Source organism: Girardinichthys multiradiatus, chromosome 12 (genome assembly GCF_021462225.1).
Source record: "Girardinichthys multiradiatus isolate DD_20200921_A chromosome 12, DD_fGirMul_XY1, whole genome shotgun sequence".
Classification (NCBI taxonomy): Eukaryota; Metazoa; Chordata; class Actinopteri; order Cyprinodontiformes; family Goodeidae; genus Girardinichthys; species Girardinichthys multiradiatus.
Genome location: NC_061805.1, coordinates 24,912,648 through 24,974,196, shown reverse-complemented (window position 1 = coordinate 24,974,196; position 61,549 = coordinate 24,912,648). Strand labels below are relative to the sequence as shown.

Below are 61,549 nucleotides of genomic sequence, written 5' to 3'. Positions count from 1 at the left end.
CATGAAGAAGCAAACAGAACCACGTCATCTGTGGAAAGAAAAGACGAGATCCTGATGTTCCCAAACCAGAGACCCTTCTCTCCATAACTACTTTTCTCAAATCCTTTCCATGAACACAACGAACAAGATTGATGACAAGGGACAGCCCTGGTGGAGTCCAATGCGCACTGTGAACAGGCTTGACTTCGTGCTGAGAATATAGGCAAAGTTCTTGCTTTGGGCAAATAAGGATTGGAGAACCCATAAAAGCCATGCAGAAATCCTATACTCCCACAGCATCCCCAACAAATTCTACTCCCATCACCCTCTCAGCAATTCTGTGAGGGTAAAGGTCTGGTCCATTGGTTCACGGCCAGGACAAAAGCTATATTGTTTCTCCTGGATCCAAGGTTCGACAAACGGATGGAGCCTATTCTCTAACACCCCAGAATAAGCTTTCCTAGGGGTGCTGAGAGGTGTGATCCCTCAACAATTGGAAAACACTCTCTAGTTCCCTTTCTTAAAACCTGGGACCACCACCTCAGTCTTGTCCCGGTCCTCCATGCGACATTGAAGATGTGTCAACTGTGACTACCCCTACAATATCTGGGGCTATCAGATTCTCAGGGTGAATCTCATCCACACCTGGTGCCCTGCCCATGGGTATATTTTTAACTACCTCCTTGACCACTGCCACAGTGTTGGAATCACATTCTCCCAAGTCTTCAGACCCTGCCTCCTCCATGAAGGACATGGTGACTGAACTGAGGAGATCCAAAAGTGCTTCTTTCCACCCCTCAACGATGTCCCCAGTCCAGGTCTGCAGTTCCCTTGCCAAAGTTTACAGAATTTGAGATGGTCCCTGTTTCCACCTTTCTGAGTCACCGAACAGTTTTTCAGAACCTCTTTAAGGCCAGCTGAATGTCTCTCTCCATTGCCTTTGTGAATTCCACCCATGCCTTAGTTGCCATGAAAAAGTTTTTGCCCTCTTATAGATTTTTTTCTGCTTTTACTTTTTGTCACACTTAAATGTATCAGTCCCTTACACAAATTAAAATACTAGACAAATATAACTTGAGTAAATGCAAAAGGCAGTTTTGAAATGGTGATTTAGTCTATTAAGGGAAAACAAATCTATTCAAACCTGTTAAAGGTACTTTATATGTCCCATTTGTGGTGGCAGTAACTGTCATCAAGCATCTGGGATAATCAGTCTTTTACATTGCTGTGGAGGGATTTTGGTCCACTCTTCTTGGTAGAATTGTTTTAATTCCACCACACTGGACGTTGTTTTGAGCGTAGATGGCCAAAGTCCAGACTTTGACTACATAACCCAACTGCACCTGAGTTTAAGGTAATTAACTGATAGTCAGATATTCTCCCTCAGGATTTTCTGGTAAAGAACCAATGCCATTTTTCCATCTATTACAACAAGTTATTCATGTCCCGAAGAAGCAAAGCAGCCCCACACTAACATACTACCACTACCATGTTTGGCTGTACATATTATGTTCTTTTTCTGAAATGCTGTGTGTGATTTAGATCAATGGTTTTCAATCCTGGACCTCAAGACCCACTGCCCTGCATGTTTTAGGTTTACCCTGCCTTCACAGACCTGACTTAAATAAATAGTTGATTAACAGGCCTTTGCAGCACTTGATTGTTGCTGAGGAGGTAATTCAATCATTTGATTCAGGAGTTCTGGAGCCAGGACACATCTAAAACATGAAGGACTGTGGGTCCTCAGAATATTTTCCGTTAAGTCTTGGTGATCATCCGGATGCCTTTTGGTAAATGTACTAGCAGAGATTTTCACCTTGAAACTCTGCTGCGGATGGCATTTTTACCCAGTCTTTTTCTTGTTGTTAATGACAATAAAAGGGGACTGGGTGGGGGGGATCTGAAATCAGATTTCTGTTTTTAATTAAGCTGTCTTTGTGTGATACTAAAGTTTATTTGGTGACCTGAAACATTCAGTTGAGACAAAAATGCAAAAAACAAAGAAATCTATTAAGGGGTAAATCATTTTTCATGATGCTGTACATTATGTTACCATGCATATTCCTTTTGATAAGAATAGTAAAAACAACAAAGTAGCGAGCATCCTGCAGAATGTATGGCTCATTTGGACAGCTGGGAGTGAAACATAATTCCAGCACTCCAGGGAATTCAGTGGTACTGGTCTGTGGGTCAGGTGCATTGTTCTCTTGTCACATTCAATACAACATAAGTCCGCATGATTCAGTAAAGGGGGAAATAGTTCACTGCACACCCCCACTCTCCTCAAACCAGAGCTGTCTGTCACATAACTCCCTAATAAACGGTTTCTAGGCCATTTAATGTTTGCAGATTAATAGCAAGAGTTTCTCTGTTTCAAAACGAATGTCAACCACCTTTTGAAAATAAAATGAGCATGTTAAGCAGAGGAAAGTTAATGTAAACATTTAATTATGGGATGAAACAAATTAAAGTAAAACAACCCAAAAATACTTTTAGGCTCTTTTTGAGACTGCAATAGGTGGAGACTTGCAGTATTTATGTTGTTTTGTGTTTCATAAAGTGGGTTTTAAAAGCACTGCAGCTGGAGAGCATGGAAAAGTCAGGCTATAACTTGTGGACCTTGTAAATGAGAAGGGGACAGGGGTATAAAAATAAAAAAGATGGCTCTCCTCGGTGCAGACAGGGCAATTGCATTTCCTCACCATCACATCACAAATTATGTCAACACAAAATCAGTACATTAGAAAGAGGGGTGGAGGGGATTATGTGACCAAAACACACCATGAGCCCTCCTCTCTGCTGCTCTAACTGTATTTGTTCCTTTGTCTTGCATTATTTTTTTTACACTTTATTTTTCAAATTTATTTTTTTAGTTAGTAGCTTGCAACCTCAGGCACCTATCTGCACTCTATATCAGGAGAAGTCAGTTTGTATGCTACATGTCCCATAAAATAATAACATAAACGTAATTTGCTTTATATTGATTAAGTCCATTGATTTTGTTCAAAGTGATGGATTTTTGCCCTCAAACGACTGACTGGAAATGAACTTAGTAACAAAAAAAATCACAATCAATCGCAAGGTCCATGCAAGCAAATAGATACAATTTTTGATAAATAATAAAAGAACTGTGTGTCAACAGCAAACAACAGCTGGAAACACTTTCTCTTTCTTTTTTATGCTCACGTGTTGAGGCGGAACCTTCATACTGACCAATAGCTTTTGGGTCAGGGGGTGCACAGCTCCTGAAAGCTGAAATTGTGGGCAAGCCTCTAGTGGCATCGCAACTCAATTTGAACGTCCACATGAGCCCACAGAGAATGTAGTTTGCCCTGCATCCTCTCAGTCTAAATGGCAACTAATTCTTTTCACATGCCACCTTGCTTTGCAAGAGGCACTTTTATTTTGCTCTAAAAGAAAAATGTTGCATCTATAACTACAGGTCTAAAATGCATTAGTCTGCAAAAAGGAATTTTGGAAAGTATTAAAATAAAAATGATTCAAATTTTAATCAAGTTTATTAGTTTGCAATGTTGTACTGTTTAATAGTGGTTAAATGTCTACAACTATAACCACTTCTGGTAACAAATTCTGCCTAAATATGCTTGATAAAAATTGAACTGAACATGGTTCAATCCAAGGGTATTTTTACTCGTGTGCGCTGGCCTGCTTGGAACAGTAAGACTAATGTGTTGTCTTACAAATGAATATAGAACCATTATCTTGGTAAAGGTTAAGAACTATTAAAACTAATAGTTGAGAAAATGCATTTGGCAGTATGTGAATTTCAGTTTGTATCCATGTTTAAGTAGTTTAGTGATGGCATTAATAGCTAAAGTCAAATGCGCTGGCATAGTGAGCTTCCTCTGAAGCAGTTATTGCCTATAAACAGCACATCTTAATGATGGTTGACAAGGAAAAGGTTTACATTTCACTTGTTAGAATAGATTTAGAAAGTTTGTTCCCTGCTTTAACAAGTGTAGTAACAGCGCTAAAGTCAAAATTGCTAGCAAGCTATGCTTCTTAACTCTGAGGCAGTTGTTGCAAATAAAGGACACATCTTAGTTGCAGGTTTCAGTAAAAATGTTTATTTGTTACAATATCAGGTGAATATCAGTAGGAACCAGTAGAGAAGTTGAAAACCAGAGAGCTTAAATACTGAGGGAAATGGAGTGTTGACCAATGAACTAGGAAAGAAACTAATCAGGAGGAAGAGACAGCTGGTGACAAGGGAGCCTAAAGACTTCTGAGGGAGACTGACGAATCAACACAAATGAGCTGGAAGTACAAGGAGGTAACAGAAATACATTTAAGTAAAAAATGACTAAACTACAGAACACAAACGGGAAAAAGGGGAACCAGATAAGACGACTATAAATTAACACATCTAACAAAGGAATCCAGGGAAGTAACAACAACTAAACAGAAATAATCTAATAAACTTGACTGAACAGAAATAAGCAAGAGAAGAACCTGGCTGAGCTTAGAAAGCAAAAAGAACAAACTCAAAACCCCACACAGGAAGTTTATGACACTTTTAAGGAGGTGTTAAACATAATTTTCATTATGCCCCCATTTCTGTATTAAAAATTAGTTTTTTTTTTATTGGTCTGATGTATTATTCTAATAGTAAATGTGTTTTTATGTGCTGTGAACGGAAAAATCATTAAAATTAACAGAAACAGAGGCTATAAAACATCAGTTTGTGTTTAATTAATCTATACAATGTGTTTATCTTAGTGCCTGGAGTTATTGAAAAAATGAAACATTTCAATAATATCCCAATTTATTGAATGGGACTGTACATTTTAAAATTTGCCTGAAATTTAACTGATTTATTCACGTGTATTTGAGCTGTTACAAATCACTGCTTTTAAAATGCACTCGAATATACCGTAGCAACCATATTGGTTAAATCCAAACTGTTAGTTTTTATCGGTGTAGTGTATATTTGTTATTTCTAACTGATTTATTTGGTGCCAAGGAAAAAAAACTTTTAAAACACTAAATGGAATTCCCCCCATTGGGCAAGGTAAAAAAATAAAATAAATTAAAATAAAGATTTTCTTCATTTAATGTGTTAAATAAAAATACATTGTGTATAAACAAGAGTGAAAGAAGAATCTACATTTTACAATCTGTCCAATCTGTCTACTTTAACATTCGGTTATTGTAATAATAGTTACATACAGTCTCGTAATAACTATAATAATAATCATAACAATAAAACCGTATTATCCGAACTTTCGATCTTGCCACAGAGCCTGGAGCTATGGGAGCATTTTATTTTGGAGGTTCGACCCAGCAGTCCGTTTCAGTAATAGTTGTCCCCTCTGTGGTCCTCCTTTTACAGCAGACCTTAATAGTCGGCGGATGAGGGCGCCTCACCGCCTTCAGACACCCACATACTTTCTCTCTGTAGTGCGTATGCGCGTCCCTTTCAACGGAACTAGATGATGAGCGCCAAATAAGACAAAAACCTTCAACGGTAAAAGTTCGCCCTCCGATTTAGTAATTCGGTGATGTGAAAACCTCGAGTGGAGAGATCTTTACACGTTACAGGCCGAAGGGGAAGCTGCAGGAGTCGTTCCTGTTGGAGCTGGCGCTGATCATCAAATGACCAACTTATGAAAAGTCGATCTGGGCTGTTCTTGCAGTTTCTCAGTTCGAAACTTCGTAACAAGTAAGTTTTTGTCATGTTTAGAAAGAGCGCATGGCGTGTTGTGCTTATGTGTTTAAACGCTGATTGCACGTCTTGAAAACATGCATTGCCACACTTGCTTTTTTCACACGTGTAAAGCTGCCCGTTTCAAAAATCCTTTCAAACACTCATATAAACATGAATTGGGACAGCCTTCTGCAGCTTGCAGAGAACAGCCACTATTAGTGAATGCATATGTTGATGTATATTGTAGGAAACGGAAATAGAAGATTACTTAAAAAGTTTAGTGTTGCAAGAAGACCAGCTATGTGTTGGTTTGAGATGCAGACTATTATCCTTCGAAGTATGTTTACAGTGCCTTGCATAATTATTCATAGCCTTTAATATATTTTCATATTTTGTCACATGCCCTGAAATTTCTATGTATTTTATTGGTGTTTTATGTGATAGACCAAGACAAAACGAAGCAGAATTTGGGAATGGAAAAATAATGACACAAAGTTGTCTTTACAAATAAAAAACTATAAAGAGTGAGATGCATCCATATTCAAATCCGTGGAGTCAGCACAGTGTGGAAACACCTTTCACTGAAGTTAGTCTTTTGGGCTATGTTTTCTAACAGTTTGCACATCTAGTCACTCAAATGTTTGCTCCTACTGTTTTTTTGCAAAATAGTTCAAGCCCAGTCAGATTGGATGGAAAGCTTACATTTTCAAGTCTTTTCACATATTCTCAATTGCATCTTTTTGTCTAGACTTTGATTGGACCAGCCTAACTGGGCAAATCCCTTCCTATTTGAGTACGTTCTTGATACCTTTAAACTAGGGCTGCATGATATCAAGAAATAATACAATTTCAATACTGTTGCTGAAATTTGTAATGATGATTAAGATTGTGATTAACCAAAATCAGATTTCTGTCTCTTTTCTTTCTTTACAAAGCCCACACCACCCTGTGAGCTTTAGCATCTCAGCAACTACAAATACAGATCTGTTGTTGGCATTAAGGCCAGTTAGGGCTGCTCCAACTGACCAAGTATATTATTAATTTGCAAAACATGTGACACTTGAAATATATTATCTTAAAATATATTGTGTCCAAGCAATCCTTTGCGATATTGCACTCACTGATTGAGATGACGAGTGCAATTCAATATATTGCCAGAGTAGCATGACTAACAGTTGTTATCTCAACAGATTTTATGGACTCTCCTAAGTAGTTAATGCACTTCTGAAGAAAATAGATTGCACTGGATTTTATTTGGGGTTATCAGATTAAAAGGGTCTGAATACATATCAAGCCACACCTTTTAGTTTTTGTATTTGTAAAAAAAAAAAAAGATGAAAACCACGTCATTTTTCTTACATTACATATTATGGGGTACTGTGTGTTAAATTGTTCCAGAAAATCCCCCCAAAAAATACACTGAGGTTGGTGGTTATGTAGAAAAAGTGTCATACAACGTTTTCCTAATTTCTGTTGTTTCTTCAAGGGAGAATTATGACTACATATAAAACAATATGATGACAAACAGCCAACATTTAAGTGGTGGGAGACTGGAGAACTCACAGTCTGACTTCTTAATTCATCTCCAGCTTCATCTGATGCTCTTGTTTGTTTGACCACAATCCATCTGTAACGGCATGCGTGGCTGTAGAACCGAAGTGTTGAATGAATGAACTACAAAATGTTTTATTATTACTTAATATTATTCATAATGCACAAATACTCAAACACAACCAGAATTCCTCATTTTGTTGCACTTCCAAATGCATTTTAACTGAACTTAGGGAGCTCATGTGAAACACAGAGCAGAAAATGCAACTGGAACCATCTACTTACCATATCTTTACTTCTGTCTGATTCACTACCTTTTAAATTAGCTTCACACAAATCAGTTACACACAAATTCAAGCTATCTGATGCTGGAAAGGTTACTGCTATCCAGTGGTGAATAAAATTAAGTTGTATAAATTTCTATCAAGTTCGTAATTTGTGCATCTTCTTTACAGTGTATTTTCTGCAGGATGAGGTATTTCTCCATAAATTTGAGATGATCACGATTTGGCAGTTTGGTTCTTATGTGTATGTTATTTTTGCATAAAATGTTTGTTTGTTTGTTGCTATCCCCTGGGAAATTGTGTTTTTATCATGTTGAATCTGCTTTATTAGGTTATTTAAATGGTAAATTGGCTGAATTTATATAGCGCTTTTCCAGTCATACCGACCACTCAAAGAGCTTTAGAGTAGAGCCACATTCACCCAGTCGCACTCGCAAACGCACACATTCATACACCAATACACAGATCGGTAGGCAACTTGAGCTTGCGCACAGGCATTCAGGTCACATCAACATGTAGCAGGAGGAAGCTGTAAATCGAATACACAATTTTTGGCAGACGACTACTTTTCCCATCAAACCACAGTCACCTCATAGTTGGTTATCATCACCTCATAGTTGGTTATCCTCTGTGTAGAATACTATATTTATTTAAATAGCATAGGTATTATAAATATTTAAAAATCACAATTTGTATTATATGTATGTCTGATATTATAAATTCCATCCAGACCGTTTGGATCTTATCATACAGATAGAGCTGGATCCGATCACTTATTGTTGGAACCATTTGTGCAGAAAAAACAAGCCCAGTAGTCGAACAGCAGCACTCACCGGGCCGCCGACGAGTTGTTTTAATAGATGAGATGAGGCATTTTATAAGACATTTGTTCCATCAGTTTCTGTCTCTGCAAGAGTACATCTGTAATGTTCTACACACACCATCTGACAGCTCAGCAGCTCTCTGAAAACCATCAGATTTTACATACGTCCATTTGCATCTCTTCGTCAGATTGGTTGCCAGGAAACTCATTGAAACATTGCTTTAAATAACTTTGCATGAGGTTTCAGTTATATCAAGCACCCTTGGCAAATTATATTTTATTTTTTTTACTTTTCAGCTATTTGTTGTGTCCAAAGAACACAGGCTGGAATTCTGCAATTCCCCACAAATGTTATGGTTTGTGCAGCACACATTTCCCTAACTGTACTGGATTCAGGCTTTAACATGTTCCATGTACACATCTTCCATTTTCCTGCATATGCCTCCCGACCACTCTTTTCTCTCCTTTCTTGCTTTTCATGCACACACACATGCGTGGGGTTTTGCAGATGTGTGACCTGATCCACTTCCAGCCGAGGCTCCTCTCATGCCAGTGTGCTGACTCTGAGTTTTCCACACTCTCTTATGAAATAGGAGTAGGAGTCATTTGAACCATCCAGTAGCCAGGCTTCAGTGGCTTGGAGCACACACATATACACATGTTCAAGTTACAAATGCATGCATATGGTCTCACAATGACCACCTATATATCCAAATATTGGATGCTCACAGATGGTGGTAAACATACGTCAAACAGCCTATAGGCTGAAAGGGGCAGCTGCAGCTTGTAGGTCCTTTGTTTGAGTCAAACACAAAGTCTAATGTTGAAGTGTTATCTCTGTTCAAATGTTTATTTTAAAAAAAAGTAGCTGGTGGGAAAGGAAAAAGGTACAAGGTTTCCTTTTTTTTTATTACAAAAATAATGAGCTGGAGAATTTGTTTTCAACCTACTTAGTCTGATATTGCTAAACAAAAATAAGTGCAACCTTTCGAAGTCACCAAACTAGTAAATAGAGCCCACTTATGTGTGATTTCATCTCAGTATAAATACAGTAAATTAGAAAATGCATTCTGATGAGGCTCGTTTGTCAGATTAAAAGTAAATTTTGAAAATAACAACCTTTAAGCAGGTACTAAACATAATATTCATTGAGCCCACACATGTGTAATAAAATGTTGTTTTATTGGTCTGATGTCGTATTATAATCTTAAATGTTATGTTTTCATTTGCTGTAAATGGAAAATCATAATAGAAATAAAGGCTCAAAAACATCAGTCTGTGTGTAACAAAGATGTTTCACATTGTGAATTGAGTTACTGAAATAAATATTCTAATTTATTGAGATGCGTCTGTACAAGTAACACTCACCATCCCCACGGTGCGCCGACATCCGTGAGGATGGTGGTCACAGTTAAAGGAAAGGTTGACAAATCTTGGAAGAAAAGATACAAAATCAAGCAAGTACAACAGAGCACCACCAGTGCCTCTGTCTGCCTTATAAGTAAATAGCAATGCATCTAACAAGCGATTCACTGTCAATGTCAGAAGTTCAACTAAAAAGCACTCTATGGTTTTACATGCAATCCACGGGTTAACTTGCTTGCTGCTTTTGTAGTATGGGCTGTGTTAATGAGTATTTCCAAGATTTGGGCACAGGAGTTAGCGGTCCTTTGTCCATCTGGGTCAGTGGCTTTATTTGGCTTTAGGCTTGTAAGACTTTTGACAACTGCATCTTCTGTTAAATATCTGTAGTCCTACGGAGAGGCTTTTTGCAGATTTCATTACTCAAAGTCTTATGATCTGCAGTATCAAACCTGCATAGGAATACATTTTTTCCATCAACTAAACTTCGATGGTAGTTTACAGAAATCTCACCTTTTTTTACAACTATTAAAACTTCCCCAGGCCTATTTTAAATTACTAGTGAAATTTTTACTCTTGGTTTTATGTTTACCATTTTTGCCTTACAGGTTCCTTCTCTCAGTGCTTCATTATATATACTTTAACTGATCATTTTATGGATTCATAGCTTAGTCATTTAGGTACTGGTAACATGAACAAGAGTGAGAGTGAGAGAAAAAAAGGTTTTGCAGCCTTTCCAGATCTTGGGCTCATAAAATTTGAATTGTTGGGAAGAGGGCTGTTGAGCTGGGAGCAGTCTGAAGAGAGACAAGACCGATCAGTGATCACTAATAGGCTGAAAGTATATACAAGTATAGATACTGGCAAAATGTTTGGCTTTAGCTGATGCCTATTTTTGAATAATATAATCTAAGCCACAAGCATGAACTCATTATATTGCAGAATACATAGTAGGCACAGGTAATTAATGTTTTTGTGAAATCTTATCCTGCTTATAAATAAGAAAAATGTTGAAAAGGTGCAAAATAAAGCTTCTATAAAGGTATTACTTTTCATTTTAATGTGTGCCTCGCTGGGAATAAACAGGCCTGATGGGAAGTTCAAGAGGTTATAGTCATCGTTTTAGTAACAAATTTGACCCACATGCAGAGAACACTCAGGAGACAGAGAAAAAGTTAATGAATTTATTTACAGAAGGTGAATGTGGACTGGGATCTGGAACTGGATACACCGACTGTATGGAGAGAAGGTTGTGTGAGTTGATGGAGAAGAAAAACAGACTTTCTTAAGAAGGTTTCATAAGGTCCAATGAATTTAGGAGAGAGTTTTCTAGTCATTGACTTAAAGGGTATGTCGCGAGAAGACAACCAGACCTTTTGACCCAGTTGATACTTGGGAGCCGGTGTGCGTCTTCTGTCAGCAAACCGCTTGTTTTGACTGGCGGTTCTCTGTAAGGCTCTGATTGTGGCGTTCCAAACCTGTTTAACACGACGAATGTGGTGGCTCACAGAAGTAACAGCTATATTTTTTTCGTCAGCAGGGAATAATGGAGGCTGGTAGCCCAGAGAGATTTCAAAGGGGGAGAAACCAGTTGCAGTGGAAACATGAGAATACTCCACCCAGGGTAGATAAACACTCCAATCAGAGGGATTGGATGATGTCAAACATCTGAGAGTGGCTTCTAGTTCCTGGTTCATTCTTTCAGTCTGTCCATTAGTTTGTGGATGGTAACCCGAGGTGAGAGATACTTTGGCTTCAAGAGCTGTATAAAACTGTTTCAATACCTTGGAGATGAACTGGGGACCGCGGTCAGAGAGGATGTCCTTGGTAAGCGTTGCGTAGATCAAATTTTATGAAGATGGCGGAGTCCTGGACAGGTTTGAAAGCAGATGATAACAGAGGGAGAGGATATTTATTTTTGATGGTAATTTTATTCAAACCTCTGTAATCGATGTAGGGTCGTAATGTTCCATCTTTTTTCCCCACAAAGAAAAAACCAGCACCTAAAGGGGATGGGCGGATGATTCCAGCTGCCAAGCATTCAGAAATATATATATATATATATATATATATATAAATGTATATATATATATAATATATATTATATATAATATATATATAGTCTGTCGTTCTGACTGGGAAATGTTATACAGTCTGCTAGAGGGCAATGGAGCTCCAGGAAGAAGATCAATTGCGCAGTCATACGGACGATGAGGTGGAAGAGACAGAGCTCGGGATTTGCTAAACACACTTTTTAGATCATGGTATTCTTCTGGAATCCGAGTTAGATCAGGGGGTTCAGCTTCTTTTGAACCCTCAGGAGGTGGCTTAGGAGAGACTACAAACTGTAAACATGAAGAGAGGCATTTAGTGGACCAGGAATTGATGCGTAATTCAGACCAGTTTAGATGTGGATTGTGAATTTGGAGCCAGGGGAAACTTAAAACTAAAGGATTGTTCGGGACAGGAAAAAAAAACCCGAAATGTGTTCTCTGTGGTTACCTGAGAGTACTAGCTCCAAATTCTTGGTATGATGGGTTATGCGGTGAAGCGTCCTTCCATCCAGAACAAGGACTTGAAGTGGGGTTTGAAGAATTTCCACCTCAATCTGTGCTTGCTCAACCAGGAGCTGATCAATTAAATTTTGTTCACACCCCGAGTCAATTAGAGCAGACAATTTCATAGTCTTTTGGTTCCAGAACAAGGTAGCAGGTAATGTGAATCTAGGGGCAAAAGCTTTAGGTGATTGGTCCGCCAGCTTCCCCTCTACCGCCGACGGACCCTCTCTTTTGGCCGAAGGGGACAGAGAGTGATGAAATGATTAGATGAACCACAGTAAACACACAGATTGGACTCTGCTTCGCTGTCGCTCTACGGGGATGAGTCTGGTGTGTCCCAGTTGCATGGGTTCTGATTCAGAACGACTAGTAGGTAGTGATTGGGAGTGAGGAGGTGGAGGCTCAGAACCTACTTGTGGTCTCACGACTACTCCCGCTGATCGGGTCCTTCTTCTATCCCTCATCCGGTTGTCTATTCGGGTTGCCAATGTAATAAATTCATTCAGTTCCTTGGGTTCATCTAATAAAGCTAATTCATCCTTTAAAGCTTCGTTTAGAGACTGGAAAAATGCTGCTTGAAGAGCGTTGGAATCCCAGCCAGAAGCTGCTGCCATGGTTCGAAACTCTATGAAGAATTCAGTTAAAGGTTTATTTTGCTGTTTCAGCGCCCACATGCGGCGAGAAATATTGGTCAGGTCAAATTGAGATATTTCTCAAAAGAGCAGCTGAACTGATTGTAATCTGGAAATCTGGCCTCTGCCCAGCGGAGTGCTTTTCCTGTTAACAACCCTAAAATGTATGATATTTTTGCATTGTCATGAGGAAATGATTGTGGTGACCGGTTGAAAACTATGGAACATTGAAGCAAAAAGCCTCGACAACTACCCACCTCTCCAGAAACTTTCTCGAGGTTAGGGGGAGTTATGTCTCGTGCCGGAGGAAGTTGTTGAGACATGGGAGGTCCTACAGCGCCCTCTGGGGTGGTGGAGGCCTTGGGAAGTAGAGTGTGCCGTAACAGAGACGTCACCTGCTCAACTGTTGGTTTGTTTGTCTTTGCTGCTCGAACAATGCCCGGAGAGTGGAATCATGGGACTGGATCTGGAGGCTGTGTTCAGAAAGTGTCCTCCTGAGAGTCTCTGCTGGATCAGTTTAGCCTGTGTGTTCTGTCATTGTTTTATTAACAAATTTGACCCACATGCAGAGAACACTCAGGAGACAAAACAAAATGTGGACTGGGAACTGGAGAGAAGGTTGGGTGAGTTGATGGAGAAGAAAAACAGACTTTCTTAAGAAGGTATCTTCAGGCTTACTGAGTGATGTTGATGATCTTGAATGGAGGGGGTCGGAGCTGGGAAGGAAGATGACCACAGAGGTGCCTGAATTTATTTTCCTCTTGATCCTTCACTCATTGTGCAGCGGTCAGGTTTCTCTGAAGGCAGCTCACTTACTGAGGTGGTGAGCTCCAGATGCCGGGCTTGGAGGTGAGTAAACGTTGGAGGGTGGACAGGGTTCGCTTGAGCTTTAAGCCAGGAGGTAGGAGAGCTAGTAGCAGCCAGCTGGAATGGAATCCAAAACTTTCCTTGAAATCTTGAAGCCTGGGAAGCAGTTCAAACAAGGAGTCAGTTGAACCAGAACAGATGTGCAGCGGAGCCTAGAGAGGAACACAGAAACGACGAGGGTTACTATAGTTTTCTGAAGCATTGAAAAACCTATAGCTGGATGGCCGGTATTTGTTACCACAATAGGCAAACACTCAGGTGTAGAAGTGCTGGCCGACTGCTCTGTTATACTCCTCCAGTTTGATGAAGATTGCGAACACCTGTCTCCCTCTCACCTCCGGAGCTCAGGCGGCATCTAATGGTAAGGTAATGTAAATAGCAGGCAAAAACAAACAGAAAATCCCAGACCCCGACGGTTATAGGAATTTCAGCAATTCTTGTGTTAAAAAGTTGTAAAATAAAAATAGATTGTCAGTCCTGTCACAACCACTGTAATAAAGTTTATAATTATCCTTACATAATTAATGCCAGTCATGAGTTTGGGTTGTTTGGATAATTTTGTTTTGATCTAATTGGAGACGCTCAAGTATAATTTATATATTTCTTTAAAAAAACAGTTAAGCCATGAGACATAAGAAAACAATCAAGCTGTTATCATCTGTGTTTTACAACAAAGTGTTAAATATTTTCTTTTGCATTCAAACTGTTTACTCAACTTTTTCCAATTTTGTGGAATTGGCAAGTATTACTTTTTTTCCCGGCCTGACAACCAAATATCTTATTCCTCATCCCTTTCAGCCCATTTCACTCATTTAAGATGCCTTGTGGCATCCCGTTTAATTGACCTTCATTGCATGATTTCATTTAAATGTGTTTTTTGAACATTTTTATCAGGCTTTCCTCAAACCACAAGTTGTTTGGGGTTTTGATGTTTTGGCTTCACTAGACTGGTTACAGGGTAATTAACAAGGTCAAGCAAAATGATTCCCATATTTCTTTTAGTTTGCTTTAACAAAGCAAGATTCGAACTCTAACTTTTAGTCTTAAATGTCAGGGTGTACAAAATGTTAGCCTACAAAAAGTAAAAGAAATAATGAAGAAGAAATAGGGGAAGGTATGGCAACTGCATTAACCATTATGCTTTTCAGGACTTTTATAAATTCCTTAAAGGTTACAAAATGATGCATCACAAATTCATTTAGTGGGCTGCACGGTGGCGCAGTTGGTAGCACTGTTGCCTTGCAGCAAGAAGGTCCTGGGTTCAATTCCCAGCCAGGGGTCTTTCTGCATGGAGTTTGCATGTTCTCCCTGTGCATGCGTGGGTTCTCACTGGGTACTCTGGCTTCCTCCCACAGTCCAAAGACATGCCTGTTAGGTTAATTGGTCTCTCTAAATTGCCCTTAGGTGTGTGAATGAGTGTGTGCATGGTTGTTTGTGTGTTGCCCTGTGATGGACTGGCGACCTGTCCAGGGTGTATCCTGCCTCTTGCCCATAGACTGCTGGAGATAGGCACCAGCTCCCCTGTGGCCCACTATGGAATAAGCAGTAGAAAATGAATGACTGACTGACAAATTCATTTAATCATATTCAATGTTATTTCTTTCCTTAACCATTAATATGAAGTGCTATTTCCGAAAGAAGACCAAGAAAGGTGTGACAAAGCAGATCGGATCAAGCATTAAAAAGCTTTATTGAAGTTTCTTCATGTTCAACAATATGTGATGTCAGTCTTTGCCAACATTTTATATAAATGCTATTATCCATTCTGGTGGTATATTTATTTTCGTTTTTTTAGGCAAATATTTAAGGCTAATTTGCTCATTTCACACATTGAAACTCAAGTTGACTTCGGACTTTATTCAGGTTTGCTCAAAAAACATGATCATAAGTGCATCATGTTATATGATGCACTAAAGATATCCAGCATATTAATAGACTGGCATGCTTATTTGAATGTGCCTGGTGGAGTCTTACTACAAATAAAAATAGCTCAAATGCATTTCTTAAAAACATACTTGTTCTAACCAATAATTTAATTTAATTTCAAATATTTTAGGGGGAATTCATATCATTGACCCTAAAATATTTTTCAAAGTTTACATTTTGTTAAATTCTTTTTCTTACTTAAGCAGCGTGAAATCAAAACCAGTATTTTTTGACTGTCTGGTCTCTGTTTGCAAGCATTCCTCTATTGTACTAGTAGAAAAAAACACTGGATGCTATTCAAGGTCACTAAGCAACATTTTAATCTGTTTAAGATCAACAAAAGCAATTTATTTCACTTAGCTCAGTCAGAACATAAATGCAGTGTAGAGGATTTCTAAAATGCTGAACTACTAAAGTATTTATTCTCTGTCCAGTATCTGCATCCAGAAATGTTACTATTAATCCTAATAAAAGGCATGACATTCAAAAAGCTGCAACAAGAGCACCTCTGACAAACACAAAGAGAACTTCGACTATAACCAGATTTAAGTGGTTTCGTGTTTTATTTTTGCTTGACATTTTTTTTCAAAAAACACGATCCCCCCTTTGCAGAGAAACATGGGAAATTGGCTTCAGTTAAATGCTGTAAACTACCCATTAAGTATTTATATGTATTAAAATGCACTTCCATGCAGCCTGGTTTGTGTTTGTTGAACTAGTTGCTATCATCAGAATTGTCACTAGATGACACTAAATGGTACACACAGTTCCTTTAATGGGTAAATTTAATACTTTTTCAACTTTTCTTTTTTTAACTTTGTTTATTATAGTTATATTAACATCCTTGTCCAAAATAAAGAACTATGTAAATTAGTGTGAAAGAACAACTGTGAGCTCAAGACAGCTGAAAAAGCATCTGTAAGTTGTTGAGCAGTGATGCTGTCTAAAATTCTAAACTTGGGCCTCTATGTTGCTGAACAGTGGCACAGTTGGTATCATTGTTGCCTTGCAGCTAGAAGGCCTTTCTATATGGAGTTTGAATGCTCTACTTGTGCATGCATGGTTTCTCTCTGGGTACTCCAGCTTCCTCCCACAGTCCAAAAACCTGCACGGTCCAAAAACCTGCACCTCAGTGTCATTTTTTATGATGGTATTTACAGCCCCCAGTGGGCCCAGCACCTGCAGGGGGAACCGTGAGGGACCGGTGCAAAGAGGATTGGGTGGCGGACGAAGGTGGAGACCTCAGTGGCCTAATCCCCGGATGCTTAGGCTGGCTCTAGGGACGTGGAATGTCACCTCGCTGGGGGGGAAGGAGCCTGAGCTTGTGCGGGAGGTTGCACAGCGGGGGCTCTGGAACCCATCTCCTTGAGAGGGGTTGGACTCTCTTCTACTCTAGAGTGGCCCACGGGAAGAGGAGGCGGGCTGGTGTGGGTTTGCTTGATGCCCCCCAGCTCAGCCATCTCGTGTTGGGGTTTACCCCAGTGGATGAGAGGGTCGCATCCCTGCGCCTTCGGGTTGGGGATAGGTCTCTGACTGTCGTTTCGGCCTACGGGTCGAGCAGTAGAGTGGAGTACCCAGCCTTCTTGGTGTCCCTGTCGGGGGGGCTGGATAGTACCCCTCCCGGGGACTCCATTATTCTGCTGGGGGACTTCAACACCCACGTGGGAAACGACAGTGACAACTGGAGAGGCGTGATGGGGAGGAATGGCCTCCCCGATCTGAATCCGAGTGGTGTTTTGTTATTGGACTTCTGTGCTAGTCACGGATTTGTTCAAACAAAAGGGTGTCCATCAGGGCACTTGGCACCAGGACAACTTAGGCAGGGGGTCAATGATCGACTTTGTTGTCGTATCATCAGACCTTTGGCCGCATGTTTTGGGCACTCTGGTGAAGAGAGGGGCTGAGCTGTCCACTGATCACCACCTGGTGGTGAGTTGGATCCGCTAGAGGAGGAGAAAGCCGGACAGACTTGGCAGGTCCAAGCGCATAGTGAGGGTCTGCTGGGAACGTCTGGCGGAGCCCTTGGCCAGAGATGTATTCAACTCTCACCTCCGGGAGAGCTTTGACCAGATTCCGAGCAATGTTGGAGACATAGAGTCCGAGTGGACCATGTTCTCCGCATCTATTGTCGATGCTGCCGCCCGTAGCTGCGGCCGTAAGGTCTGCGGTGCCTGTCGCGGCAGCAATCCCCGAACCCGGTGGTGGACACCGGCAGTAAGGGACACTGCCAAGCTGAAGAAGGAGTCCTATCGGCTGTGGTTGGCTTATGGGACTCCTGAGGCGGCTGACGGGTACCATGAGGCCAAGCTTGCCGCGGCCTGGGCAGTGGCAGAGGCAAAAACTCGGGCCTGGGAGGAGTTCGGTGAGGCCATGGAGAAGGACTACCATTTGGCCTCGAAGTGATTCTGTCAAACCGTCCACGCCTCAGAAGGGGGAAGCAGTGCTTCACCAACACTGTTTATAATGGGGGCGGGAGGATGCTGACCTCGACTGAGGTCAGCATCCTCCCGCCTGAGCGGTGGAAGGAGTACTCGAACCTCGGCTTCAGGAGGAGCAGTGTGGTTTTCGTCCTGGCCGTGGAACACTGGACCAGCTCTATACCCTCTACAGGGTACTCGCAGGTTCATGGGAGTCCCCAACCCAATCGGTTCACGTGTTTTGTGGACCTGGAGAAAGCATTCGACTGTGTCCCTCGTGATGCCCTGTGGGGGGTGCTCCAGGAGTATGGAATCGGGGGCCCTTTATTAGGGGCCATCCGGCCTCTGTACAAGCAGAGCAGGAGTTTGGTCCTCATTGCCGGCACTAAGTCGGACCTGTTCCCGATGCATGTTGGACTCCGGAAGGGCTGCCCTTTGTCACCGGTCCTGTTCATAACTTTTATGGACAGGATTTCTAGACGCAGCCAAGGGCCGGAGGGGCTCTGGTTTGGGGACCAGTGGATTTCGTCTCTTCTTTTTGCAGACGTGGTTCTGCTGGCCCCCTCTAGCCAAGACCTACAGCATGTGCTGTGGCGGTTAGCAGTCGAGTGTGAAGCGGCTGGGATGTAGATCAGCTCCTCCAAATCAGAGGCCATGGTACTCGACCGGAAAAGGGTGGCTTGTCCTCTTCAGGTTGGAGGGAAGTTCCTGCCTCAAGTGGAGGAGTTTAAGTATCTTGGGGTCTTGTTCACAAGTGAGGAAAGAATGGAGCACGAGATCGACAGACGGATCGGTGCGGCTGCCGCAGTAATGGGTGCACTGTGCCGGTCCATTGTGGTGAAGAGAGAGCTGAGCCGAAAAGGGAAGCTCTCGATTTACCGGTCGGTCTACGTTCCTACCCTCACCTATGGCCATGAACTTTGGGTCATGACCGAAAGAACGAGATCCCGTATACAAGCGGCTGAAATGAGCTTCCTCCGTAGGGTGGCCGGACACTCCCTTAGAGATAGGGTGAGGAGCTCGGCCATCCGCGAGGGACTCGGAGTATAGCCGCTGCTCCTCCACACCGAGAGGAGCCAGTTGAGGTGGCTTGGGCATCTATACCGGATGCCTCTGGGACGCATTCCTCGGGAGGTGTTCCAGGCACGTCCCACCGGGAGGAGGCCCAGGACACGGTCCAGGACACGCTGGAGGGACTATGTCTCTCGGCTGGTCTGGGAACGCCTTGGGCTCCCCCCGGAGGAGCTGGAGGAGGTGTCTGGGGAGAGGGATGTCTGGGTGTCTCTGCTGAGTCTGCTGCCCCTGCGACCTGGTCCCGGATAAGCGGAAGACGACGAGTACGAGTACGGGTATTTACACTGTATTGATGACTACTGGTTTTTCTAAGTGCTTCAGTAGGTGGCATGTAGAGTTGTTATTTTTTCAATATAGAAGAGAAGAAGTCTAGTTGCCATCTATTTAAGCACCTTGGGTTGTCATGTCCTGGATGACTGAGAATCCACATCAATGACTTTGTGGTTTATAATGTGAAGATTTAATGTGCCGTTAAACTGTATAAAATAGTAATCTGTGATGTTCTCGTCAATGATTTAATAATCATTGACGAGAACATCACAGTGGTTTGTTTGAAAACCACTGTGCCTAACATGCAAATGAACTAAAACTACTGTTTTACAAAAGGACTACTCCCATGTTAACTTACATTTCTTTTTCTGTGAAGTAAGAGCAGTGTGTGCAGGGCTTGCAGAACCTCAAACTGAACTTGGGCTTGCTACAGTACCCTTTTGCGTTTGTGTGGTTGGCTGTGCTTTTATGCTTTTCTTCTGCAGTTAGGAGAATCTAACAGGGATGAAATGACCTCTCCCCCCCTGACCTTTTCATTTCCTTTGCTTTCACCTTTATACCACAATCCTATTTATTCCAGACTCCCTCACCCCCTCCCCTCTCAGCTCATTTGGAACAAACAAGGATAATTAGGAGAAACTTGAGGAAACATGACAGAGGCATGTTATTGGCAGCAAGGTGACAAGTGAAAGTGTGCATCATGTATGTATATGTATGTGTGTGTGGTTTTGATGTGTGTTTTGTGAAAGCAGTTTCAGGGAAAGGGATGACAACACATGTTTACCAAGGGAACCAGGGAGGCTTGCTCTGAGCCTCCCTCTTCTCTTATTGGTCCCTGCTGCTCATCCTGGGAATCTTGGAGCTTGTCACTGGCCTAAAGAGGGAGGAGAAACAAGGGACGAACGTGCAGCCCTGGCAGGGCTTTCACAGACACTTTCACGGGATTAACATGAGGCCACATATTGGAGTAAAGAAGCTGTTTAGGCATAATTCACTATAGTTCCTCCACTCATGAATAAAACAGACTTTAAAAGACGAGACAATGTAGAAGCAAAGAGAGGAAAATGATTTGAGAGTCCTACTTACCCAAATAGCAGTGCTTGAGCTAGAAGTGAAGTGAAGAATTGCTGGTTATTAAATCTTGAGTGAAGGAGGGACTATATTATTCTAAAGGTTAGACTAAGTGGACCATTGCAAAAACTGAGCAGCGCATGAAGTAAGTGGGGCATTCTACCCGTCCTAGATGAGCCAGCTGCTTGACAGCTTTCTGCCATGAATTCATGCATTGTATAACTTGACCTTCTGTGGCCTCTGGGCACATGGAATTCAGGCACATACACTTCAGCCTGCATATTTAACATAAAGAAAAAGATGTTGCCCAGTGTCCAGAACTTTGCTTCACTGTAAAATCTGAAACATCTTACAAACATTCATTTTCCTTTGTTGTGTTTATTGTTTACTTTTGCACCTTACGTATGTAACAATGATTATTTTATTACTTAGAATTGCATTTTTTATTCAGTAATTTAAAAGGGGTTGAATGAACAGCAAAAGATTGGATTAAGAGGAAAGTTGGTATTCTCAGTAAGCCTCCGAGTTAGGGAAAAACACTGGCAGAGGCACAAGCTCCATGTTCAGGGTAGCTGGGTGCCCTGCAAACTTGTGCATACAGCTGTAAATAGCTAAGGGTGTGGACTGAAGGTTCAGCCTATATTTAGAGGTTGGACTTAACTTGTAGAACCTATCCTCCAGCACATTCTGAATGACCAGGGATAGTGGTTTCTGTTGTACAGATTTTTAACAAGTTGGAGAAAAAAAACTATAGACTAGCCTGGGCGTTGGTATGTTGGTGAACGTTTTATGCGGGAATGTGGTTTTTAAAAATGTTGGCATCTTTTGTAGATTACCCTGTATTTTTTTGCTGTATGATGGCCATCAAAAGCCATACAAAGCATTTTACAACACTGACAGAGAAGCTAACACTACTTAGTACTTGAATAGCAAATAAAATGAATCTAAAAAAAAAAAGGATGTAGTTGTATTTTCATTTAACCAACCAAGTTAACAAAGTGTAAAAATGGCAGCAAACTGTTAATTGTCCTACTTTGACTTTTGGTCCAGTCAAACTGATAACACTAACATATCATTTTTAATTTCTGTTTTTGGTTGGGTATTTTTGTGGGGTCATTTCAGCTTTTCACCCTTTTTTATCTTTGCAGATTTGCTTTTTAAATTTTTTTTCGGGTATGAAAAGGAGGCACCTGCAATTGGATTTTTTTTTTACCATAAAAAGCTCCATTGGCATCCCTTTACCAGAAAAATATGTAATTGCAATACTACAGCTATGACGATACTGATTACAATTAACCCTCATTTTCCTGATTAACAGTATAAATCATGTATGAACATTAGGGGAAGCTAGAGTCCATCCAACTCCTCAGAAATTGTAGCGATATGCAGAACATAAATGCATGATACTAGTATAATATCCTACCAATTACTATCTCACAGCAGTCCATTGTGATTGAGATTTTGCGCTCCAATAGGATGGTGATTGCAATTTAACATAATATTGACAAATACATGGATATTAACTTGCTTTTTTAGTGGTTAAAAAAGGCAGACCGAGACGAAATAGCCCCATCTCGGAGCAAAATAGCGACATGAATTTCCAAAGGGCATTGACATAATGCCCCTTTTTCCATCTGAAACCTTCAGGAAGATAAATCAAGTCAGAGCTAATATGGGATGGTTTAAATTAAAAGCATCCTCATCTGTTATAATGATCTAGTCAAAGTCCAGAGCTAAATCATATTGAGAATTTATGGGAAGACTTGAAAATTGCTGTTTAATTTGATGCTCCTCATCTAATCTGACTGAGCTTGAGCTATTTTTCGAAGAGGAATGGGCAGAAGTTTAAAACTTCAAAAACAGTAGAAACCAGCAGAAGTCATAACATTTCTGCAAAACATGACAGGGAGGCTGAATGCAAATGCATGCCACATATTTCAGGTCTTTATTTGTAAAACGTTTTGAAACAATATATATCATTTTTCCTCAACTTCACAGCTATGGGCTACTTCAAACATTAATGTTTGTGGTTTTAATGACAGAATGTAAAACATATAGGTTGCTGTTTAGTTCCAAACATACTAATTCAATTATGAGTTCCAGAAAACAGCATCATAGAATAATCTTTTAAATTCTGCAAAAAGAAACTAGAAGATCAATACTTTTGCCCTTGTCTCGTGTTGGGTTTCATGTACACCAGCTGAAAATAAGAGGCAACAACAATTTGCACTCACAGGGAAGCTGAAAAGAGAGTGAGTGGGTGAAGGAGTGTTAGTTTCACATATACGTGCCATTGTGAAGTTTAACTGGTAATTACAATCACGATGTTTGTCCATTTTTCATTCACCCCCTTTGTCTCTCTCTCCAGCATCATGGCTGTCTCCCTCTCCTCCAGCGTTTTGATCATACTCCTGATTTCTGCTTTGGATTGGCTGCCGCCTCCGGGATCTGCATTTCTCACCGACTGGGACCACACAATATCATCAGGTGAGTTATTAATGTTTCAAGATAAACCCTGAGGAGAAATGGTATGATATGGGAACGAATCGTTCTTCAGACGGTTCATCATATTGCCTATCAAATATTAACAAATGTGATTGCGATTTTGTGCTCAATGTGCTGTTGACACTCGTTATCTTATATCAGACATCAGTTGCAGAATGCTGTGTTTGCTCGGATGCATGTGGAAAAGTTCACTGTTGAGCAAACGTCGCACTTTCCTGACTTGTTGGTGATCAATAGTGCTTAGGTAAATATATGTTGGGCGCTTTGCAGTCAAAGTCCAGAGACAGAGCAATGCACAATCTCAGACAACTAATCTAGTTGTCACTGGATCATTTAAAATAATTAGGGGAAAAATGTTGGGGCTGTAGGCCAGATTTTTATTTAATTTACCACTTTCAATCTTTAAATCTATAAAACTGCTACAATAAGAATAAAAAAAGGAATCTTAAGCTTTTTTTTTTTTAAGATTTATTTTGGTGGCACTAGTGGCCTTTATTTTTTCCAGAGTTTTTCCAACAGTTGCTAGACAGGAAACGGGGGTGGAGTGAGGGGAAGACACATGGCAAATGTCACCAGGACTGCCGCATTGAGGACCAAAGCCTCTTGTTCATGGGTTGTGTGCTTAAACCCCTACACCACCAGCGCCGCGCCCTGACATTTCATTCAAAACTGAAATTGCAAGTTATCAGAAAACTATAGTGGGTCTCAGAGGTGAACACACTCCAGTTGAAATGCTAGGTTTTGAGACAAAAAAAAAAAAATTATTTCAAACCATATTTAATGAAAAAAAAATTTATGAAAAAATTGTCCTGTACAATTTAACCAAAAAACAGTTCTGATGAACTTCAAATAAAGTTCAGCTGCCCAAGTTGAAATTTCCCGAGTTCCACATTTGCATCTTTTAACTAAAAGCAAAGACAGAAGCCCTTTCTTTAAAACAAAAAAACATCCAAACCTTTTAAAACCTTTTAGAACAATGTGTTGTGTGGTCTGATAAAACCCAACTTAACGTTTTAAGCCACTATGTTAAAGAGTAGGTTTGGCTCTCTGCGTCTCACCTAAAAAACACCATGTCCACAGTGAAACATGGTACTGGCAGCATTATGCTCTGGGATTGCTTTTCTTGAGATGGAATTGTTTTATGAAATCGAATTAAATCATGAACAGTTCCAAATATCAGTGAGTTTTCTCACTTCTGCTAGAAAGCTGATGGGGAAAATATATTTTACTTTTCTGTGTGGCAGTGGATCTAAGCATACATTCAAATAACAAAACAATGACTCAATGAGAGGAAAGTTATAGTACTGGAGAACTTTCACAAGGCTCAGTTCACAAATATTGCCATATCAAGATGTGGGATGATGACAGACTTCTACCAAAGAAGACTGAAGGCTGAAATTGAATCAAAATGTACTTAATCAAGACATGTGAGGATGTGCACATTTATGCAACCAGGGTTATTGAACGTTTTTATTTTTAACAGATTTGTTTACATTTCCGTTTGATTTTACAGTAAAAAATGTCACATTTTATGTCAACAAATGTTTGAAGATATTTATCATGATCTAATTTTTTTTGACATGATAAACTGCTTTCTTTGCCTGGCAGTTAAAGCATCTGCAGCTGAAATTAGGTAAAACACTAGAACCATGGCAGCTCTTGCTTATTTAAACTCCACAACTGCCAGGGCAGCAATTCTCACAGCCAAAAAGTGGCAACTGCAAAATATAAATCTGTGTTTGTTGTCAGAGTGTCTGCATTACTTTCTTATATGAAAAAGATGTTGGCTGCTGCAGTCTTTATGTTTCTGACTTGTTCTTTATAAACCTTACGTGTTCAGGAAGGACAGGTAATCGGTTTCTTTTGTTTGAATAAAGCTGAGTTTTTTTTCTTGATTTGCTCAGATTCATTCAAACAGAAATGACAAAAATGTGTTCACATTTAAACCTGGTCATTTTCAGATTTGGTAACAATCTACAGAAACAAATAAATTGCAACTAGTTTTGGACAGAGTTCTTGCTGTTTGCCTCAGACATAGAAAAAGAAAGACTTGTATGTCAGATTCATTCTGCTAAAGATAAACATAGGGCATTGTCTTGTGCATTTCCTTTAGGTAAATAACATTGACAGCATTTAGCATCAGAACAAAAGATAGTCTTTGAACCTAACACTCAGAGAAGTCAGCGAAGGCATCATTAGTCGGATCTGATCATTGATTTTTTTGATTTGTGCACAACACGTGTAAATGATTTCTCATTTTTGCTGTGGGAACATCTGTCTGGTGTTCCTTTCTAAAAAGAACACACACATGTCAGAACATAGCTGGTATCATCAAGGTTACAGAAAGCCATGGCATGCCATAAAGGTTGTAAAAGTTATTAATAGTCTAGTGCTTTTGGCAGCACAATGTAATTTACTGACTTTGTTTTTATTGTTGAAATATTACAGCTTAATACTTTGCAGCTGTTTTCTGGTTCATAGTGTCACTTCACAACAGACATTTGTTGAAGATAATAAATACAAATCTGTATGTAGCTGTGTTGACGGATGCAAAACAGTGCTATTTTGATCGTGATTTGGTCATAGCCTGGTAGCCTTTGACAGGAAAAGAACACTTTAGCAGTGCACTTCTTTGTTCTTTGTGTGGGTATAGTGAAAAGCAGCTGCAGATTACCACTGGAATCCACTGGAGATAGCCAGCACATTTTGTCTTCTTCTGCACTCTATAATTCAGTTCCTTAGCAGGGTAACCTCTCAGAAATGTGTTTTTATCATTATTACAATTTGCTGACAGATGCAGTTCACTTATCTCAAATAGTTCTCAGCAGGGTAAAAATAAATCAGCTACATTGTGTTGTTCTTCCTATAGTTTTTTTTTTTTACAAAAAAGCTTCATGTGTTGTTGTTACAGATGTAGTCCAGAATGGACCAAATGAAACACTCTAGAAAAATATATATATTTGTTCCAGTGTTGTTGTGCTAAATGGCTTGGGATGGACAAGGATTTAAGTGCTTTGAAAGTAGAGGAATTTGAATTATTAGAGCAATCCTAATACACAACAGTGTGAAAAAGAAAACTGTTAATAGCAGCTTTTTATTGATTATGTAAGTTTCGATAAATCTTCATTTTACTCCTTCCGATCTTATTTGTGATTACTTAGGGTGTAAAGATATACAGGTCCTTCTCAAAATATTAGCATATTGTGATAAAGTTCATTACTTTCCATAATGTTATGATGAAAATTTAACATTCATATATTTTAGATTCATTGCACACTAACTGAAATATTTCAGGTCTTTTATTGTCTTAATACGGATGATTTTGGCATACAGCTCATGAAAACCCAAAATTCCTATCTCACAAAATTAGCATATTTCATCCGACCAATAAAAGAAAAGTGTTTTTAATACAAAAAACGTCAACCTTCAAATAATCATGTACAGTTATGCACTCAATACTTGGTCGGGAATCCTTTTGCAGAAATGACTGCTTCAATGCGGCGTGGCATGGAGGCAATCAGCCTGTGGCACTGCTGAGGTCTTATGGAGGCCCAGGATGCTTCGATAGCGGCCTTTAGCTCATCCAGAGTGTTGGGTCTTGAGTCTCTCAACGTTCTCTTCACAATATCCCACAGATTCTCTATGGGGTTCAGGTCAGGAGAGTTGGAAGGCCAATTGAGCACAGTGATACCATGGTCAGTAAACCATTTACCAGTGGTTTTGGCACTGTGAGCAGGTGCCAGGTCTTGCTGAAAAATGAAATCTTCATCTCCATAAAGTTTTTCAGCAGATGGAAGCATGAAGTGCTCCAAAATCTCCTGATAGCTAGCTGCATTGATCCTGCCCTTGATAAAACACAATGGACCAACACCAGCAGCTGACACGGCACCCCAGACCATCACTGACTGTGGGTACTTGACACTGGACTTCTGGCATTTTGGCATTTCCTTCTCCCCAGTCTTCCTCCAGACTCTGGCACCTTGATTTCCGAATGACATGCAGAATTTGCTTTCATCCGAAAAAAGTACTTTGGACCACTGAGCAACAGTCCAGTGCTGCTTCTCTGTAGCCCAGGTCAGGCGCTTCTGCCGCTGTTTCTGGTTCAAAAGTGGCTTGACCTGGGGAATGCAGCACCTGTAGCCCATTTCCTGCACACGCCTGTGCACGGTGGCTCTGGATGTTTCTACTCCAGACTCAGTCCACTGCTTCCGCAGGTCCCCCAAGATCTGGAATCGGCCCTTCTCCACAATCTTCCTCAGGGTCCGGTCACCTCTTCTCGTTGTGCAGCGTTTTCTGCCACACCTTTTCCTTCCCACAGACTTCCCACTGAGGTGCCTTGATACAGCACTCTGGGAACAGCCTATTCGTTCAGAAATTTCTTTCTGTGTCTTACCCTCTTGCTTGAGGGTGTCAATAGTGGCCTTCTGGACAGCAGTCAGGTCGGCAGTCAAGCTCTATCAAACAGCCAGAAAATGTTTTGGGATTTAAAATATGAAACTTGTAATATAATACAGTGTTTTTGCGTAAAAGTATTTTTGCTTGAGATTTCCATTCATATGTGATGCAGATGTTTTACTTTGGCTACCACTGGATGTCACTAATTATTTAAACTGCCCCATTAAGTGACTCTGTACTTTTGTTCTTTAATTCAAAAACAAATTTGTCTCTTTTGTGTCTCATCTAGATACTATTAAAAGCTATTAATGTTAATGTGATTAAAAGAAACATTGATGTTTTTGCTCTCAGGCTTCTTGATTTGTGTCTTTTTTACAACTTGCGATGCCTTAATCTCCCACCTCCTTCCAAACTTCAAATTGTTTCCAGAGAGCACTGAAGTAATGCAGTCCTGGTCTTCCTCAACAACCGTTAAACCATTTGTAAACACAAAGCAGCCAGCTATAGCAAGAACAAACACACACAGACAGCATCCAGTCGTGATATTCGTTCTTTGCCCTCAGGTTTACACTATACATATTCTGTCAGCATAAACTCTTGTTTGTAGACTTTGTGTGTTAAAAGTAGCTTTTCTGTCTCACCTTTGAACCATACAGGTCTTCCTGGAAATCTGTCTGTTGTCATATCAGCCACATAACAAGCAAAGCATAGTTGTTTGGAGATGCTTCTATGTAGTTAAAGGTTTACGAGAGTAATTATAGGCAGGGTTTGTCTCTGTCCTCACAGACTTGTTTTTTTTCTTGCTGTGTCTCTTCCCAGATCTGTTCTTGTCTGAGTGACTCGGGGGGACTTGCAGACTGGTCCCACTGAGTGAGGCTGTGTTCTTGGCTACAGTAGTGGTAACCAGTGGTGACTATGCAGAGGTTTTGGTTTGTTGTTTACCCACAACCTTCCGTTAAATCTGTGTCAAAGACGAGCCATGAGCGCAAGAGGGGCCAACGTGACAAATTCCTTGTATGTCCAAAAACGTACTTGGCAATAAAGCTTTTCTGATTCTGATTCTGACATGAAGGTACAGCTTGGCGATATGTACAACAAACATTTTTATCTGTATTGAATTTTTTTGATCACAATAAAGTTTCAGATAAACATCTGTTCAACAAATTAAAATAAACATTATTAATAAGTAATGAAATTTGTTTGTTAAGCTAAACACACAGTTCCCTTCAACTGTGTGAGATATGGATTACAATTAAATTGTCTCAACTAGCAATATATTAATGTACAAACCGCATTTACAGCACCATTTCAGTTTACACTAATGGCTGCAATCTCTTGTACAAAAGCTTAAATAATAGTGGCCCCACTGAATTTTAAAGCCTACCTTTGTCATTGTTATTATAATCCTTTTCACTCGACAAAATATTGCAATTGTTTTATTGCCTGGCACTACTTGACGGCAGATTTCTGGGTTTTTAAAGCTGTGACTGGCCAATACAGATTTTAATGTTTAATTTTGATGTTGTCAGCACGAGCTTCATCCCAATCCCAATGAACTGTTTGGATGCATTTCGGCTTCAGATGTCTTGTATTGAAACTCTGCCTAAAAATAATATATTCAGCTGGTGGAATGGACTCTTAACTGCATTTTGTGACCTATACCTGACCTAGATTTTTATGAGAGAGATCCTAAAGCTCAGAGTAGTGCGGACAACATGACGAAGGAAAACAAAGAGAGTATTAATAACAACAAGGGTAAATCGCTATCTGTGTATTATCGCAAAATTCCACAATTTTATCGTAGTGTCATATTTTCCTAATAGCCCTAACAACACACAAATGCCTGCTGTTTAAAAGTCAGAATAGAGAAGAAGAAGAATAGTGAATACTGGAAACTGTAATATGTCTCTATGGTTGTTAAACAATAAGATCAACCAATCCCATTTATACAGTTAAAGAACAAAATGTGTTTACATTTTTTTTGTTATAATTGTGTGAATGCCGTCAAGCATGCTGGTGCTGTACTTACTGCACATTTCTTCTGCAATTTCTAATATTTCTAATATCTTTTGTTGGGGTCATCCATTTTGGTCGGGCAGTTCGACATGCACAGCTCAACAGACACCGCAGCTCTGATGTCACCGGGGATTATAAAACCCGTGGGAAAAAAAACTTTGGTTGCCATTTCCAGCGTGTCTCATGGGACGACGCAAAGGAGGCACATATTTGGAGAGACAGAAGCTCACAGGCGAACCTTTTCTCCACACGGCCATTGAAAGCTGTAAATTTTTTTTGAGTTGATCACGGACGCATGATCTCCCCCCCTTGTTTTTCTTCAGACCTGACCCATCCTCAACCGGCCGAGAGAAGAAATCAATGTCAAAGTAATTTTGTTCTTTTTATATTAAATCGGATAGGTGTATTTAGAGGTCTGGGTAGGTGAGGCATAGTTAAGGTGATTTAGAGTCACCAGTAGTTAATCCAAGGTATCAACTTGTTGCATGCAATACTGATTGAAGTGTTTTATGCTGAGCTGTTTTGATTTGCTGTGCAAGTGTGCTGAATACTTGGATATGATCAGCAAGGTGCGTGTGTATGTGTTGTCCAGCTGATCCCAAATCAGCCGGGAGTTAGAAGTTGGACTTTTAAAGTTTTTCCATTCAACACAACTGCGGTCTGGGCCTCGTGGCCTGACCACTCTGTTGTCCCAGTTTTATTACTGGAGTTTTTCCACTGAGTTCCCGCCTCTGAGTTTTATGAATCTTTGTTCGAGATTCAGGGCAATCAACTGCTATTGGCTAAGGGCACAGCCCACCATTTACCAGCTGATCGCCGCTATCGAGACATCAGCACACCAGGAGGGCTTCTCTTTCCAGTCAGTCAGTCATTTTCTACCAGTTATTCCATAGTGGGTCGCAGGGAAGCTGGTGCCTATCTCCAGCAGTCTATGGGCGAGAGGCAGGGTACACTCTGGACAAGTCGCCAGTCCATCGCAGGGCAACACACAAACAACCACGCACACACTCATTCATACACCTAAGGGCAATTTAGAGTTACCAATTAACCTAACAGTCATGTCTTTGGACTGTGGGAGGAAGCTGGAGTACCCTGATCAGTGCGTGGGTCAGTGTGGTCTCACCGGGTACTCACCAGAGTACCCGGTGAGAACCCACGCATGCACGGGGGGAACATGCAAACTCCATGCAGAAAGGCCCCCGGCCGGGAATCGAACCCAGGACCTTCTTGCTGCAAGGCAACAGTGCTACCAACTGCACCACCGTGCAGCCGACTTCTCTTTCCAAGTTAACCCAAATTGCACATTTTGTCCATAAAACTGCCGGTTTGATCTTCATAGACACTCAATGTGCATTGTTAGGTAGTCATTTTTATCCCCTTTGTGTAGAATAGTGCTTGTTAGTTAGGTGAAGGTTTTGGACCAGAATAGTAGTATATCAGGGCTATATGGCTTCAATAAATCTTCAGCGTTTGAGTTTATTCCGTGCAAGAGTGATTAACTGTCAAACTAAGGTCGAAGTTCCTCCACCTTAAATAGTTGAGTAAACAGTGACATTTAGTGGTTTTGGTTAATTATCAATTATCGATGATAAATAACTAATTGTAATGATTAAGAGATTTGAGCCCATAATCACAACACCAGAGGACAACTCTGATTTTTATTCGTAAGTAATGATTTTTGGTTAAGAAATTATTTTCCTGAATTATGTTCTCCCCGTGCATGTGTGGGTTCTCACCGGGTACTCCGGCTTCTTCCCACAGTCCAAAGACATGCCTGTCAGGTTAATTGGTCACTCTAAATTGCCCTTAGGTGTATGAATGAGTGTGTGCTTGGTTGTTTGTGTGTTGCCCTGCGATGGACTGGCGACCTGTCCAGGGTCAACCCTGCCTCTCGCCCATAGACTGCTGGAGATAGGCACCAGCTCCCCCGTGACCCACTATGGAATAAGTGGGTAGAAAATGACTGACTGACTGATGATTTTTAATTATAATTTTTGATAAATGTTAATTAATCAATAATCGTAATCCTTACACTTTCCAATAAATATGAATTAATTTTAACTTTTTAGTGTTTCAGCTTTAGTTCAGCTTCTGCCTATCAGTATGTTTTTACTGTATTTTTTAAAACAGATTTTCTCTACAGTTTCTGCTTTTCTAACATTTCAGTTACTTTGAATTCTTCAACAGGTGTTTCAATCCTGTAGAGACCCACAATAAGAAACACAAAATGCGATTAGAGAAGTTACACAATGGATGCTTATTTGTTTGGTGCTCAGACCCCAGAGGAAGACCTGAATGCTGATTATGCATGAACTGATGAACGTCTTAGGATTAGAATTAGAACTGTCTTCCCCCGGATCTGGTACTGGTGATGGAGAGGAGGCCTGATGGTAATGGAACTGAGAATCCGATGGAGGCGATGGGGTGGAGGAGGGTCGAAGCTCGACTGACAGCAGAGAGAACCATGAATGGGAAACTTTAAATGCGGAGCCTTGAAGGATCATTGGCTGAGGATTATTGCAGACTTGAAGCTGATTGGTTGGCGTGGAGACACACGGAAAAGCCATTGGGTGAAGCTGGAGGAGGGGTGAGTCTCCCAGATTGAATTTTTGTCTTTACTCCATTTCTTCTTCACTTCAGCTGCTTCATCATCAGACATGTTCAGCTTACAGCATTTTAGAGGAAAAGCCATTTTTCTGTTTGCTTTTTTCTTCATACACAGCTTAGTGTCCTAGTACATGTACTCATACTCCTCATCATCTTCCGCTTATCTGGGACTGGATCGTAGAGGCAGCAGTCTCAGCAGACGCACAGACTTCCCTCTCCCCAGACAGCTCCACCAACTCTTCTGGGGGGAGCCCAAGGCGTCCCCAGGCCAACCGCAAGGCATAGTCCCTCCAGCGTGTCCTGGGTCGTCCCCTGGGCCTCCTCCCAGAGGGACATGCCTGGAACACCGACCAAGGGAGGCATTTAGGGAACATTCGAAAGAGATGCCTGTGCCACCTCAGCTGACTGCTCTCCATGTGGAGGAGCAGTGGCTTTACTCTGAGTTCCTCCCGGATGGCTGAGCTTCGCACCCTATCTCTAAGGGAGTGCCCGGTCACCCTGTGAAGGAAGCTATTATCAGCCTCTTGTATTCAGGATCTTGTTCTTTCGATCATGACCCAGAGTTTGGCTCAGGTCTCTCTCTTCAACACAAGAGACTAATACAGCGTCCACATTACTGCAGGAGCCGCACGGATCCGTCTGTCAATCTCCTGCTCCAGTCTCCCCTCACTCATGAAGAAGATCCAGAGATACTTAAACTCCTCTACTTGAGGCAAGTACCCCCTTCCTAACCTGAGGAGATCAAGCCACCCTTTTCCAGTCGAGAACCATGGCCTCGAGCTCCTCGACCTGGAGGAGCTGATTCTTATCCACGCCCCTTCGCACTCGACTGTGAAACGCCCCAGTGCATGCTGCAGGTCTTGGCTATATTGAGCCAGCAGAACCACGTCATTTGCGAAAAGCAGTGACAAAATCTGCTGGTCCCCAAACCAGACCCCCTCCGGCCCTTGGCTCTGCCTAGAAATCCTGTACATGAAAGTTATGACCAGGACCGGTGACAAAGGGCAGCCCTGCCAGAGTCCATTTTAGAGTAAGTACAGAAAATACAAAAAAACATTTTTTTTAACTAGATCTTAGGCCCCAAGTTTGAAGTCTGAGTCTTTAAAAGCTGTATTTCACACAATTCTTGACACCACATTCAAATATCTGAAGCTAAAGTTCATGAGAAGAGAAATAAGATAATATAAGACATACCTATATTAGTTTTGTGGGCTTTTATGACAGAGGAGATAGGAAGCAAAATTATTTCCAGTTTGTGTATGTATTGGACCTTTAACAACTTACTGGGACGCTGCATGGGTAAACAGAACAAAGTGTGCACTTGACTTCAAAGCTTGGAGCACTGTTGGAAATCACTGAGGATCAATGGCGGCAACAGCTTGTTATCTGGTGGTCATGTTTTATTGCTGACAAGAAAGGCAGGATGCATTCACAGAATTAAACAATGGCACATTGAAATTCGTAGCCTGTTTTTGTTTTGAAGGTGTAAAATAGACACAAAGCTGTGCGAGACTGTTTGCAGTTATTTATATCCCTTGCTGACATACATTTATTATATCATGTTCCCTTCTGCCACTTTTACCCCCCTTTACTGGCCTTCTTCAAAGTCTTTTTTTTTTACTCTTATCAAATGCAGCTCCTGTTACAAATGTAATTTCCAGCTGACACTTTTGAGCTTCCCTCTGAAGAACAAATGAAATTCCTCTTTTGCTGTTCTTGTCTCTCTCTCCCAGCCGGCGTATTGCTTTGGTTTCCTCATTATTTATTGAATGTTTCTAGAAGAAGAATGATATAATCTGCTGCATGCAATGTAACACTTTTCCCAGTTAGTTTTTGCAGAACAGTAGTTTGTGTATAAGGTGTGTGTGTGTGTGTGAGGATATTTTGACAAAGTGAGGACATTTTCCTGGTCCTCACTTTTCCAAATTCCGTTCTTGGAACAGGGGTTAGGTTTAGGACTAGGGTATGAATTGAGTTATTGTTAGGGTTAGGTATTAACTGGTTAGGGTTAGTGTGAGGGTCAGGGTTAGGCACTAAAAAACAAAGAAAATGAATGGAAGTCAATGGAAGTAACTGAAAAGTCCTCATAAAGATAGTAAAACACGGATGTGTGTGTGTGTGTGCGTGTGCATATGGGCAGTGGTGCGATAACATAATGTACTTGGGATGTCTATACTCACAAGCACTCTTAGCACAGTGTTTGTCTGTGCTGCCAATTTCTCCATCTGGTTAGTAAAATACTGACATTCACACTTTCTCAGGGGCTGCAGTATGTAAACATCTGGGACGGCACTGCAGACACCAAATACACCAAATACCTCGTCTGGACCATTTAGGCAAATAACTGCAGAGTATTGAGCAATAATGCTCATAAGTGCTTCAAGTAGATATAGTAGTGTTAAATGTACTTAGCATCTGTTATATATTAGTTGTTAACTTGTTATTTTTTAATTGCTGATGGCTAACACAATAACTGAAATTTCGCTAAGTCAGTGCAAATCCTTGTTCAAGATATTCTGTGCCAGAGGTTTGTGGTTTGTTTTGGCATTCCAGGAGAACGATTGGCTTTCGAATTTACAGTGCTTTACAAAAAATATTTATACCCTATAAATTTTTCCACATTTTTATGTGTTACAATGACAAGCTTCAATGAATCTGATGGAATTTTGAGTAACAGTCCAACATCATTATGAAGTTTAAGGATAATGTTTTTACAAATAAAAATATGAAACGTTTATCTGGCATTTGCTTTAGGGCCTCTAAAACTCTCTTTTTCGTTGTCTTCTGCTTTATCTGGGACCGGGTCGCGGGGGCAGCAGACTTGGTAGAGACGCCCAGACTCCCCTCTCCCCACACACCTCATCCAGCTCCTCTGTATAAGCCCAAGGCGTTCCCTCTAAAGCTCAGTGCGACCAATTTCCTCCTAACCCGCCTAATTAGGAAACAGACTGCATTGGTTTGCAATTTAATTTTAGTGTAAATACAGCTGTTCTCTGAAAGCCTCAGATATTTGTTTGAAAACAAACATCTGAAAACATTTGCAAACCAAAAACATGGCTCGCCACCTTAACTGACATGCAGGAAAAAGAGTGCATTATTCAGAGAAGCAACCAAGAGCTCCATGGATACTCTGGAGGAGCTGCAGAGATCAAAAACCTAGAGAATATTTGTTGACAGGACATCTATTAGTCATGCACTGGCCATCATTGAAGGTTAGTGAGAAAGAGAGCCGCAAGAAGTCAGACTTGCAGTTTGCTTCAAGCCATATGGAGGACAAAGAAAACTCTTGTAAGAAATTGCTCTGGTGAGATGGGAGCAGGTTTATCTTTCAGCCAGAAAACAACCATGAGCATAAGGCCAGAGACACAAGAGACTGGTGAATATCAAAGCATAATTTTGTTAGAATAGTCTAAACCCACACCTGAATCCCATAGGGTATTGGTATTACGATGTTATCTATCCAGTCGAGCTTCAGCTATTTTGTAAAGATTAGGCAAAAATGTCTCCAGATGTTCAAACCTAGTGGAAACATTCTCCCCAAAGACTTGCAGCTGTATGAGGTACTGAAGATGGTTCTGCAAAGTCTTGATTGTTTTAACATTTCATTTACAGTTTATTTGATATTGGAAGTATATGTTAAGTATTTGTGCACAAACCTTTTCATATCAAGATGTTCATGTGGGATTTTAATATTTTCTGCAAACCTTTAATTGAACAAAGTACTGGCAGTACTTTGTCGAATACTTTTATGTATTGTCCTGTTGATGTAAGAGTAGCGTACACCTCTCCCTCTCTCTCTAAACCCAACTATAAAATTTTTAGACCCGTTGTCTTAACTAACAATGGTAAATGTGGAAGAAAATTTGTCTCAAAAGATTCAAAAAGCATACAGCAAGATTTGTAAGTGTACAACATAATTCACAAATGTGTATGACACAATGCTGAAAAGCATACCTCAACATTCACAAATGTGTAGACAGTTTCTCAAATTTACACTATTCAAACTGCACTAGTAGTAATATATTATGCATACAAATCGGCAGATGTGTGTGTAAGAATCACCAGTACAGCCAGCTGTGCTGAGGGATACGCACTCCTGTGACAGGGAATGCATATCTCAGCAGTCAATGCATGCGCTTTTCGGCATAACACCCGCTGTGTCCCATGATGGAGGCTGAAGCGCTGCCACAAGATGGTGCTGCTACTCTCGTTAGTTTTTAGGGAGATTTTATTGTCCCCGAAAAATAACTTACCCATTTAAATTAGTTTATTTCAGCAGTACAGTCTAAAAAAACCTTTTTAGAATCACATGACGTTAATGTAAGTGCAGGTTTTTACTATAGTGGTTATGGAAACTGGACATTCAGCCCATCACCATAAACGGGGGCAGGGTGCAGATGGTGCCAGACTTCAGGTTCCTGGGCACTTACATCAGTGAAGACATTTATGAATGTTGAGGTACGCATTGTGTCATACACTTTTGTGTATTAGGTTGTATACTTACAAATCTTGTTGTACGCTTTGTGAAACTTTTTGAGACTAACTTAGCTCCCTAGTTAAAGGTTCAATTCCAGGTTCTGCCAGAATGGTGTACTATCTGCAGATACAAGTGAGCTTAGTTCTCGATTTGGAGGAACTTAAAAAAAGCAAACGAACTGAGAAGCATGTAAGGAGTAAAGCTTTCAGAGAATCTGCCATGTCTAACTTACTGCTTTTCTCTGTCTGTTGTACAGTGAAGTATAGCCAAGGTATCAGCACAGGCATTCTTTTACATTGGGCTTAACTAAAGTAAGGATTTGCATTTTAAAAATGAATTTCATTGTATTTTAAAGGGGGCCTGTGAATAAATGTTTTTAGTTTGAATTTTTGTTTTGTTTTGTGAAGCGAACACATGTAAAGGTATTAGAGGAAAAATTATGATGGTGAAATTAATATATGTTTATGAATGATTTCATCTATTAATATATAACTATTTTAGTGTAATGTATGTAAATATAAAAACGTTAGGAAGCTTATTTTAACTGATAATTTCAAAGACAATGGCACAATCTCTTGTAATTGTCAGTTTTGGTCTTAATTGAAAGAGTTTAATCTCTGCTTGATTAAGGGTAGTTTATTGGTATAGTCTTTTTACACATAAATTAGGCACTTGATACAGCCAATAATGATTCTTTTTCATCTAAATTGACACATTGATATTATTATGAACATGCTATTCTTTGGATTCAATCATTTTTGTCCAACAGAAAGCAATATGTTTGTGTGGGTGGGATACCTTACCTGACCTTTGGGTGTCCCACAAGGCTCCATTTTTGGACTGGTCTTGTTTACATGTTGCGATGACTTATCCGATGGTCTGCACAAATGGTTATGTCTAAATATGTTACTCATGAAAATTTGCAAATAGAACAGTTTACCATCATAAAACAATCTTCTTCATATTCTAGTTTTAAGGCTCATGGAAAATGACAAGGAACAACAAATCGGTGAACTTTTTATTTTTGTTTTACAGTTTTGTCTTGTGTATTTTTTGTAAGCTGTTAATAGCTTCAGTTTCAGTCTATCAGTATTCTTTATCTTTTAATATCTCTTAGTGTTATATTGTGGGACCACACATGAAAATTAGCTTTTTGGCTAAAACTGACACATGTACATGCTCTTAACCATATCCATTAATGTGAATTGTGCATTTTATATAATACTTTTGGAGAAAAGAAAGTTTTAAATGCATTGTAACATATAAAACATTTGTTGCAATACGAAAAAGATCTTACTGTCTGCGGCTCTAGAAATCAATACAGAAAACAAACAAATGTGTTTATAGGATTTTAGTTCAGATCATCAATATTTTAGTTTTAGTATCACACCGTATGTTGCACAATGACAAATTTATTCACTTTTGCAATTCCATGCTGGCTTACATTTGGCTATCATTGTGCACACATGAAGTCATTCTGACCTTTGCTCTCCATTCCTTCCCTTTTCTCCCTACCTTAGCTAAATTCTGCAAATGAGGTGGAAATGCCAGTAATCCACCACGTCATAGGGCCATTTTGTCCCTCATTACAGTTAAATATTTAAAAATAGGGTAATTGATAACTCCAGATCACACTTTCCCTACCTTTTTAATACTGTTTACCAGCTAGTGCAGGGACCGAGAGCCCGATTTAGGCGTTTTACTGGGTTTTAAAGCCTTAATGGCTGTATTGTTGTCGGTGGATGGTTTCCTAGCTCCTCTGCATGGCCTGGTGATGAGTGGAGTTGAAGCTGAGAGCTGTTTATCAGTCTGAGCAGACTGCAAAAACAGGCAGAAACATATGGATGGGGGAGTGCACACATATGCACACTTCTGCACAAGATTACCTATGTTCCCTCAGCTGAAGGCTTTCAGCTGTGGGTCATTTAATGGCAGCTAGCAGAAACAGATAGAATTTAGGTTTCCATCACAGAAAATACAGAAATAGTTTTCCAGGTTAAAAAAAAAAAAAAAAAACAGTAAACACATGCAAAAAAGAAAGCAAAAATAAATATATAAAGATTAAAACTTCAGCTTTTACATGGGAATGGATCAACAGCTGTCTGTTTAACCTTGTACCAGACCTGGCTTTAAAGTGTGTATTTACAATTCTGTTGTTTAAAAGATACAAGTAGTAAGGAAGGTTGTTTTTATTTAACCTAATAGGCTTGAAGTAACAGATTTAATGAACAGGTTCAAAAGAGAGGCACTGAAATTAGACAGACTTCTTGTTGAAAGGTTTTCCATGTGTTGTTGCATAACGTTTTATCTCTGGCATGCTTTCAGATTTTACTGACATCAAAAATGAAAACAGGCTCCTAAAGCCTTACTGCACCCATTCACCTTTACAGTCACGTATACATCTTTTCTTGTACCTCGAAATATTAAGATTCATTTCCATGACTGAAAGCAAGATATATGAAAGAGAAAATGGGAGCACAAAGAAATAAAGGTTGCCGAAGAGTGAAGACAGAGTCTGAAACGTTGAACTGCCACCCAAGATAGAAATCTCCAGCTCAATTTTAACTTTATAAAGTGAAAATTTACAGTGACTTAAATAGGTAACATGCCAAAACCCGTTCTCACTAGATGTGTTTCCAGTGACATGAAATTCACACCAGATGTCGCTAACACAAGTAATCCACAAATACAAAGAAATCTTGACGAAAGTGTCCGTACGATGTGTAGTGAAGCAGAAGGATGTGCAAAAATGTATAGAAAGCCAAGAAACCAGGTGAAATATTTAGAAAGCATTCCAGCTGATTTAATACCAACTATATCAGAGACCTTCACCAAAAATCTTACTGTCGCAAAACATAATGGCAAGAGTTAAATGTGCTTTTTTTTTTTTTTTTAAACTTCTGACTGTTCCAATAAGTTGTTGGTAGAGGTAAAAATAATAATCTGAAGAGGTCATATTGGACCAGAACCAGGTGACTATTGTGCTGCACAACTCAGAGACAGAAGGTGGTTTAAACAGGTTTATTGAATAATGTTTTCTGGCAATGTGAGGGTTCCGTGGTCATCAGGTTTCAGGAAACTGCTCATTGAGGGAGAGATGGTTATTAACTGGAAGATGATTTGAATGATGAAGAGGAAGAAGCAGGGCTTACTTTTGATGAATTGGTTGAAGCTGGGAGAAGTGAGCAAACCACAGAAACAGCATGGAATTATTCTGCAGTCTGATTCGGTGGATCCAGGGAGATCCTTGAGCTGCAGTAAATTCATTGAAGTATTTCCCAGCTTGGTAGGAGACTGAACCACGCCAGGTTATCAAGGACGAGGCAGCCAACAGAGAATGAGGCAGAACCTCAAAGGTAAATCCAGGGCAGGGTTCAGCTGGCAGCAACCTTAGAAGAAGAACACAGCTGGGGTTAGGAAACCAACAGGTCAGGACAAAGGCAAGAACTGAGCAGGGTTTGTTGGCCTGATTACCATTCGGCAGAGTAAACAATCAAACGCCTCCTCCAAGGTCTCAGCAGCTTTTGAAGTTCCTCATGTGATTGCTCTAATGGGAAACAGGTGTGCAGCTGCACCTACTTGCCGCACCCTAGTGGAGAGAATGAAACACCGCACCACGCAACACAACAAACCTTCACTCAGCTCCGTGGCCTGACAGAAAGTTTTCCAAGATTGAAGAAGCACACACAGGCAGCTTCAGAAAAACCTGGAAATAACAGGTACGGTTTTCCCATTGTAACCGTACATAATGCACTTAACCGCGATGGCCTCTGTGCACACTCAATGTGCAAGATACCACAGCTGAAGACAAAGCATGTTGAAGCTTATTTAAAGTTTGCTGCAGAAGATTTGGACTAGCCAGTAAAATACTGGGAGAATGTAGTCTGGGCAGATGAGGCCAAAGCTTGGGTTTTTGGATGTCATTGGACACATCATGTTTGGAGGAAGGATGGTTCCATATGCCAAAAGAGAAGTTTGCATGTGGGAACATCATGGTACTAGCTGTCTTGCAGCATATTGTAATGGCAGACTTCATATAACTGAAGGAGGCATGCATGGAGAAACGTACCCTGACACGCTTGATAAGAATCAGAAGTTTAAAGGGCACACTTCTTCCTTTTTCTGTGTAATCAATAACAAAAATCCATTCAACACATTCCGAAAAGACAGATCTTTTTCAACAGGAAAGCAATTTGTTCTGTGATTACACTGAAAAACTTTCCAGTGGTGATGCAGACTCTAGGGACTTAATTTATAAATTAATTATTACCTTTAAAAACTGTTGGAAAGGCCAAATGTTATTGATTTCTGTTTCATACTTTCTAGAGTTGTACTTTTTCTTACTCCAAAATAGGATGATATTTGCTCTTTAATAAGCCATGAGACATTCATTTAATAAAGGGGTTCAAAAGAAAGGCTTTGGAAAAACAGATTATCAGAGCAAAGCTGCACAATTTGGCCTTTACTCTCTAGCTAAAGCTTAAGAATATTGTTTGCCTTCAAGCCTTCACTTCCTCCATGCTAAAGCGGTTAAAACGATGATGTTGCACAAAATAATGTATTATATAGCAGTGTTTTCCCTGTTGTTATATTGGAGGGGCGCCTCTCCACACAATCCCCCACACCCCAACCCAACTAGATGGTAATTTTAATAACTGTTTCAAATTTATTTTCTAATATTTTTCATCAGCAAGAGTTCTGATGAAAATTAAAAAGAGAGATTATATTTCTCCTATTTTAGCTTCCCTTCATTGGCTCCCTGTTAAATCCAGAATATAATTTAAAATTATCCTCCTCACATATAAAGCCCTTAATGATCTAGCTCCATCATACATCAGAGATCTGATTGTTCCATATGTTCCTAACAGAGCACTTCGTTCTCAGACTGCAGGTGTACTGGTGGTTCCTAGAGTCTCTAGAAGTAGAATGGGAGGCAGATCCTTTAGTTATCAGGCTCCTCTCCTGTGGAACCAGCTCCCAGTTTTAGTCCGTGAGGCAGACACCCTGTCTACTTTTAATGTTAGGCTTAAAACCTTCCTTTTTGATAAAGCTTATAATTAGAGTGGCTTAGGTTATCCTGAGCTACCTCTGTAGTTATGCTGCTATAGGCTTAGGCTGCTGGAGGACATAACGACCACTTTCACCCTCTTTGCTACATTCTCACACTACTCTCCAATTTTGTTATTTCAGTTTTTAACTTTATGTTCTCCCTCTTTTCTCTTCCTTGAAGCTACACCTGGTCTGACTCTGTGTCTACCTGTGACACCTTTCTGGAGAGAGGCATCGTCCAAGCTTCTGCTGGCAACAACTTAATGCTCACCCTCTACCTATGATCCACATATCCCTGTCTTTCAGTGTTTAACCCTTTCTCTCTCCTAGACATGGCAATTGACTGAGCTTTTACTGTGACTAACTCTATGTGCTCTCTTTCAGACTCTAACCTTGAAAACTGGCTCAGAGTTTATCTGTTCTTTCTTTCTAGGTGAAACATCTAAAGGAGCTACATCCATTAACATTTACTTTTCCTTCCCATAAAAAGTACTCCTGGATCAGTGCTTCTTTGTTCTCTTTGTGTCTCTGCTCTGTTCTCTCAAACCCCCAGTCGGTCATGGTAGATGGCCGCTCACACTGAGCCTGGTTCTGTTGGAGGTTTCTTCCTGCTCGGTATTAGGGATTGCTGCAAAGTCAACGCCAGTGACTGTCCACTGTCTCTACATGCTCATCCGGGAGGAGTGAATGCTGCAAGTCTCTGACTCGATGCAATCTGCTGGGTTTCCTTAGACAGAAAAACTTTTTATCCAATTTGAATAAATAACTGAATCTGACTGCACTGTTCAATGGTTAGGATTAATTGAAATGTATGTACCTGACTTTTGTGAAGTGCCTTGAGACAACATGTGTTGTGAATTGGCGCTATATAAATAAACTGAATTGAATTGATTTAAATAATAACAGAGATCTTTTAAGGTTACATTTCCTATATAAAACAGGTCTATACATTGTCCTTTTATGAAACAAAATTATCTTGTTATTTATGTAATCTTCACAACACTATGTCGTTACTGCGTCTACATGGATGTGCCGCTACAATGTTGCACTCCCTGTAACATTCGCAGCAGAGTTCCGCTGCGACACGCAGACACATGCAATATGTGCGCGCACACATGGGAACACATACTCCTGCCAGTCAACAGACCGCACCGAAGAACATATTGCCACATTGACACATCACCAGGGGACAGGTATTGACCCGGCTTGGCTGTCAGAGGTGAAATAGTCTCCCTGGCTATACAAGACCGCTTGTGTAAAGTGTGCATGTGAATAAATATACACTACCAGTCCAAAGTTGACACACTATTTCTAATTTAATTAAATGAGAAAGTGCAATAATCATATTGCCCATTATCAAAAGAAACCTATAAAAGTCAAGCCCCTTATTAACAAAGAGTCCTTTTGGAGAGCTTCTAGCTTAGCCAAAAAATTCCTGGCAATGACTCCTAGTTTAAGAGTGATTCAGTTCGCTGCTGAGAGCGACTCTGAGCAAGGAGAGGACAGAAATTCCTGTCTTAGTGAGGAGGTGTGGTTGACCCTGTTCCTAGGTGTGACAGTGTCTTCTAAGAGCTGTGATTGGTTGTTGAAAGAAACAAAAAAAATAACAAAGGTTCTCCTAGTATTCAATGGAGAGAAATTAATTGATAGAATTTAGACTGGATCCAGAAATGTGTAAATCATGATGATGACTTAGCAAAATGAAATTATCACACAGCATCAAAATGTTTGATCATTATTTTGATTTGTGTATTATTATGTTTATTTCGTCATCCTGGTCTTTTTATCCTGATCTATCACTTGTATCAGACAGAATTCCAGCTTTCAAGCTCTTCCAGGAATGTCCGTGTGGAGGAAACGTTTGCCTGCAAGCTTTTGTCTCTCCAAATATGCGCCTCCGTTGCGTTGGCCCGTTAGACACGCTGGAAATGGCAATTTAAAAGTTTGTTTCTTCTGCTTTTATAGCTCTGATGACATCAGCTTCGATGTCCATCACTGCGACAAATGTTGAGCTTGTCTTTCGGTCTGTCCGACAAAATGGATGACCCCAACAGTTGAAAGGTAAATTTGGTCCTGGGATCACGGGGCGAACAAACAGGCAATCCCGAGCAGAGCAGTGCGTCGTTCCCTCTGCTTTCGCCACCAGCCTAGAATGGGAGCAGTGCTGTACCTGCTGCATTCAGAAGCTAGAGAGGAAATTGTAGCACACCGGTGAACTTCTCTGCAGACATGGGAGCATTGTAGATGACAATTTAGGCTTAGACTACTGACATTATCATGTACAATACAGCAAATACTTCTTCACCTCATTGACATCTTGCTTATATAGTGCTTAGATTATTGTACTTCATTTCGTCGAGTTTGTATCGAGTTTTTCCTATTTTTTCCAAATTTATTTTTTGAAAGCATTTTATAGTCTGTAAATATTTAAATAAGTCTATTTAAATATATTATATTGTTTATCTATATTGTTTGTAATTTTGTTCACTTTTTATTTGTGGATATTTAATATTGTTTCTATTATTTATTTATCCTTCCTAATATTACCTTACTAGAGGTGCACCTTTAATCTGTCCTGCCACTTAAACTGCTTAATTTCATCCCTAGGGGGATAATAAGGTTTATCTTATCTCTATATTAATAATTATATGATTGTTATAGAGGTTTATGTGGTCATTTACTCGACTACTAAGGGGGTGGATTCCTGCACAGTTGAGCAGGAAGCGTTTTATTAATTGACTGTTGTTTATTGCATGGAGAATATCTTTCCTTTCTCTCTGTCTTTCCTCTATCTTGCCTACTTAAGACACTCTTAAGCTCAGTAAAAGTCCTCCTGACTACTGTTAACATTTCCTCACATTAGGAACTCTCTTAAGGCCTAGGATGCTTTGTGAATAACTTTCATCTTATTGAGGGAAAATTCTAAGACAAATCTTATCTTTCTTAGGATGATGTCACTAGCCCCCCCCCCCCAAACAAAAGAAAAAAATTTAAGTACTTATTCTTCAAGTATTCAAACCTAAAAATGCATCTTGTGCACTACAGCAACACGTTGCACAGACCTTTGCATTCACTGCTTGCAGAAGCCATTTTGTTGATAGCAGCTGGAGTTTGCAGGGATGGGGGAGGATAGCTTTATTCGGAAAGCAAACCCCTGGGAAGCATGACAGCATGCAAAAGATGAAGTGAAAGAAAGTGGGGAATGCAAATATATGAGATTACACTGACATTGAATTGAAAGTTGGAAAAGTAATCAACGTGTTGATTTGATTAGTGAATTTATTGTGATGGCTTTAGATTGAAGTACATGTGCATTTGCATTTACTATGTAAACACACCAGTTGCACCCAATTTATGATCTTCTTAGTCTTTAAGTTGTAAATCATTTTTGTTTCATTCTGATAAACCACAAATATTTGAAGAAAGTTCTGCTGTAGTCTGTCTTTAATTTCTTGTTAACGTTCCAGTTTTAATTGTGATTTATAATGCAACTCAGAGTTGGCAGAACGAGCGTTGAGGAGAGTGACTACAACAGAAATCGATGGTACATTCAGCTGATTATTTATGGCTGCACCAAACCCTGAAACTCCCTGCTGGATGAGAAATTGGTCTCTGCCAGGAGTGGAGAGAGGGTAGGAGATTGTTGATAATGAGTGATGAGGTGCCAAGGGAGAGATGAAAGAGGCTGAGAAAGCACCTCAAGGTCTGTGTGGATTGATCTATAGGCTGGTGACTAAAATTTGATCCTACTCGCGGATCAGCAGTTTTTTTCCCCCTACACATCAAAGCTTACACAGATCCAGTAGTTAGACTTACCTTCTGTCTTCTACGTGTCGCACCGGCTGCTTGTCTCATCACACCTTTCATCGGATACAGGTTGGCTAACTCAGTCACTGAAAATGAGATACTGATGTAAAGTCCAGCCAGTATGTGCCAGTATGTTAAGAAGGACCCTGACACATAGGCCAGTTTGAAAAGTCATTTCAAATACACCATGGCATGCCAAGAAACATTCTGAATTGATGTTTTTTATGCAGGATTAAACATATTATCATCGCCTTTAACTGGTATGAGATTCTCACTGGATGGTAACCTTGAGTAATAGAACCACAGTTTCACAGCATCAGGATATTTACACAAAATATTTAAAAATGTATAATTAGTATACAAATGCAAAATTGGGCATGGGCTGTTTACTGGTATCAAGGTAAAGCAGAATTTAAGAAAGTTACAGTTTTAAAACTCAAAGAAACTTTCCATCATACCTTACCTATAGCTTAAAGTCCTTTTAATTGAGTTGACAAAAGAAGGACTAGAATGTATACAGCAGGAAGCGGCACCCTTTTGCTACCTGTTGCTGGACACTGCTGGTCACCTGACTGAAAAACGAAGGCTGTCCGTGCATAAAGGAATCGGAATTTTCAGTTGCCAAAAAAACTCCCGAAAACCTCATCCTAATTCTTGTTTTATATATACGTGATACTGTGGTATTTTTCACTTTTAATCATACCAGCTAATGCCTACATATGATATTATCTAATTTCTTTAACTAAAAAAGGCAAAAAACATTCCTACTTTAGTTATAAAAATGCTATTTGAAACATTTACTTGTTCATATTTAGATTTTGATTTATAGGCTCATGAAAGAGATAAACAACTTCTAAATATAGTTACAAATTTCAAGTAGATAATAGCTTCTTGCCAATCCTCTCGTGATAGTCTTCGTAGAGTAACACTGAGTCTATAACAAGCTGATACTAGCTGGTCAATGAGAAATTTGCTCAAGTAGCCAGTCTGAAATCAGCTGCTTAACAAACATTTCGCTCCTGTTTTGCCAGCTATAATTTTAAAACCATGTTATCTTAATCAGAATTACAGATGACGTTCCTTTAGTTTCCACCCCAAGACCATTTGTGCTGTTCATAAACGATAATAGCCTAATTTGTCTTTCTTCTAGCTGAGGAAAAAGTGTTGTAGTCTCTGGGATACATGTTGCCCCATACAACTGATTAAAACTCTGGTCTCCCCAGCACTTTCTCTGGCATCTCATTGAAACAAACGGTGTGAGAGAAAATGTTGGTGGTTTAAAAGCTGAAATGTTTTGTAGATGCTGGTAGCCTTCCCATGTTTATTAGAGAACTGTCAAGAGGCCTGTGGTAAAATTTCAGTTTAATACGATGTCAGACCTGAACGATTTAAAGTTTGGCAGATGTTGATGAACGTCCAAATTTTTTACCAACCTGATTTAGTCTTTAACACAATGCCCCTAAGTGGAATCCTTTTTTAACTGAATGTGGACAAAATTAAGAAGATTATTGTAGATTTCATCATTATTGTAGATTTATATCAAACATTATTTCCATCAGGTGAGAAAAGGTAGAGGTGGTGGAAGAGTAAAAATGCATAATTAGGTGATCACCAAGAGACTGGACAGGAGACACAACAGTAAAGCTGTCTACAAACAGGGTCGGACCAAACTGTACTTCTTGATGAAACTGTGCATTACCTTCAAGGTTTGAAGCAAGACGCTGCATATCTTCTATAAGTTTGTTGTGCAGAGTGCAATCTCTTCTGCCATCATCGGTGGGGGTAGCAGCATCAGAGTCAGTGACTTAATAAAACAGAACAAGTTGATAAAGAAGGCTGGTTCTGTTCTAGGGACTGCTCTGGAGCCTCTAGAGATGATTATCATAAGAAGGGTTCTTAATTAAATGAAGAACTTCATGGAAAACCCTGAGCATACTCTAAATGAGACTGTCTGAGACTCATTTGATCATTTTTTGCCCACCTCCATCACCAGGAAAAAACTCTTTGAAAACACTTTCCATGTGAGTTCTAACAACATTTAATTCCCCTTTGAGATTGATAAAGTATTCTTTTAGTTTAACAGAAAGTGAATCAACCACAAATCTTCTTGACATCGGTTTTCTTTCTGTCTGTTTTCACAGCTACCCTTGAGCCTCACTTCACAGACTGCATTTCGAGGGACCTAGAGACGTTTCGCTGCTGGTGGAGTCCAGGCAGCCTCCACAACCTGTCAACCCTTGGAGCGCTGAAAGTATTTTACCTAAAGAAAGAGTGAGTGCAGCTTCAAAGCTGACTTATGTTCTAAAGTTTTATTTCCCTAACCTGTTCTTCTTTACTTTTATTTTAACTTGTTTAGCTCTCCCAGTAGTGAGTGGAAAGAATGTCCTGAGTACATCCATGACAACAGGGAGTGCTTCTTTGATTCCAACCACACATCTGTTTGGATCACTTACTGTGTTCAGCTTCGTGGGCAAAACATCACTTATTTCAATGAAGACGACTGTTTCACAGTGGAAAATATTGGTTTGTGCATGTTGTTTTTTCATCATTTAACATTGGGAAAACTGTTTCCACAGCTGAAGTGCACCTTTTTGTTGATGATACAGACTGTATTTAGTTTGCTCTTTTTTGAGGCAGGCTGTTGAGGGGCTTCAAACTGCCTTTCAGCTGCCACAGACATCCCTGTTTGTCTTAAAGTTGGTTCCGTAATGTAAATTAAACAAAATTATAGTTGTTCCAGAAATTTCTCACAGACATTATATACTATCAGTATTTCTTATTCTAGGGGGATACCCTATCTGTGAGAATCATTTTACAGATATGTGGTTATTTGGTTGTATAATAAGCTTTTTTTTTTCTCACACCATATAGTAATAAAGCTCAAGGATGGACTGGGCCTGTATTATAGAAATTAGGCTTTTTCTAATTTATCAGTAAGGAAATATCTTACAAATGTGTGAGCTACAAGTATTCTTGTCTGGGGTGGAATTACTTACAGTATTAGGGGCACAACATAAAAGTTGCACAATAAGTCAAGTCAAGTTTATTTATATAGAGCTTTTTGACAACAAGGCACTTAAGGAGCTGAAATATGATAAAAACATCCCTTATTTTTGTATTTACTCGGATTTGTTTAAATGTTTTTTTAGATACTGAAGACATTTTCAATGATGATGGACTTCTTTAGGGTTTTATTGTTTATATATTGTTGATTTGCATTTCAAATGATTGCTAAATTATCTATAATTCAGCTTCTAAGCAGGACATTTGAAAGTCTTCAAAAACTGTTTAGTTGTTACCACAGGATTTACTGGAACCTTTATTGGTCTGAAAGTACATATTCCAGGGCAAAAAAGCCTTTGCTGCTGCCTGAAACAAACATTAGATAAACTGACTGGCAGACTGTGAAGATAAAGACAAAGACCAGCACTCTGTGAATCATGTGAACTTGACAGACAGATGAAACGCATCTGTTAGATGTCTTGAGTCCTCATGCAACCAAAGGGCCAGAAAATAAAAAGCAAAACTGAAAAAGCTGCAATATTGTTTTTTGATATAGCATGACAAACAAGTTTACAGAAATGGATAATGTCCTCCATTACTCACTTTCTTTTCCCAACATTGCTGTGCTACATATATTTTACTCTGGTGAATAATACATGTATACAGATAGGCCCAAGATGCTAAGCACAGCGCAATACATCATCGTCTCAATATCAGTGTGTGAAATATTCATATCACAAAGGACTGCTAGGAGTGCAGTAATTGTTGCCCAATATATTCCAAGTGTTATGCACTTCACAGAGTGATGGAAGCATAGATAAGGAAGAGAATGAAGAAGAAAATAGGCATGCAAAGCAGCCAATGTCATCATCGCAATACTTACCAACATTATCGCCATTGCAAGATTTTCTAATTTCATGCTGCCCTACTTATTTGAGTAAATTAGTTCGAAAAGTAAAACAGTAATGTAGATTGATTTCATTTATTAAATTAGTAAATAATTGAATATTACATAAGACAAATAAAATTGATTTTTAATAGAGGAATGTTAGAGAATTGTTTCATTTTCTGAAAACAGTTCATTTAGGGGTTTCATTAGACATAAGCAATAATCATCTAAATTAAGAGAAATATCCACCTGAAATATGTATCATTCTGTCTTATGAATCTATATATTATATAAAGTTTTTTACTACTACCTCCACCATTACCAGTGTTTCTGTTAGTGCCTATAAAGTATCACGCTGCAAAAATCCTGAACTTTTTATTGTATTAAAACATTCCCATAATGCAACGCATGTTTGTTTTACTAATTTGCATTGACAAATATCTCAAAATTTAAGCACAGTACAAAAATCATGTTCTAATGCAGTTTACATTTTTACACACTAGCATTTAAATGTTTTCCAAGCATGTGTTTTAGAGTGCAACTGAGAGTAAAACCCAAATTTGTCTCATATGGACTCCTGAGCTGTGAACTTAAGAGTGCAATGAAATCAAAAGGCCTTGCATGTTTTCTCTGACATCTGAATTTCTGTCCCGTTTCCCTCCTTACAGTGCGTCCTGACCCGCCCGTGTCACTAAACTGGACTCTGCTGAAAATAAGCCCCTCTGGACTCAGTTATGATGTCTTAGTCAACTGGGAGCCCCCTCCCTCTGCAGACGTTGGCGTGGGCTGGATGCGCATTGAGTATGAAATCCAGTACAGAGAGAGGAACGCCACCAACTGGAAAGCAGTGAGTTTTCCCGTCGACCTTTCTCCCTAATTTCACCAAACACTCAGTGGATTACATAAATGAAAGCACTTATACATGCCAGTTAATTGTTGGTAGGTTGTAGAGGCACAGTTTCTTTTGTTTCCTCTCCCCTCTACCGTCTGAACTCTATCCAGAACTCTTGTGGCTGAAATGCAGCATAGCTTTGTTGGCAAGACCACAGAAGCTGGAACTGGACCCCCTCTGATGGAAGAGAAGGGAGGGGTCTGTGTGTCAGAGGCCATGGGACCTTGTACAAGCTCATTTAATATTGCCTGGCCACCCCACTTGACAAATTCAAACTTCAAAAATAGCAACAGATGGCTCTGTTATGCCAACATGTCTTCTATCAGATTTATGTGAAAGGCCTGGTCTGTTGTACCACCTTTAAAAAGGTCATGGTTACAGGTACCAAAATAAGTATGGACTTTCTGGCACAGTGTCTAGTTTTAAGATAGCTACATATGTTTATTTTCTTGCTGCTTGGGTCAGGACAGCTGTCTGCTTAGCATTAAATGCAGCGATGACACATTCTTCACGTTTAAATGTAGTTCTGTAAAATCCCCATTTTCAGCTGGAGAAGCAGCCGCACACTAAGCAGACAATCTACGGCCTGCAAATAGGAAAAGAGTACGAAGTGCATATCCGCTCCAGGATGCAGGCTTTCGTTAAGTTCGGAGAGTTCAGCGACTCCATCTTTATTGAAGTGACGGAGATTCCCAACAGACGTAAGGAAGCCTTTCTTAATGAATTTATGCATACTTGCCCTATTAGTTGTTACATCTTACCAATGAGAATTCACAGAAATATAATAATAAATAATGATTGTGCTTCATTTTGTTATAGATGGTTTGGTCCCATTCACTCTGGTTGTAATTTTTGGGATTGTTGGTGTCCTGATAGTCATCTTGCTGATTGTTATTTCTTGGCAGCAGAGGTAGGAACCTTCACTTTCTCTCCATCTGCTCCCACCTTGGAAATGTCCAAACATACTTTACGTGCAATATTCAGATGCTTTCTTTATCATGCAGTGTAAGGAAACATGCAACAGCTTTAGCACAAGTTGTTCTCCAGATTGCATGGAGTTACGCATGTTTCCTTCTACTTTATATATATTTTAAGACTTAGGGATTTGTTAATGTTTTACAAGGTTACACTGAGAAGATGAAGAAGAGAGCGATGGAACATTTGAGTCATAACATACATTTTGAACTTAACATAAGTAGCTCTCAAAAAGGTTTTTGGTTTTTAGGTCATGGTCTTGTATGTTTTCAGCACTGATTACTTGAAGTAAAACAAAAATGCATACAGTCATATTTAATGATTTGGACACCCTACTGCCAGTATGATTTCTGACATATTTGACATGTCCATATGTCATATCAATTTCAATAATTGTGAGAATTCAAGTTATTTAAATAAGCAATATACTGTATGATCAGAATAAAAATTTCAGAAAAATATGATAAAACAAATGTTATTCTGGTGAATGTGGGCTCTCTATAAATTAATATACACCCACATTATTACAATCCTAAAATGACTTAGGTACACATGATGAGAACATTGTTGCCAAGCATTTAAAAGGAGGTTTGCCTTGTTTAAACCTCAGACATTTAGTATTGAATTTAGAGTAAACACCATTGTATTGTAGGAAGAGCTATGAGGCCTTTAGATAGAAGATATTAGCAGCTTATGGCTCTGGTAAAGATTTTAAAAAGGTCTCAAAAACTTTGAGAGTAGCCTTTTCATTTTAGGGAACTGACTCTTGAAAATGTTTCCGGAAAATCATAAATTATGTTTGAGGTTTAATGATGACAGTTTTAGGACAAAGGGGAAAAGGTGTAGAAAAGCTGTGAAACTGAATCAGTTATTGTTGTGCTTTTTATCCTAAAACACCTTTAAAAAATCATCACCATGGAACGTTTTTTGAAAGATCTAACCAAAAACATAGTTTTTATGTGGATGATAGGTGAAAACCCTTTAGAGAAGAGTTTCTTTTGCAAAAGGCTTGTGTTAATCTGGAGAGGTTAGAGGAACAAGTATGATTTTGATTCAAAGAGATTTTCCTATTTAAGATATAGCAAAGAAATGTTTTTCCCACACATCTGTAAATATAAAAACAAACATAGTCGTCCAAAACGATTAGGACACATAATGCTGAAGTGCACTGAGACAGAACATGATACTGGACTCTAGCATTGAATGGTTTAATCGGAGGTGTTTTCACTCCTCAATAGAGCAGATCCCAAAAAAATCGCTCGGCGACGTTCCTTGGAGCAGCAGCCACCGAGTAATTGTGGGCATATTTGACAAAGTTGATATTATTCAGCTAATAAGCATCCAGGTTCCTTGTTTGTTTAAAATAATAAACTGAACTCACCAATTAGAATAAAAAAGCTGTCATCCTATTCCTTTTAGATGCTCCTGTCAACTTTAACTTAACTTCTATTACCTCCTATTAACTTTATCCCACTCTTCTATTGTTTCAGATTAATGATGATTCTCTTGCCCCCTGTTCCTGTGCCCAAAATCAAAGGCATTGATTCAGAATTGTTGAAGGTATCGCATGTATTTTTATGTCTTAGTTTTTGGACTATTTCTGTTTAATTTAATGCTGTCTCATTTTTCTGATTCCATGCAACTTGTTTGCCAACAAGTTTTGATGCTAAATATAAATCTGTTGAAATCCAACTGTTCAAGCCACAGTTCATCCTCTCTCAGTCTCGGTTTCTTCTCCAGCTGGCAAAGTTGCGACACCATCTGTGTTTTTTTGCGCTTGCTTTTCATAGGTCTATTTTATAATTTGTATATATAATAAAACATCCATTCTTCAGGAAATTTTAAATGTGGTTGCATTGATGGCAGAGAACGCATTCATTTGTGCACTGTTATTCATTGAAGTGATTATATAAAGTGTTGCATAATCATTTTCCCTCCATTCTTACTCTGATCAAAAACAGGCTCATACTCCATGCATAAATACAAAGGAAGTTAATGGCATGTAGAAGTCTTTCAGAGCAAACTCACCTATCTAAAAAAGAAAAATGCATGAGGAAATGAAGCAATTTATAATATGCAACACAGGGCCTATATGTAAGCTGTAAGTGCAAGACCAAAAGGTTAGGCTAAACATTTTTTGCCTATATTTTTTCCATATGTAGAAAGGGAAACTGGGGGAATTGAATTTCCTCCTGAATGGTGGGGGTCTAGACGGCCTACAACCCTATGCAAAAGAGTTGTACCATGAGGAGCCATGGGTGGAGTTCATTGAGATAGATAAAGAGAATGAAGAAGGCGGAGATAAGGTGGACAACTGTAATTCAGATACACAGAAGCTCCTTGGTCTCCCCCACAGGAATATAGATGGCTTAAGCACCATCAGGTAATTCAAAGATTCTTACGTACACAGATTGTTTTCATACTGACTAGTGTCTGATTAGTTATTCCTCCTCTTTTTTTGCCGTGCTTTCTCCTAGCCACCCTGACGATGACTCGGGCCAGGCCAACTGTTATGACACAGATCTGCCAGAACATGACACCCAGATGCTCATAGCATCCATGCTGCCAGGTCAACCTGAGAACCACCAGGCCTCTCTGGATGCCCCAGCCTCAGAAACAGGTGAAAGGCATCTCATCCAAACTCAAATTGAGGGGCCACAGACTTGGGTCAACACAGACCTATATGCCCAGGTCAGCAATGTTATGCCATCTGGGGGGGTGGTGCTGTCCCCTGGCCAGCAACCTAAAATCCAGGAGAACACCACAGGTTCAGAGAGGGAAACACAGAAAGGAGGGAAGAAAAGTGAAGACTGTGAAGACAATGAGGGCATCGAAGATTGGAAGAAAATTGAGCCCCAGTTTCAGCTGCTTGTAGTGGTTCCAGAGGGAAGCGGCTCCACCACCAAAAACAATGCCCAGCAGACCAGCACTCCCCCCAACTCTCCTGTGCCTGGGCCAGGGTACCAAACCATACAGCCTCAGCCAATGGAGACCAAACCTGCAGCCATGACAGATGGCAGTCAGCCAACATATATTCTCCCTGAGTCTCCCCAGTCTCAGCTCTTTACCCCTGTTGCAGACTACACAGTGGTGCAGGAGTTGAACATGCATCACAGTTTGCTCCTGAACCCACCTCCCAGTCATTCTCCATCCTTGTGCCAGCCACAGCATCCCCTCAAAGCTCCAATGCCTGTAGGATACATCACCCCAGACCTGCTGGGAAACCTTGTACCATGAGTGAACAGCACCATCAGACCTTAACTACAGGCTTAGTTGACAGAAAGTCAGTATGCATTGGCCCTACCTGAATCCTGATGGAAAACAAAATAAATTCTTAAAAACCTGCAGCACACTGGATTAATAAGTGTGTGCAGGTATTCAGAGGATACTCAAGGGGAGATATACAGGTAAATCTCAATAAATTATAATCTAATTAAAAACTGAATTAATTAATTTCACCAATTCAATGCAAAATTTATTCAAATAAAGTCAAATATTAATGGATTGATTTCACACAGAAATATCTATTTATTTGATTAATTTGATCATTATTACTTAGAGCTAATGACAGACAGAAAATCTTAATATTGTATAATTTAATTATTATCTGTTGGTCTGTTGTAATATTAAACATTTTTTAAGAACCTGGATTTCGGTTTTTTATTGGCTATAATCATCAAAATTAGGAAACAAATGCTTGCTATATACAGGTCTTGGACAATGAAACTGAAACACCTGGTTTTAGACCACAATAATTTATTAGTATGGTGTAGGGCCTCCTTTTGCGGCCAATACAGCATCAATTCGTCTTGGGAATGACATATACAAGTCCTGCACAGTGGTCAGAGGGATTTTAAGCCATTCTTCTTGCAGGATAGTGGCCAGGTCACTACGTGATACTGGTGGAGGAAAACGTTTCCTGACTCGCTCCTCCAAAACACCCCAAAGTAGCTCAATAATATTTAGATCTGGTGACTGTGCAGGCCATGGGAGATGTTCAACTTCACTTTCATGTTCATCAAACCAATCTTTCACCAGTCTTGCTGTGTGTATTGGTGCATTGTCATCCTGATACACGGCACCGCCTTCAGGATACAATGTTTGAACCATTGGATGCACATGGTCCTCAAGAATGGTTCGGTAGTCCTTGGCAGTGATGCGCCCATCTAGCACAAGTATTGGGCCAAGGGAATGCCATGATATGGCAGCCCAAACCATCACTGATCCACCCCCATGCTTCACTCTGGGCATGCAACAGTCTGGGTGGTACGCTTCTTTGGGGCTTCTCCACACCGTAACTCTCCCGGATGTGGGGAAAACAGTAAAGGTGGACTCATCAGAGAACAATACATGTTTCACATTGTCCACAGCCCAAGATTTGTGCTCCTTGCACCATTGAAACCGACGTTTGGCATTGGCATGAGTGACCAAAGGTTTGGCTATAGCAGCCCGGCCGTGTATATTGACCCTGTGGAGCTCCCGACGGACAGTTCTGGTGGAAACAGGAGAGTTGAGGTGCACATTTAATTCTGCCGTGATTTGGGCAGCCGTGGTTATGTTTTTTGGATACAATCCGGGTTAGCACCTGAACATCCCTTTCAGACAGTTTCCTCTTGCGTCCACAGTTAATTCTGTTGGATGTGGTTTGTCCTTCTTGGTGGTATGCTGACATTACCCTGGATACCGTGGCTCTTGATACATCACAAAGACTTGCTGTCTTGGTCACAGATGCGCCAGCAAGACGTGCACCAACAATTTGTCCTCTTTTGAACTCTGGTATGTCACCCATAATGTTGTGTGCATTTCAATATTAGAGCAAAACTGTGCTCTTACCCTGCTAATTGAACCATCACACTCTGCTCTTACTGGTGCAATGTGCAATCAATGAAGACTGGCTACCAGGCTGGTCCAATTTAGCCATGAAACCTCCCACACTAAAATGACAGGTGTTTCAGTTTCATTGTCCAACCCCTGTATATCATATATCATATATGTCTGTGTGAAATGAATGGACATAATAGAAGAGTTTCACTTGAACTGAATTGCTGAAATAAATTAATCTCTTCAGAATATTGTGATTTATTGAGATACACTAAACACTACTGTACTCTCAAATTTATGTCTGCCTAATCGCTGATTTTGAGGCAGAAACACCCAAGGTGGCAACATCACAAACAAAATGCACAGTTTGCCTATATGCATGATTGTAGTAGGTGAAAAAAGAATTGAATGTGTGAAAATTTGCCTTAGATTGCCTGACAGTCTTAATATTAATGGTGAAGTCAGTATATTAATGAGGAGAGGAGCAACAGATGGTAGCCATGTTTTTGAACCACACAGTAATCACATTTACCGTATACTCCAAAGTTTCTTATTACATCATGTCATACTGTTAGTACTTCACAAGAGATATATATATTTTTATACAAAACACTAAACTTTAAACAAAGCTATGCAGGTTTGAATCTCTGACTTTGTTTCTTCAGAAGAAAATACCGTTTTATCTCTAATACTCATCAGTTTTAGCTGCACCAAATGCCAACATTAAAACCAAAGTTAAGGGGTTTTTTAGGGGTCGTTAAGCATTCATCCGGAATGCATGGAAGTACAGTTGCAAAAACGGATGCAGATGATTTTTATAAAAGGGAAATTAAAATACTTGACTAAATAATTCCAGGATTAATTTGAATATCATAGATTTGTTGTACTTGTTAAATGTTATGGTTACTTTTTACTCAAAAACTATGTAATTAGACTTAATGTCCACATCAACAACTCTGAGTTCATCAGCAAGGATTTATTTACACAGATTCCCTTACATTTAGGAGCCAGCTGTATGCCTATGTAAGGACCCTTTCACCTTGAACTAGGCCAACATCATGACAGTAAAAACCCATCAGAAGTGGGCATCTCTCTGTTCAGAAGTTGCTCGTGCTGCAGATAAACTTATGAAAATACTCTGTTTTAATACAATGCATTTTCCTCCTCCACACCAATTGATGTTGATGATGGTGGTGTAGAAACCTCTCCTGTATTTGTAAATGAAATAGATTTTTAGCAAACATCCTTGTCCAGATGTGATCCCTGCAGCATTAGCAGCATGGTAGGGTGGCAGAGTACTAAATGCCTCAATGCTAATAGGGCAGTAGCACCATGCTTGGTTTCACTCTGAAATAATGTTGTCTAAATATGCGGCAACCCAAAAATATTCAAATGTTATTCGATATCCTGGATATAATAGGATAGTCTTAATCTGTGTGAAGGGGGGCTAACATGTTGCTTGAAGGGGGCTAACATGTTGCTTGATGGTACATTGTTTCGGTCATTAAACAAAAGCAAGAGGACATAAATATTGTTTAAATTGAATTGCTGAATTTCAAACTTCCTGAGGAGGAATTGTGTTGTAAGTATAGTGTATTGACGTTGAATGACTGTGAAAGTGTACTATAGATGTTACTAGCTGACACCGTACTTATCTGCTATGTTCACTATGTAACAACCCGTGCCTATTATAGTATTATAGTTTGTTTTATTATTATGGTACTATGCTTATGTAATTTGGATTTCCGTATATCCATTAACAAAGAGGTACTTTTGTTTGCTATGTACAGATGAACTGGTTTACATCCTATCTGTGCAAAAAAACACTGCTGAAAATCTACGCAACACAAAGGCATGCATGCATGTATATATTAACTCAGTACATAAAAGAACATTCCCTATAATAATAGGATGTACTTAACATTTCTTTAAAAAAAAAGATCCTCATATTGTGTGTTGAAAATTATTTTACATTTTACCACATTTTTCAAATTCACAGTGCTTATTAGTGTTTATAAACATATTTTTAAGCTCAGATTGAATAAAACACATGTCAGAGACAACTGGCAAATTGTTGCAATTGGATATAAATTTTTTGTTTGCTTGACTTCGTACTATTCTTAGATTAAATATATTTAGGGTAGTGTTAATAGAAAATATGCTGCCTAATCTACTTCTTTAGCCACAATTGCTTAAAGGTAACTCATTGTTTTTTACAGCTATTTATGTGTTTTTACAAGTACGGGATTACACAGTGGAGGTCCTGAAAAGGATTTAGGTGCCTCTTATGTTTCATCCCGACTTCTCTCTTAAAGATTCAACATGCTTGTCACAAACATTATAACGTAACATAGTATGAGTAAGTAAGTAATATGTTTAAGCTGGTCGTCCATTCAGCACGGCTTTTTGCCACAACACAAATTATTATATCAACTGGTACATGGCATTAATATTGATAGCCTCAAATGACAGGTATATTTAAACTGAATTACGATAACAAATGAACTTTTCAATAAAATTCACATTTATTTAGCTGCACCTGGAACTTCACCAGGAACAAAACATGCCTATCAGTGCAAATGAAACACAACCAGTCTGGGATGTATGCTGCTTTCGTGGCTTTCTGGAAGTAAACATTCTCAGTACTTGGATGAAATCGGTCTTTTGTCTCAGTCAGACATTCAATGGCAGGTTTAAAATGTGAATCGGATGACTATGTGCCATTTCTTTCTAAGAAATACTCACTGCTCTTCTGCTGCTGCTGCCAAATGTGGATGATACCAGCAAATTAATGCTGCTGCTGATTGTCTTAATATGTTCGCTATTGCTGTAAAGTTACAAATATATAGGTTTATGTCAATGATTATACTTTTACACAATAATGCTGCTTGGTGCATGTATTTCACCTTCGCTCTGCTTTCTATCGGTGGGTTCAAGTTAAGAGAGCAGAAATCAGTGTCAAATGTGTTGTAAAAGGAAAGTGTGGTTTCTGTTTAGGTGTCTTATTTGCTTTAAGAGTCATTCAGTGTCCATCAACCCAGAAGGTTCTCATCATGTTCATGCAGCAAGAACAGAAAATACAAGGACTTGTTCTTGATGCAGTTTCAGCCCACCAGTGGTAAAACTGTGAATGTGTAACTGGAATACACAATGCAATCATAAAACTGAGGAAACATTTTAAGCAGTGTTTGTAATAGTAAGGGCAAGATGAAGAAATTGCAAGGTGCTTTTTATTCTTCAAGCCAGCTGTGCAGATGTTTACTACCTTAGGTTTTTTTTTTTTTTTCTCTTTTGCCATATCGCTCATTTCACAGTGACAGAACTGGCAATTGTTATTTGAAGCTTGCAAACATTTAGGACACTTTAGAGGAAGCACTTTGTACACATAGAGCATATACCATATGTGATGTATAGAAATAGTTTTCAGATTTTTTTTTTATCTTTTGCTAAATCAAGTGTGTGATTTACATGTTACTACAGAACAGCATTACGTTCTCTGGTCAGCACAAAAATCAAACTTTGTGGAACCTTCAATATGAATAAGCTTCGATTTTGTTATACAGAGTTTATGTTTATAAAAAAAGCGTATTTCACACTAACAATGCTAGATTGATGTACTGTAATGGAGTATTGAATATTTCCTATAGAGTTTATAAACCAGATAGAGCATATATAAAGTCATATTAAATATATTTTGTATGATATTGTAATTTCTAACTTCATGTTTTTATTTGTGTCTCAGTGTGTGATTTCAGCATTTCATGACCGCAAAGTACTTTACGACAGGGGTGAATTATTTTGTAACGATACGTCCTGGCCCGCAGCTTTGCGTTTAAGGTCAGCTTTTGTCGCTCTTTCGAGTCTGGAGGCAATCTTGCTGAAATTTGTGGTGGTTGGTTAATGTTTATGAAGCTATCAGCATCCAGATCCCATGTTTAGTTTGTTAAAGAAATTGTTTAATTCTTGACAGACTGTTTTTTTGTTCTTTATGATGATCCCTGGCTCCGGTCTATCTTTCTTCCTACATGTTTTCTGCCATTTGTCATTCAGCCTCATAAAACTGTAAACATACCACAAATGATAAAATATCTACAGTGCAGTCCAGGTTAAAATGCTGGTCTATACTGGGTTTATTAAATAGTATAATTCTGTATATTGTTGTCTTTTCTTTATTGTTTTGGTCCTTGTAACACCTTTTTTTTTTACCCCAGAGCCAATGTTCTTGACTGCTGCTTTCATTAGGGCCAAGAAATGTGTTGATCCTTGAGGATTAGTCTGTTTTTGTTCTCTTTTTGATGTTGTATGTGCGATCAATAAGTTCTCAATAAAAGAATAACAGCATCTTGTCCTTTTTTCGAGTGATTTTACACACTTGATTTTACATACTTTCAAGGACACCTCAGAGGGTTTATCTCACTTTGATCACAGAAACGTTGAGCTCTAATTTTATTATGCTGGTGCTAATGCCTTTGGAAATGCTAATGTTAATTATTTTATACCCAACATTCCCCAAACCTCACTAAGTTTTAAACAGCAGTAAGGGGTGGTGGACATTTCTGTAAATAAAGGGCTGTGGGCTTTCACAGCGCCCCGTAAACTGCAGCCCCTCCAAACATTTTTAGGTGTAGTTTTGAAGCGTGATATAAAAAAAAGTCTTGGAGGGAGCCCTCGTTCCAAATGAACTGAGTTTTTGATCAAAACTGCCTATTTGTGAAATTTACACATGTTCTGTTAGAGCAAAACTCCTACATATTTCAAATTAACTCAAAATAAAAAAGGTATTCTTAATTAAAGGTAATTAAAAGCTTGACAACAAGGGACAATGTTTTGTAAAAGTAAACCAACAGGAAATCTGCCATTTGGAACAAAGCTGACATTTTGCGAACCATCCTTTCATCCATCCATTGTGTTCTGTTTATCAGGGGCAACAGTTCAAGGAAGGAACCCCAGGCATCCCTCTTCCCAGGGACATCCTCTAGCTCATTCTGTTGTCCCTCCAGCAAGTTCTGGGTCTTCCCCGGGATCTCCTTCGATTTTGAGAACTTGAAACATTGCATTTGGGCCTTGTACAAATTTGGTTGTTGCTCTATATCTGACAGAAGGTTGGCCATTATAGATCAAAGCTGCCATTTTGTGATCATCCTTTTTCTACATAGTTTAGCTGAATTTAAAAATGAATCAGTATATTCTTTAGGCATTGCTTAACCTCCAGGCTGGTGTTGCATCTTTTGCAATATTACAAGATACAAAGAAGTCTTTTAAAAGTATTCCCTAAACCAAAAAGGAAATCTGCCATTTTAGATCAAAACTGGAATTTTGGGAACTTTGCACACATTCTATTTAAGTCTTCTACAGATTTGAACTTAGCAACTTGAAAACAAATCGGTCTATTCTAATGGTAATTGTGATAAAGAGTATTCAAAACTTGAGTACAAGAGACAATGATGTCCTAAAGGTATGCTCTAAATGCAACAGAAAGTTAGTTATTATACACAATTGTTATAGCTCACATCAAAAACAACTGTTCATAATCAAAATCCTAATAAACGGCCTGCACTGCACTTGTATAGCACTTTATCAAGTCCGAGGATTCCACAACGTTGGGTCATGGGTGTGGATGAATGGGTCATC

The 61,549-nt window shown here is 39.6% G+C and overlaps 1 protein-coding gene and 1 long non-coding RNA gene across 2 annotated transcripts; one reads left to right on the top strand and one right to left on the bottom strand.

The window, feature by feature from the left end:
• Positions 1-5,341: 5,341 nt before the first annotated feature.
• On the top strand, positions 5,342-54,747 carry ghra (growth hormone receptor a). Its single transcript, XM_047380263.1, has 10 exons — positions 5,342-5,662; positions 22,851-22,969; positions 47,480-47,609; positions 47,695-47,861; positions 49,899-50,077; positions 50,670-50,823; positions 50,942-51,032; positions 52,588-52,657; positions 53,260-53,480; positions 53,575-54,747. Exons 1-10 carry the CDS (start codon positions 5,607-5,609, stop codon positions 54,332-54,334), a joined length of 1,947 nt encoding a protein of 648 aa, XP_047236219.1. The 5' UTR covers positions 5,342-5,606; the 3' UTR covers positions 54,335-54,747.
• LOC124877202 lies at positions 39,490-40,162 on the bottom strand. The gene is made up of 2 exons (XR_007040465.1): positions 39,957-40,162; positions 39,490-39,871 (listed from the first exon to the last, which is right to left on the bottom strand). It is a non-coding gene; the product is annotated as an uncharacterized LOC124877202 (long non-coding RNA).
• Positions 54,748-61,549: the final 6,802 nt, after the last annotated feature.

Bases quoted from the DNA above. Each gene is read 5' to 3' on its own strand.
- ghra (XM_047380263.1), top strand. From the start codon at position 5,607: ATGAAAAGTCGATCTGGGCTGTTCTTGCAGTTTCTCAGTTCGAAACTT. The intron at 47,610-47,694 runs GTGAGTGCAGCT...TAACTTGTTTAG, and splicing joins GTATTTTACCTAAAGAAAGA to CTCTCCCAGTAGTGAGTGGA. The intron at 50,078-50,669 runs GTGAGTTTTCCC...CCCCATTTTCAG, and splicing joins ACGCCACCAACTGGAAAGCA to CTGGAGAAGCAGCCGCACAC.